Source organism: Ambystoma mexicanum, chromosome 2p (assembly GCF_040938575.1).
Source record: "Ambystoma mexicanum isolate Mex_15411 chromosome 2p, UKY_AmexF1_1, whole genome shotgun sequence".
Classification (NCBI taxonomy): Eukaryota; Metazoa; Chordata; class Amphibia; order Caudata; family Ambystomatidae; genus Ambystoma; species Ambystoma mexicanum.
Window position 1 is genome coordinate 583,301,667 of NC_090923.1, and position 72,089 is coordinate 583,373,755.

Below are 72,089 nucleotides of genomic sequence, written 5' to 3' on the forward strand. Positions count from 1 at the left end.
TCAGATCACGATCAAGGAAAATGACTTGGAAGCCATGGCAGCAGAGTAAAGTTATTGGATCGTAGATGGCTGTAGGTAGCATCGGAGAACTGAGTCAGAGTTAGTGGACCAGTCAAGAAGCAAGTCTGATATAGTCATGGTAAGGAGTAGTTGTAGGGTACCAGGAGTGGCGAATAGGAAGGACGGTAAAGAGCATAGACAGAACGAAGCGTGAACACGTCACCGTTCTAGATAAGGACAGAGAAGATGAATGAGTCAATGGGAGAGGGTACGTGGAGCACATAGGAGGAGAGTCAGGTTTGTAGCAGGATGAATGATGTGCAGGCTGGACTCAGGACGAAGATCCGAGTGCGGTTGTGAATCAGGACAGGGCCGGGCAACGAACAAGGCCATAGGTGTGGGGGCAAAGGAGAGGCTAGACAATCTTTGTAGAATACAGGGCACATGGCCAGTGCAAGTGCAAGGCAGAGCTTATCTTGATGATACAGAAATTGGTGCGGCGAGCAACCAATGTGAGAGGTGTTGAAGGAACATCATGCAGGTGGATGGAGAAACACAGGGGGTATGGCACGGCACACCAGCCATGGCCGGACAGGCCAGACAGGATCAGGGCCTTGTGAGCAGACCTTGGTCAGGAGGCCGGCTTCACCTGCCTGCAACCTGGATTGGCTACTTGATGCTTGCTACAGCCAATGGAGATAGCGCAGGCCGGGCTCCGTGTGGGGACACACGATGCCTGCAGTGCAGAGAATGGCGGCAGCCATTTTTAGATGGTAACAGCCTCCATAGAAAAGCATTGTAGCCCTGCTGGGCAGCATACCTGGAGAGAGAGCTTTGATGTAGATACCGGGCTTGTCAAAAATGATGAAGCAGCCAAGAGGACCCTCATCCTCCTCTGAAGTGCAAAGCGAAAGAGGCAAATAAATAGAACATCTTCTCATGCCTTATTTTATGCAAGCCGATTTGAAAGGATGTGGCTCACGGCAGGTCTCAATCTAGAATACACCTGCAAAATGGCTAAACAATCTACCTGATCATGCAGATGTACTGACCCTTCTACAAAGGAGCTCTATTTTGAAGAAATAGAAACATGAGTTTGTAGACTTGCATACACTTGTAAATTAACCCAGAGCTTATTTCGGTGGCCAACACTTCTGGAGGCATAAGATTTCTAAATACTTATTTGCCAAAATTCAATGCTGGTAATAATGTTTACTTTGGCGGGTATGTAGGTAACAGATCCACCCACGTCTTTGAAAAATAGAGTATTATAATTGCGTGTATACTACATATGTCTTCTAAATTATCCAATAAACAATTGAAACTGAATCAACACTGGGCAGATATATTTATCTTCAGTTTAAAGAAACACAACCATATCATCAACAATTAAGCCCCTGAAATAGCTACTAATAGAGGAAATCATACAGATGAGAAGTATTTCAAACAAAAAATCCGAAGACCCATAGATTGCAGAACGCAGGCCTAGACAAACCCACTTCTTGTTACCAACCACTAAGATTTCAGGGATCACCCACCAAGACAAGACAAGACTACAAACAGTTCCAAAGAAAAATTAAAAAAATAAAGTTTGAATCTGAATTCTTCACTCTGGGACGCTCCCTTTGGACCGCCATGTGTAAACTTTAACAGGGTGTTGTGAAAAAAAAGGTTTCCATGAGAAGAATCAGTATTACTTAAAATATATCATGCTTGTTATTTATGTGCTTTTATCAACAATCAAAACCACACAATTCGTCTGCAGACACTGTGAGATTGGGGGGAAAGGGGCAAAGGTTGGGTTAAGCATGGGGAGAAGAGAGGTGAGTTGCTTAGTCCTTCTTTTATGTTGTCGGCCGCCCCAGTTTTTGTCTTGAAAATCTGGTCACCCTATAGTTATAAGATGCTGTGGAAGGGTGCGAAAATAAGCTGGGTCATCGATTCGAATCCCAGCAGGGCAGAGTCAGTCTTGAAAGGTTACGTCCCTTAGCTCGAGTAGAATGGTGAAAGCACCAGAGAATAAATTGGCCTGTGCATCAGGGAGACATGGCTTTGAGTGTGGTAGTAATAACAAATATTCATGGGCTTAGTTTCAGATTGCAGTGCACTTTACATGTAGCCAATATCAGTGTCCTTGCAGCCATAAGAAAATAATTCAAAATGTACAGCTTGCATTCACAGCCGGCCTTAGGGCAGGGTGGACAGGGCGACTGCCCATGGTGAGATGCCCCCCAGGGTACCATTAGCCCCCCCCCCCCGACAGGGCGAGGTGCACTTAATAGCATCAGCACCCTATTCAGTCGATTACCTCCCCACTCCAACGTGGGAGCAAGGCGGTTTTTCATTAGAACAGGGCTTTCATGCAATAGCATGGGCGCCCTATTCCAGTGATTAACTACCTGCTCAGGCGCCAGAGCGGGGAGTTAGAAAAAAAATTGGCTATTTTGCATCTGTGGCAATTAAAGGTGTGGATTTTAAGTTGTATTCGGGCACTAGGGGTTAAAGCCCACTATAGAAATGGCAGCTTCTCACACTGCTTGTTAGTGTGCAATACTCCTTCCCGTGCGGGGTCAGTGGATTTCATACTAGCCTGCGTCCATTCACAAATTGACCTCTTTGCTGCAAGTGTACATTTTGTGCCCATTGCCATGGGGCTTGAGCGTGAAATGGTATCGAATGGGGGGTGCTGCTCTGAACAATGGAAAGATCGCGCATTCGGAATCAGAGAGAGTCGGCGTGGCGGGGAAGGTGAGAGGCATGCTCTCGGGGTACGTAGTGGGGTCCGGGATATTGATCTTCCGTCCACCCTAGTGTTTGACCCGTTCCTTTGAGATGCGTTCATGGCGCAGAGCCACGCGCACTCTCCATGGGCACTCCAGCAGCACCCATTATTTCCCTGCAGTGAGCCCGTCCCTCGGGCTGGCAAAATAGCACAGGAGGGTATAAATGGCCATTAGGTAAGCAGCAGTACATACAGATCAGTAGAGTGAACAAATACATGCTTACTATAACTACCAATATCACCAAAAAAAAGTGGTCTCCATCCTCTCTCCACCCCCCAGGCATATAGTGGGGACATGACCATATCCACATGGACCATCAGGAGGTATCTAACCCAAAAAGTGTTATGACATAATGGATGGGTTTAGTAACGCTGATCGCGAATGTTTTAATGTCGGCTCTGTGTAACATTGCCTGGTGGGGCGATCAAGGAGGTCCTCCATCTTAAATGAGCCCTCTTACAAACGAGGCGTTTTTTGGGACGGCGTTTATTCTGCCTGCCTGGTCCTTGCCCTCTATCGCCAACCCGTAGAGACATGCGCCGGCAGATAAAATAGAGCCGGAGGCCTGCGCAAAACGTCAGCAGCTTGATAACACAGGAACCAGGCAGCCTGGCCCTGCCCTCTACACATGTCCACCTCGTGGCCTTTCAGCTTCGCAGGGAAGCTATGCCTGCAGGGCACGCGGACCTTTGTCCCACCCGTGCGCACGTGCCAATGTCTCTGAAATGCGGCCTTGCCCGCAGCTAAGCATTCCGAATAGCTAACTTTGGAGATAGCATGGAGCCTAATCTGCAAAAAGTCCCACCCAAGGGCTAGAAACGGAGTGGTAATCGTTCCCGCCCATCAATTGAAAGTCCCTTAATGAGCTGGCCAAGAAAGCGGCATAGCCCCAGACCTCAGGCTGACCTTTGATCTTCGGCAGATGCAACGCCCAATGATGAGCACCTCTTGTTACGAGAAAGAGCCCGGAGGGGATGTGGTGTGGCTGCAAAAGAATGCCATGACTGTCTATGGTGGGTGTGTGTGGGGGCCAGTGGGCGATGGGACATCGCCCTAAAAGCAGCCTAAATGCTTTTTTTTTTTTAACCACATCTCTGTGTAAACTATGTTGTGTTAAGTGTATTTTACGTGACACTGTGGTCCTGAAGGGCTCGCGATTGTCGGATGTATTTGCTCTGAAGCGCTTTTTCCCTCGATGGTGGTATTTGTTAGGACGCCATGAACCCTCTTGTAGAAGTTCAGAACGTTATAAACTCAGAAATACAAAAATAAATGGAACAGCAGATACATAGCGCCAATGAGTAGCAAGGCGTTTTGCAGTATTCATTTTAAAGTAACCAGATTGATTCGTTTATAGTTTATTTGAACAAGTCTGTTAAAACGCTCCATCTCAACCCCCCTCATCCACCCTCCGCTTAGCCCAAACACCCAGCAAGACAAACACTCGATGTCTTTCATCTGGCAACAATACATCTCTGGTTTACACACAGTGCTTGATTTGTAAAAAAAAAAAAAAAAAAAAAGTGCCAGGGCCCAAATACTTGCTAGCCCTCCTGTGACACTACGAGTGGGCAGTCCCCCACCACCGCTTTCACCACGCAAAGTTGCTCCACACAGTGTCGACATGTTTGGGGTTACACTGCAGCTCGCCCCTCCTCATTGTGGTTGATGTATGCACTGACTAGCACCACTTTATAATTAAAAAAAGGGAATCTGAGACAATAAGTGCCGGGGCTCAAAAATAAGTGCTAGGGATGAACCCTGCCAAACACCCCCACAAATTAAGCTCTGTGTACACAGCAAAACACACCTAGAAAACACTCCCGCACAGAGGCCTGTTCCCCTCTTACACACTTCAACAGCTGAGCACACCTGTTTTTCCCTCTTTCTCCAGTAACCAACCCAACCCGTGGTCCCTTTGAGAGCCACAAGAGCAACTGGAGGCCATAAAAACGGCAGCAGAACACGGTATAAATCAACATAAAGTTTTATTTATTTATTTATTTATTTATTTATTTATTTATTTATTGGGTATTTATGATGCGCCTATACACAATGTTTTTGGAGGCGCAACAAAGTAAGAGGGTTCGGGAACAGGGAAGACAATCAAGAAAATGATCCTACTAGGCCTTGTGACATTCGAATCATGGGGGAAGTGCCGGTCAGGGTGGAAGGGCCCGTGGGAAAAACGAGTGCTAGCGAAGGCCAAGTGGACAGAGCCAGGGGAAAGCAGAGAGTGTCTGGGAAGGAAAGTCCATGAGCTAAGTGCGAGATAAGGAGCTGGAAGGCTATACGGGTGCAGGCCCAGCCGGCTAGTTCAGTGGGAGGGGCCTGGAAGGACAAGTGCATGTTGAGGAGAGTCAGGGGAGACCACTTACAGGGGTAGACTGGACTACAGGGGCCTGGTGCCCTGTAAGATTCTGAAGGAACCAGGCAGCCAGCCAAGAGGCAGACAGGGACATTAGCAGGCGAGGGGCAGAGGGAAGGAAAAAGAGAAAGGGAAGGTCTTGAGAAGCTTCTGGAACGTAAGGAGAACTGCCTGAAGTCTGAGAGGGGCCGGGAGGCCATTTCAGATGGAGGCACCTGAGGAGCAGAGTGATCTACCCCCAACTTTCTGCTTGTAAATGCCCCTGATCGGGAGAGAGTTAGAGCTAGACGACTGGAAGATTCCAGCGGGGGGGTATTTATGGAGAGAGAGTTGGATGTAGAGGGGTCCTAGGCCCCAGGAAGCCTTGTGGATGATGCAGAGGGTCTTGAACGTGATCCTCGCAGCAACCGGGAGCCAGTCGAGAGATTTTAGGGCTGGAGAGATGCGGTCCCTGGGCTTGAGGCAGTTTTGCAGTCCTGTTCTGGATTAGTTGATGGGGGCGAAAGGAGGAGTTAGTCAGATTGAGGATGAGGCTGTTGCAGTAGTCCAGCCTGGAGAGGACCAGAGCTCTGGAGACATTGAGTTTCTGGGGGAAGGTGAGGAAAGGGACAATGCCTCTGAGGAGGTGCACCTGTAGTGGGCCTTCTTGGCAAGGTCCGTGGTGTGAGGAGAGAAGGAGAGAGAGGAGTCAAAGATGACACCACTGTTTTTTGTCTCACAGGAGGGTGAGGAGAGAGGGCCCATGGGGGGTGGCCAGAGTGTGGGAGGGAAAGAGGGAGCAGCGGTCCCAATAAGAAGAATCTCTGTTTTACTGGCATTAAGGCAGAGATGGTTAGCAGTGCACCAGGCCTGAATAGTTGACAGCAGTCAGGGATGAGAGAGGAAGAGGAGGGGGCCTGGAAGAAAGCGTGAAGGAGAGCTGCGTGTCATCCGCATAACACTGGAAGTTAGGAGAGAAGGTGGAGAGCAAATGGGCTAGAGGGGTCAGGTTGATGTTAAAAGGCCAAGGCGATAAGATACCGCAGGTGAAGAGTGAGATGGCGGAGAGAAAAGAACCCAGTTGGTCATGTAACAGTCTGTCAGAGAGGAAGGAGGTCAACCAGTCCTGAACCAGGTCCATGATGCCAAGGGTATCACAGAGCTAATTTAGCAGGGTGGCATGATTGACCATATCAAAGGCAGAGGAAAAGTCAAGAAGAATGAGAACGGAAGGAGAGCTGGAATCTAGATGAGAGAGCAAGTCTTCACAGGTGTTCAGGAGAGCAGTTTCCATGCCTCTGGCAGTTCTGAAGCCAGACTGTTGGTTGTGGAGACAACCAACAGATTCAGTGTGCAGAGTAAGCTGGGAGATGGCCATCTTCTCCAAGAGTTTTTCCAGGAAGGGGGTAATGGAGCTTGGACAGTAGTTTGCCAGACAGGAAGGGTCGGCAGAAGGCATTTGGTGGAGAGGGTGCACACGGGAGTACTTGAGGAGTGAGTGAAATTTATTTATTTTATTGTTTGCTTGTTAGGTCTTATACAATATGAAAATACTGTTTCAAAGGATCCAGTGGCAAAGGAGTAATTGCAGAAATTGGCTAAGGCTGGAGCAAAGGTGAAATGTTGTCCTTGTTAGCTCTGGAGGAGCAGGGGAGCGCCTGTGTGGATGAGACTTTCATAGAGCGGATTTGTCTATAAACCTCATCAGTTGTTATGAGAGAAAAGGAGGAGAGTAGGAGGTGAGAGGGGGCCCAAGGGAAGCCTGAGAGCGGGTGAGGGAGAAGGGTGTGGAGTAGAGGAGAGTGAGGACAAGATGTCCTGAGTTTTAGAAATGAAGTGAGATGCTGGAAATGTGCAGAGGGCCAGGGAAGGCAGAAGAGAAGTGGAGACTGTAATAGGGTTGGCGAGTTCCTTGCATATTTTGAAAAGTTGAGTTTTAAGTTGTAAGTGTCCGTGGAGATGCAGGCTTGGATGTAGGCCCTCTTCTTTCAGCAAATGGAGATTCTGTATTGCCTTTGGAGCAGGCAGCAGGCCAGTTTGTCAGAGGATGTGCTCGAAGCCTGCCACCTCCGCTCAGCTGCTTGCACTTGCATTTCAGAGTGGCCAGGTCGGAGTCATACCAGGAGTTGCACTTGGAGGCAGGTTTCATGCGGATCCTCGTTAAAGGGGCAAGAATGTCCAGAATGTTGCAGATGAAGAGTTGATGAAGAGTTGAAGGTTAGTAAGGGCTGTGTCAGAGTGAGAGTCAATGCCAGGGGTAGAAGGCTGAGTGAATGTAGCGGCCAAAGCGGCAACTGACACTAACTTCATAGGTTGATTGATGATGAAGGCTGGCAGCATGGGCTGGAGCTTAACCGGCGGACTCAGGAGTTTCAGGCGAGAGGACATCAGAGCATGATCAGACCAGGAGAGAGTAGTAGTTAGAGGGTTGGAGATGGGGATGTCTGAAGAGATGAGAGGATCCAAGGTGTAGCTGTAAAAACAAGGACATATCGAGGCTGAGTACCACAAAAGGAAATACACCAAACACGGGCTATAAAGATTCACAGATCTGTATTCTACTGTACAGTTTCCAAAGAAACAAAGAGACAGATAGCTATCTGGCTCTCAACACCCCGCAATGAGTACCAGCCAATCAGAGAGAGGAGAGAGAGTGCTGGACATCTCAACATTCATACTTTTATACATTTCTAACAATATTGTCCAGCCCCTCTACACGTTAATAATCTGCGGTCTAGAGTTTGTGCCGAGTTCGCATACAGCTTATACAATAATATGCATATGGATTACATGTGTTTATATTTCCGCAGTGATAGAATGACAAAGTATGCTCTCAAATCCTACAACAAGCATCTTTTACAACTATGTTACAATAGAGTTCGGCCTGTGTCTATGCTTGGCGTTTACTCTGCATTGTCCCAGACGTGCATTTGTGGATTAGTCTTGAGAGCACAGACAATGCTGGGACAACAGTTCATAGTCAGCACAAGGCCTCATTACCTAGTCCAAACAGTCGGTTCTTGGTCAGCATAAACATTAACAGAACTCAAAGTTCGACAAGCTTGGTTGCAAGTTGAAAACACAGTCCACCATTTTAGAACAGACAATATACGAACAGAAATCAAAATGGCGGATGATTCTAAAATGGCGGCGAAGTCGATCCAAAATCGGAACCTTGCAACGCGGTTTTCTTCACAGAGCGACTAGGCTTAGGCCAATATAAATCAAAAGGAGGCACTAATATGATTTCCGTTTAACATAGTGTATCGGACCAGAGGGAAGAATGTAGAGGGAAATAGAGTCACGGAAGAGCAGAGAGGCTGCATCAAGGGAGTCGAGGTGAATATTGAAGTCTCTGAAGAGGAGAAGCTTGGAGGAGGAGGCCAGGAGAGAAGAGGAACGGTCTGCTCATTTTGAGAGGAAGTGCGAGACCTGGCCAGTGGGCCAGTAGATGGTGGCCAGAGTCAGAGAGAGGCCAGGAGAGACACCAAGCCTGCAGACAAGGCATTTGAAAGAGGAGTATGGCTGCGTGGGTATGATAGTGGCAGGTATCTAGTCAGGGAAAAGCAGGGTCACTCCGCCCGTGCTGGTTAGGCCTGGGCTTAGAGAGGATTTTGTAACCCTCAGGGAGGAGTGTGTCAAAACTTGGGACAGATCTGGCAGGGAACCACATCTCGGTTAGAGCGAGGACGTCTTTATGGAGGTCTTCCAGGAAGTGGCAGATGTCAGGGGAGTGTTATACGGCAGAGCAAGAGTTGAGGGTAGCTAAGTGTAGCAGGTTTCCACTTTTGAAGGTCTTCAGAGGAGGGATACAGGAGTGTGGTACACCATTGGAGGTGGCAGAGGGCCAGGAGGGGTGGCAGAAAGAGAAGTGGCAGGAGAGCAGAGGAAGTTGATGAGAGAGGGAGACGCCTATCAAAAAGGAGGAGGTTGGGCTGAGAGCCTGGACCATGACAGTGTCATTTAGGTAGACGTAAATGATGACCCTAGCGGCCAGGAAGGATGCCAGGAGCACCTCTGAACGGGTGCCACCATTAATGGGAGAGGAAGAGAAAGGGGAGAGCACAGAGACCATAAGGGGAACCCAAAGGTCGAGGGGAAGGAATGAGAAAGAGGGTGTTGGTGAAAGTCTGCCTAAAAGAAGCTTTGACATAGGTGCCAGTGATGGGCAGGCCTGGATTGGAGACCAGGAGATCCTTCTTTAACTTTCTCCTTCCAGACTCTGACAGAAGGATAGGATAGGTGATAGAATAGCAATTAGAGAAGATAGGGGAGATTAAGAGCATCAATGAGGGAGAGTGCGGAGAGGAGGAAGGGGGAGAAGATGGAGAGAGGGAGGGAGAAAGGGAGGAACTGCAGAGTACGCAACCAACTACAACCAGACAGCAATGCAACAATCTAGAGTCAGGTGTTCAGGAAAGGAAAAAGGCCTAGGTTACATCAGAGAGCAGGAAGCACGACACCTAGAAGCGAGTAATCTGGAGAGAGGGAAAACCTAGATAGAGAGATAGAGGGAAAAAATCCAAATTAATAAACACAGCAGCAAATGAAAATCAGCACAGATTCGAATTTCCCAGATAAGAGGTAAAATACCTAATTTCTAAACACAGCAGTAAATGAAAAACAACACACATTTGACTTTCCTAGAAGGGAGGGAAAAGGCCTAATTTTTAAACACAGCAACAATGCAAGAATTAGCAGATTCCAATTTCCTAGAAGGGGGACAAAAGCCCCAAAGGCTCATTATGACAATTCACCAATGCCAGGTATGGATAACATACAACTGCCAAGTGCAGCAGACTGCAGAATTAGATAACAGAAGTAATAAGAGAGGAGGGACAGTTAAACAGGGAGCAGTAATGGCTGTTCCCCCTGCCCACAGCTTTCTTACCTTGATAGTTGCTGCTGGTTGACCACAACATAACAGAGAGGCCATCCATGGGTAAATGGGAGGAGCCAAGGACCAGAGTTCCACACAAATGTGAACACTATATAGGTTAGGGGGAACCTAGAAAAGTGTCCAGGAGGTTTATGAGGTTTGCCTTTTCAAAGACCTAGGAATCATTCTCAGGTTGTAGGAGGGGGTGAGAGGAGGTAAGGCAGCTAAAAATGACTATCAACAAAACACTCAGAACATCTCAAAATGTGAGCATAAAGCATATTGTCAGGTTCACGCCGGGTTACAGAAACCGCCACATGACTGGAAACATTGAATTGGGACATCACTAGATATCACACTGTACAATTGCACTTTTTGTACATATCTCCATCACACATATTTAAAATGTAAGACACAACCAGTACAGCATTGCCAGTAAGGTGGCCCAGTGGGTTAACCTCCGAATGCTAGTATCTCCTTTCCTACTGGGGTCTGCTGAAGAGAAAAATGTGGCCGAGTGCACAGACTGGTGATTTTGGTACAAGGGTCATGTTTTACAAACACAGTTTCTCTGACTTGACCTCAGTGCCTGATCCTGTACAAAACACTTGTTGGATCATTTTGAGTCTGATAAAAGTGCCAGAAGGCGTAGGACTGCAACAGCATACCTGGTTGCATTCACTGCATAATACAATGTAAGGCATAGAGACTCAAGCATTCACTGGAATCCTTTGCCAGCATTGCAACAATTGATGAATGACAGTGATTGCAGCCATTTGCGCATGCACACACTGAGCCCAGCAGAAGCTGGATATATCTGAGCATTCTGAGCATAACAGGATCTGGATATATCAAGGCATTCGGAGCCTAGCGGGCGGTGGATAGATCCAGGTATTCTTAGTCTAGCAGGAGCTGTATATATCTGGGCATTTTGGGCCTAGTGGGAGGTGGATATATCCAGGCATTCCAATCCTAGTGGGAGGTCGATATATCTGGGTATTCTGAGCCTAGCACAAGCTGGCTATATCATGGAATTCTGAGCCTAGTGGCAGGAGGATATATCCAGGCATTCTTAATCCAGTGGGAGCTGGATATATTGGACCTTCTGAGCCAAGTGGCAGGTGGATATATCCCGGCATTCCGAGACTAGTGGGAGGTGAATATATTTGGGTATACTGAGACTACCAGAGACTGGATATAAATGGCCATTCTTAGCCTACCAGGAGATAGATATGTCCAGGCATTTTTAGCCTAGCTGGAGACGAGTGGGAGGTGGATATATCCTGGCATTCCGAGACTAGCGCGAGGTGGGTATGTTTGGGTATACTGAGACTAGCAGAGACTGGATACATATGGGCATCCTGAGCCTTAGCAGGCGCTAGATATGTCCTGGCATTTTTAGCCTAGACAGAGCTGGATATATCTGGGCCTTTTGAGCCTAGCAGGAGCTAGACACATTCAGGAATTCCAAGCCTAGTGGGAGCTGGATATATCTGGGTTTTCTGAGCCATGCGAGAGGTCGATATATATACAGGCATTCTTAGCCCAGCCGGAGCTGGATATATCCGGGCAGTCCGAGTCTAGCAGGTGATAGACAAATCCAGGCGTTCTGAGCCTAGTGGGAGCTGGATATATCTGGGCATTCCGAGTTTAGCAGGAGGTAAATATATCTGGCTATTTTGAGCCTAGCAGAAGCTGGATATATCCAGGTATTCTGAGGCTAGCAGAAGCTGGATATATCCAGGCATTCCGAGCCTAGCAGGAGCTGGATATATCCGGGCATTCTGATTCTAGTGGGAGCTGGATATATCTGGGCTTTCTGATTCTTGCGGGAGGTCGATATATCCAGGCATTTTTAGCCCAGCCGGAGCTGGATCTATCAGGGCATTCCGAGTCTAGCAGGAGATGGATAAATCGGGGTTTTCTGAGCCTGGTATGAACTGGATATATCTGGGCATTCTGAGCCTAGCATGAGGTAAATATATCTGGGCATTTTTAGCCTAGTGGAAGCTGGATATATCTGGGCATTCCGAGCTTAGCAGAAGGTGAATATATCTAGATATTTCGAGCCTAGTGAAAGCTGGATATATCCAGGTATCCTGAGTCTAGCAGAAGCTGCATATATCCAGGCATTCTGAACCTAGCTGGAGCTGGATATATCCGGGATTCTGAGCCTATTGGGAGGAGAATATATCCAGGCATTCTTAACCTAGTGGGAGCTGGATATATTGGGCCTTCTAAGCCGATTGGGAGGTGGATATATCCTGGCATTCCGAGACTAGTGGGAGATGGATATATTTGGTATACTGAGACTACGAGAGAGTGGGTATATAAGGCCATTCTGAGCCTAGCAGGAGCTGGATATGTCCTGGTGTTCTGAGCCTAATATGGATATGTCAGCCCATTGTAAATCGAGCATGAACTGGATATCTTTGGGCATTCTGAGCCTAATGGGAGCTGGATAGATCCGTGCATTGGGAATCCAGTGGGAGCTGTATTTTCTGGGGAAAGGGGCTTTGCTCCAGTATTTCTTTCTAGGGAACATTTCATGTATCATGGCATGGAGTCCAACTGACCCACCCATGTGCAATAGCACTCCATGTAGTTATACATAGAGCGTCTGATGTTGGTGCATGAGTGTGATTTTAGGGATTGTGTCAGTTTTTTCACATCACTTAATCTGGGTGCAGCCAGTCAAATAAAATGGTGGAGGGACAGGTGGAGAGGCTGCTGTGATGGCCAGTCACAAGCAACAAAAGAAAGGAGCCCCAAGCACAATTTATCGATTTGAAATGGATACTCTCAATGGTTCCATATATTAATATTCACAGACATTAACCAATTATACTCAATTTATTAATTTGTTTTTGGTATGTGAAAAACGACTCAAATGCAACATTAGACATCACAAAGTACGTATTACATGTGCTAGGAAAATACGAAAATACAAAATTGCAATAATAGACACCATTCAACTACCTATACATCCATCCACCAGCCTTTCAAACCCACATGTTCATCCTTATATACACCTCAAACATATAACATTGCAAAGAACAAAGTGCTTGTGCATTATAAAATATAAACAAACAGCGTGCCGATTAATGAAACCCATCTGCCGCCACCTTTTTAGCCACTGTGTGACACTACTCTGTACTGACACAGTACTGATCGAATTATGATGCTTTTGTGATCTTTTGAAGTAGTGGTTAAATTGCATGTTATGTTGTATGCAGGTGGTAAGTTACTGAAACACCACGTGGTACAGAGTAGTGGTGCACATTGGCTAAAAAGGTGTTGCCAGCTGGGATTCATTTACCTTTACTATGGCCAGTTGCCCATGGACCCCCATCTTCCACCTCCCCCTCCGTCCAAAATCCTGGATGCACTATGGACGCAGACCTATCTCTCTCCAAGAACATCAACTCTGTATCCAGAACCTGCCACTTCCACTTACGCACCCTAAACTAAAACTTTCCCTACCTCTCTTACCCTCAAAGAGTCTCTGCAATACTGGCCATTATCATCTCCCGTGTGGACTATGCCAATTCTATCTCGGCGTCGCTGCACACCAACTCAGAAAACCTCCTTGCCCTCTCGCCCAGTGAACACATCCCCCCCCCCCCCCGCACTTAGAATTTAGCACGGGTTCCCAGTTAACATAATAGCGTTCTTCAAAGCCATGCGCATCACACACTGAGCCTCCATACTACTGGACCCGAGTTCCTTCAGAACAAAATCATCCACTACCAACCCCCCAGAAACCTCTGTTCAGGCTCAGCTCTCCTCCTGGCTATTCCACTGCAACACTCCACCAGAGTGGCGGCTAGGCTTTCTCTATCCTGTGTTGGTGGCGGTCCAGATCACACACACTATCATACACCTATCAGGACCCTGCTTCCCCTCAAGCGCCACTAGCTGAATCACAGCCCTCATATATGTAATGTCACGGGATTGATGAATGACTGCATCAGGCATGTACAGAAAACAGGAACATCGCAACAATAGTGGTAGAAGCACAGTGGTGTGATAGAACCACCACCATCGCAACTGTGCACTGTGGGAAATTGTCATGGGAGCCAGGCTGCCACGACCATACCCTGAACCAGCAGACCAGATAGAGGTCACCAGTGCAACACCACAGGGGGCAATCAAGAACGAGCACAGCATCGCTCTGGAAGGAATAAGGGGATGGGCATGTATTGTGCAAGTATGTACCATAAGATGGGCAGACCATGGTAAACGTAGATCCTTAAAATGATCATCTATTCGATAGCTGGGTAAATTCGCCACACTACCCAGCTATGAAGAACCTGGAAGTACAACCCATGCGCCTCCTGTGGCAAACAGTTGGAGCATAGACTATAGCTGTTGCTGTTTTTATCACATTCGCAAGAACTGACAGAAGAATCCAAGTACCTGAGCGGCTGCCATGACAACAAAGCGGCCCTCAATGGGGCAAGTTACGTATAATAGACCACTGGCCGCAGGCATGGCTATCCGCACACATCAGTATACAGCAAGGACTTTAACAACATTCGGTCATGTTGTTCACATAATTCTCCACCTACTTACACCAGGCTATGCCTCAACACCTCTGACAGCATAATTCAGTGCAGGCCTATTACAAATTCAGGCACACTGACACATAGCGAGTCTCTAGCACCTCCCCAACTCCTCTCAGTACCCATCCACATGCCTGTGGCCAAATAGACATACGCATCTTAATTGTACTCCATGACCTCCAACACTCTGGACTTCGGTCCTCCGAGGGCGTTCCCACTAACAGCGCATTGAGACTATAATAATGGTAAAAGGCGTTATACAAATGAAAAGTACATACCATAAAATACCTAATGCTTTTTATATGTGGGGAGGAGCACCTAGGTAGCACACATTTCCTAGCTCCAGGGGCTCAGTTATTGACTCTGGACCCGAATAGGTACTATTCTCCCTTCACAAAACTGTGATATTGGGTAAATCAGATATCTTCCTCATTTCCCCCATATTTCAAAATTGGAAAGGCACACACACAACATAAATATGTTTAATAAGTGCTATGTAAATAACTGGATATGTGCATTTATAGGACTCGTAAAGAACGGGCTTGGGAGGCGGAGGGTCGGTTCTCCTCCAGTAGTACAAGGCTCTTCCAGAAACAGGGACGCACCGGCGTTTAATTGGACAAATCCATCAGGGCCCGGGTCAAGGCAAAATATCACTTGCTTGTTCATTGAGCAGGTTCTCAGGGGGTTTCGCGCTTTCAGCCAGCCGGAAACGGTCATTATCAGGAGAGACCGCTGGAATTGGAAACCTACCCAGGTCAGCGGAAAAAGGAGGCGTGAATTGGGAGAAACAAAGACAAGTGAATTGTCTTTGTCAAACGGGCTTCATGGGAAAATAATGCATGCTGATTAGGTGGGCTGAGGGGAGAAGCAAGAGCTTTTAAGTTGATATAAACCTCTTGGAAAACCCCCGTCCATGCATTTCTTTCCAGCCCTGTGAAGCAGGTGTTCTATGCTGCGCCCAGTGCTGGAAATGAGAAAACGTTACTGGGAGAACCCTCTCATTCTTGGAGGGGCGGGGCCGTGGAGAGAGGTTGGGGGCCGAGGGGTGTGGTCCCATGCCAGGTCACACAATACAGTGGGCCTCATTACGAGTCCGGCGCCAGGCTTGCTGGTAACAGCGGGGGATTCTAACCCCGCCGGTCCGGGAAGTCAGGCGCTGGAAACATGGTATTCCCCATTCCCATTGAAATGGGGAACACAGAGGCACCGACACCATAAATAACGGTGCTGGTGCCTCTGTGAAAGTCTGCGAGCGGCTGCCGTTCCGCCCGCCAGGAGTGTTCCGGTACAGTAACAACGGTGCCGGTAGGCTTACCGGCACGGTAGTTACCGGCCCATCAAGCTCGTAATGAGGCCCAGTATCTCTTCATAGAACCCAATCCTGATGATTTGCATAAAGGCAAAGAGCATTATGGGAACATATGTAGTCCAGAATTTTTTTATTTGAAACATGACTTATTGTGATTCAGTAAGAAACCCTTTTGAGCATATAATGGAAGTTGGGCTCTACAGTCTTAATTGGTTACACTACTCACCCAATAAATGTCTCTACATTGCAGGACATATATACCAATCTGGACAGCTTTAAGCGCAGTGTGGTGTTGGCTGTTTCTGTATTCAGTTTCCTTTGCTGAGTTTGTTGAAGGTGGGTATGGGATAGAAGGGCTTCAGGACAAAGCTCAATCTCCCTGGAATTGTAGTATCTTGAGGCCGAGTTACGATATGCATACATTCTGCAAGATATGTTTTGTTCCTGTGCTGGCTGCGCCCCTAAATGCATTTATTACATGGTGGACCTACAGTGAGATGATGTATACTCAGACTTCTCCCTTTATAAAGAAGTCCTAAATGAAACACATACTCTAAATATAAAATTGCCAATTTTTACCATTTAACAAAACTGTGCCTGCACTCACGGAGGCAGTGCGCATAGTGGTTGCCTAAAGGGTATATCCTATATGCGTTTGGTGAAATTTTGCTCATTTAATTAGAATCCGCGACAGCAATATTGGGTAGTAATACATACATTTTCCATTATATATTTCCTTTGCGTCACATTATGTTTGTTTAGGCATGCCTTTGTTTAAAAGGAGTAATTCACTGGAATGATGCTAACAGCGTGAATTATATGCAACATTGCACAGTTGTAACAGTTTTCTTGTCAATTTCGATCTGTGACAACCTCCCTGTCCTCTACTGAGTGCGAGATGCACAATAAAACCACTACCCGGGCGATCCATTTGGTCCAGCTCTACCGCGTGGTGAGTTGGCATGCTTCATAATAGAAACATAAACCAGGCAGGAGAGGGAAGGGGCGGCCTATGCTTTAATTGGACAACCCCCCACCATGAACACCAAGATGTTCCCCATTCTGTATGTAATGTTGCTGAAGCAGAGAGCACTGAACTGCAGTCTGCCCCCCTCCACCTCAAAGGGAATGAGTGTTGATGGTAGTAGGAAACATACTTTTTAATTTGGACCATTAGATGGTGCTTTGCTACACCTATAAGCCTAAACTATTGCATTCGAGCACAGATACAGAGAAATGGCATATGAGGAGGGACACAAAGCTTGTAGGCGTTATTTGGGTATTTGCCCACCGATTGACATCCCATGGCCATGCTAATCCCTATGGCCATTCCCAACCAGTTCCTACCCCTCCCAGGCCCAAACCACTCCTCTTTGAGCTCGCTTTAATCAAGGCTTGCCAACAAACCTTGCACTCAAGTGCCCTCCAGTGTTTTTTTCAAAGCAGTCTCCTGTGAATTAATGACTTAATATGAGTTGTAAACCTGCTACTGGTGTAGTAAAAACTTCTTAACCAGGTTGCCTTCAATCATTTCATTTATAAGCACACTGGGTGTCCTTCACTGAAGTCCTCTTAAAAACATGCATTGGCAAAGCCAACCGTTTTGGCTTGTGTATAAGTATTAGGCATTTGCCAGGCACTGCTATTAGATGCCCAGGTACTCGCACCATTTTGCACCTGGTACCATCAATGGCCAGTTAATACCACTACAGCAGTGTCTAGCATGTGCCTTTCCCATGCCTACATAAAATCCCAAACTGCTGTCATTGCTTGTTTATAATATGGCCCATAGTGCTTGCTCAGTGCACACGATCACACAGCTGCACTACAAGGTAATCCCTCCAATTCACATTTTTGAATGCTTTACTCGCCATGGGCAGGAGACAAGGGAGTTACAGAGACAGTCTCTCTGAAACACGAGACAGCAGCAAAGACGAGGGGACTCGCAGTCAAGTCTGCTTTGAGGACTTGACATGGCTCTGACAGCACACATCTTAGTGCTTGCTCACTTCAGCTCATCGGGCCCCACATATGATGATTTCGATGGGAATCGTAGGGAGTTGCCTCCGCGGAAGCAGGAGCTTCTGGCATGGCTCCAGCCAGGTCCATGAGGCACGTCAGCACTGTCTGGAAGTCATGCTTTACCCTAGCTTACTTTCTCACTCCCAACCAAAACAGCACATAAGGCAGCACATAGTCTGCATAAGCATCGCACAGCAGCCTCTGTTTCTTGCTTGACTCTCTCTGTCACATGATTGCTTGCCTCATAAGTCACGTGTTACAGTGGGTTCACGTCTCCCTTCATATCTGCAGCCCTGCTCTTTCCCTCTGCCCCCAGCATCGTCTTCAGAGCTCCCCTCATCACATTTCATACCAAAATATGAGTACGCCCTTTTTTTGGAAGTCAAAATAATTCCATGCATATATAATTGTATAATGACTATCAGGGCAAAATAAAAAATGGAAGGAAATAGTCAGCTGAGGCGGCAGAAGAGTCCTTAAGACCAATAAGAGTTCTGACGCTCCACAGTTTGAAGTGGTATTTAAAACATATTGCTTCTTTTTTGGGAAGGTATTAGGTTTATGTGGCCTACACCATGCCAACTTAGAATTTAGTGTAAACTTTGATCTGCAAGACTTTACCTGGATAGACCCAGGGGGCATGCTATTGCTGCGCCCACTGCTTGACACATGTTCATGGAAAGACTCTGAACACGCGGTAAGAATTCCTTTAGGTAACCTACACTCCCTGCGTGCGAGCACACTCTCTGTCAATCACACCAACGAGCCCACCCGCGTGTCCATCTGTTGCCAGATCAGTCAGGCTCTTCTCAGCCCCAGCCCACGTGAGAAATCACTTAGTGCCCGGATGGCGCAAGCATTGCATTTCATGCGTGACCAATCGCCGTGCCCAGGCGATCCTAGTGCACGCGCTCTACCAATTCATTTGCACGCTCTCTTCACCCCCATCAGTTTGTTAAAGTCTGTGTTTACCATTGAACAACACATTGAAAATAAGATTGCTATTACGCCTGGCAGGTCTCACCCCATTACTGTGCGGCCGAAAATGCCGAGACCCAAAATACTGAATTTAAGTGGCCGCATCTCGCTGCATATATATGTGGGGTTCTGTGTTATTTCATCCCCATTTATTTTTTGGATTCGTTTTTTGCTAAACTTTTTTATTGAAAAACGTTTATATTTGGGGCGATCCTCCCATCTCCTATCATTTACTCTCTATTCCCCATGCCCCTACCCCTTATATCACTTTACCCCTCCCCACCCCCTATATTTTCTGATGAGTTTTTTCATTGAATATTTTTTGGCAAAAAAATTATTGAAAAATATACTGGCGTTGAAACAACTGTATGCCATATGTGGGGGTGGGTTAGGGTGATAATACATTTGGGGGTTATGTGAGGGCTGCCGGGGTCTCCCACCACATATATTTGCGGTAAAATGGTTTTAAAGACTGAAAGAATCTGCATTTTGGGCTTCGATACTTTTTTTCCCAAAGTGATCACATAGATCCCCCTGGCAGCCCCTTCGCCACATTGCTCACTAGTTGACCATTCCCCCAGAATCCTTACCCGATCCATTCTTATTCTGTTGACATATATCCAGCCCTCCCTAATTACTTTGATGTATAAGGGTCAATGACACCATGTCTCCTGTCTTTTGTTCTGCTAATTTCTTACACGCAGGGGTGGACTGGGAACCAAAAGATGCCCTGAAAATACATTTCAAAGTGACCCATTATTACACATTTTCAGCAAGCCCAACCCTTTTCCTATGAGAATATGTGGAAATTAAATAGGTTACCACACAAAAGAGACCCAGAGTGAAGCATCCTACTGGGAAATCTCAAAAGTTCCCTATAGACCAGCCCTCCCCCGCTTACAAGAGTTGGCCTGTAGCTAGACACACGGACCCTCGGAAGATTCAAGCACTAAAAGGTTTTTGTTATCACAGGCGCAGGGATCAAGTCGAGGGACCATTCGGGTGGAAGGCGTCCGCCCACTTTTTTGAGAATGTGAAAACCGGCCCCTCCACCCCCTTGTGATTTTAAGGAATTTTTTGAAGTGTGCAGCTGCACTACTCTTTGCAGCTCCGCTGCGAGTGCCTCCATCCATTCAGCTGGATCAGCTGATCATTGCACACAACATCGCCTTCGGAGCCCCAGCCGCAGCGTGCTCCGTGCACACAGCTGTTCCCCTCCTCATGGAAGGCCCGGTCGCCGTGTCGGGAACATGCAAGAAAGCAACTTGGGAGGAAGCATCTTTTAAAATTGCCGCCAAAACTGCTTCCCTTCCTGCCAGCAGCCCCATCTCAGCCCCCAGCCCTGCCGGCTCCTCCCCCCCGCTTTAAAGGGAGAGGGAGTGACCCGCCAGGCGAAGCCGCAACGAGAAGGCCAGAGGACAAGGCCTGCACTACTCTTTGCAGCTCTTCGCTGCTCGAAGTCTGCCGTTTGCCGTGGAACCCTGCCCGATGTACAAGGTAAGGAGTCCCTAACTCCTGAGCTACTGAAAACACTCGCCTCCAGACTTCAGCGTCTGCGTGCCCGCACCCTCACATGTGCACTGCTCTCAAAACCTATGCCCGCAGACATTCGCAACACACGCCTGCAATCCAGATCCCTGAAGCCACCCACTTAACGTTCCCCCCTCAGCAACTCATAAATCCCATAGGCTGCGCCACACCATGACCCCGTGCCCACACAGTATGCAAGGCCCTGACCATAATGCAACTGGAACAATGGCTAAGACTATCGAAAATGTGCCCCCCACTACTTTGAATGTGAATACCGCAATGTGCAATTCTTCTACCACAACCATGCTACCCACTGATGCAAATGCTACCTTACCTGTGTCTAGGACCCCTGAAAATGTGCCCCCCACTACTCTGAATGTGAATACCGCAATGTGCAATTCCTCTACCACAACCATGCGATCCACTACCACCAATGCCACCCCTGAACCCCACCTCAAATGTGCCCTCATCAACGCCCGATCCATCAATGCTCACGCCCTAGACATCTACGACCTCATCACCACCCTAGATCTAGATCTTCTAATGGTCACTGAGACCTGGCTACATGAAGCCTCAGGCCCCGCTCTATGCCTCGCTCTCCCACAAGGCTATGCCATCACGAGACAAGATCGCCTGACCACAGGAGGCGGTGTCGCTCTCATAGCCAAAGACTCGATCACCTTCAGAAAAGCAGACAAAACTATCAACAATAACAGCGAATACCTTCAATTGAAACTCACTATCTCACACCACTGCACCATCACCTTACACCTCATCTATCGGCCACCAGGCCCCTTGGGAGACTTTCAGGCCTCCCTCACCCACCTCCTGGCTGACAACCTAAAAAAGTCATCCAAAGCCATTCTCCTCAGTGACATCAACCTAGGCTTAAATGACACCAAAGACCCTGCTGCCAAATCACTTGACGCAGCACTAGCCACTCTAGGATTCGCCAACACCATCACAGACCCCACTCATGCCCTAGGCAGATCATTAGACTGGATAGCCCATCACAACTGCCCCCTCATAGTCACAGGCAATACCCCCACCCCATGGTCCGACCACCACACCATCACCTTCAACATTCCCACCGCCACTCCCTCCCCCCTCCCCCAACCCTTACCACCAGCCCTCACAAGAAGTGGCCGCCAACTAACCAAAGAAAGACTCTTACCCTTCCTACAGGGACCTGCCTTTAGACCCCCCTTCTCCAACGACCCAGAAACTCTTGCAAAGAACTACGACTCTGCTATCTCGGCAGCAATCAATGCTATCGCCCCACTTAAACCGTGCAAAACCAAACCTACCAGCCACACCAATGCTTGGTTCACCCAAGACCTTCTCAAATTGTGCACTGACAAACGAGCAGCATTAGCCCAATGGCAATCATCCCGTGATGATAAAGACAAACTCAACTTCAAATCCCTTGCAAATGATTATAAGAAAGCCATCATCAAAGCCAAAGCCAAATCCTTTGAAGATAGAATCTCTGAGGCCAAATCAAACTCCAAGGAAATGTTCGCCATATTCAGGGAACTTGAGACTCCTACACCCACCCCCCAAAACTTCACCAAAGATAAAGCATGGTGCGATGACATCCAAACAGCCATGCGAAACAAGATCAGCTCTCTCCAAACCAAAATTCTGAATACCAAACTAGCGCTCCCGACCTCCCCCTACCTCCCCCACCAACCCCCCCCTCTCCTCAGCCACAGAGGCCCCCCCTACCTTCTCATTCAAAACCATTCAGGAGAAAGACATGATCAACATCATGAAAAATATCAAACCATCCAATTGCAAAGGAGACCCCTGCCCCGCCTCCATCATCAAAGACTGCGCAGACACCCTTGCCCCTTTCCTAACAGCCTTCGTCAATGCTTCCTTCACCACGGGGAAAGTCCCCTCATGCCTCAAGGAAGCATGGGTCCGACCTCTCATAAAAAAACCGACACTTGACCCCACCTCCCCTAACAACTACCGCCCCATAACCACAGTCCCATTCCTCCTCAAGATTCTAGACAAGGCAGCCTACCTGCAGGTCCAGCACTTCCTCGAAGAGCATAACCTCCTAGGACTAAGACAATCTGGCTTTAGGCCTAGACACGGGACAGAAACCGCCCTACTCGACCTCAAAAACCAAATGGATGACGCAAGGGACCAAGGCAAACCTGTCCTGCACCTCCTCCTCGACCTCTCTGCAGCTTTCGATCTTGTAGATCACGACATCCTTTGCCATCACCTCACCTCCACAGCCAACTTCTCCCAAGAAGCTACCACATGGATCAACTCCTTCCTCCAAGGCAGGACCATGCAGGTCTTCTCAGACCTACCCACTGCGTCACCCACCATCATGCTATGTGGTGTGCCCCAAGGCTCCTGCCTTTCCCCTACCCTATACAACATCTTTACCCGCCCCCTCTTCCTTATCCTCGACGCCATGGGCATCTCATACACCAACTACGCCGACGACACTCAGATCCTTCTCACATTAACAGGTGACTATGACACTGACTGCGCAACTCTCAACAACATATATAACACAATCCAAATGTGGATGGCCATCAACGGCCTTTGCCTTAACTCCGACAAAACTGAGCTCCTACTCGTAGGTTCCCCAGACACCCTCAAGAAACTTGACGCCCAGTTTAGTCACTTTACCATTGACTCAATCAGAATTCCAGTACTGGACACAGTAAAAACACTAGGGGTCTATCTTGACTCCAACTTGTCCATGACCAGACAAGTAAATGCAATCGCCTCCTCTGCGGCTTACCATGGAAAACTCCTCAACGCAATCAGGCCGTTTCTGTCCAAAGACACTTGCACCAACATAGCCAGAGCCATAACTGGTTCCCGGCTAGACTACTGTAATGTTCTCTTTCTAGGGACCTCTAACAAAAACCTTGAGAAGCTGCAAATAATCCAGAACAGCGCCCTGCGTGCTGCACAAGGCATTGCCAAGAGAGAGCACATCCCTGCTGCCAGAAAAGCATCCCACTGGCTCCCCATAAAGGAAAAGATCTTATTCAAAGCGTTAAGCATCACCCACAAATGCATCCACCTCTCAGCCCCAGCGTACCTATCCCAGAGAATCCACCCGGCCGCCTCCACTAGACCTACCAGGACACCCTATGCCAATATGCTCTCCGTACCCAGGGTAAAAAGAGCTAGAGCAGGTGGCGCCAGCTTCCCCTACCTTGCTGCTTTACATTGGAACACCCTGCCCACCTCTCTGCGAGCTGAACCCTCATTAATTGCCTTCCGCAAAGCCATGAAAACTACCTTGTTCACCTAACCAACCCCACATGTTTAAACCTTTATGACTAACATGTATGATGTACTATGGTGTATGATGTATTATGGTGTATGATACTCCTTATCGCTTAACACAGGATCTTGCCTTACTGTAACCCATGGCACAACCTGTACCTGTACCTGTAACTAAGTTCCCCTACAAGTATCAGCGCCACAATGCCCCTGGGCTGCCTGCGCGCTATATAAATGTAATAAATAAATAAATAAATGTTTCCAGGGCTCGAACCCGGGTCGCGTGGTTGAAAGGCGACACTCTAAGACACAAGACCAAAAGAAGTCTGTATGAAGACACCATTAAATACTTTCCAATGCGTGCGTCACAACTCCCCCACTTTTTTATTTAGGACTCGAGCCCTGCAAAGAGTTAAGTGACTGATGCACACTTCCGGCTGCCGGCATTGCCAGCGTTGCCTGGGGCATAGAGATTAGTCTTAAGGAGCTTGGACACCCCGATACGAATTAGGTTACAGAGCAGGGAGGTCACTAGCTCTCACGTAGTAGGGCTTAGGACGTTGACTACAGCATGGCTTAAGAGCAAGCGCTAAACGGAACTGCGCAAAAAGCAAGGCAATCCCTAACATAAGACCTCTGGGTAAGTGCTTTGCATTTCATTACATAATTCATATCTTCTATGCTTGGGTAATCTTCGATCTGGGGTAGTAAGTACAGGAAGTAACTGGAGATTGCAGGCTCCAACTGCGCAAAAAGCAAGGCAATCCCTAACATAATACCTCTGGGTAAGTGCTTTGCATTTCATTACATAATTCATATCTTCTATGCTTGGGTAATCTTCGATCTGGGGTAGTAAGTACAGGAAGTAACTGGAGATTGCAGTCTCCAACTGCGCAAAAAGCAAGGCAATTCCTAACATAAGACCTCTGGGTAAGTGCTTTGCATTTCATTACATAATTCATATCTTCTATGCTTGGGTAATCTTCGATCTGGGGTAGTAAGTACAGGAAGTAACTGGAGATTGCAGGCTCCAAGCAGGTCCTCTCGTAATGACAGGAGAAGCTCTAGAAGTAGCAGCTATTCCAGGACCCGAGAATCCAGAACCAGACACAGATCATATCATCGACAGGGAAGTAAATGGGTCGGAACAAGATGGAGCTGAGCTCCGCAAAGTTTGTCTAGCATGTTCAGTCCTGAGGATCAAACCCATGATCCAAGCTTGCTCAGCAGCCCCCAAAACTGTTCCTGGGCTAGGCTAGCAAAGCAGTACCAAAAACCTGCCCCCAAGCAGAAGATCTCATGAGGGCTAGCGGCGTTTATAAATAACAAAAGCCTTACGTTGTGCTGATAAGGTGTTGCAATCGGTATATATGTCTTGGCATTGTTTGTTAGGGTGAGCATTGAGACAAAGGTAAAATAGCAGAGAGACCAATTTCCTTTACTTGATCAGAACGGTTTCATGCTGAATCAATATCAGAGACATATTACAGTGCAAGTCACCATGATTGGTTTCCTGAATGGATAGGGTGCTGCTCATTTGGGCTCAGTCAATCAACCCACCCACTCCCTTCCCAAAAAGGGGGAGGGAGGTTCCCACAGTAAATGTTTTCCATTTCCGGCACTGATCATAGGCGGTCGCCTCTCAAGAGCTCACAATCCCCCCTGACGCATCCAACCGAGACCCCTCACCCCTTAACTTTCATTGACCAAAGCAAAGACACATTTATTCTGTCTGTCTCAGAGGCAGTAGCTAAAGCACTGTAGGACGAGAGGGAGAAGAACAGAGCCATGATTCTGAAAATGATGAAAGCACAGACTCTAAAGGGAGACATTTTGAAGGAAACAAAATACCTATGTCAGATATATCACCAGGTGTGGAAGAAGTAAAGGACTTCCTCAGCAGATACCTTACTATTCCAGGCAAAAATGGTGATAGTATTGCGTACCTGGAGTGTCTGTGTTCATATGATGGAAACAGGAAGGACTCAAGGACCACCAGGTGAGTAGAAAAGGAATAGGTTCTTTAATATGTTTCAGGTATTAGGGTGGGAGGCATCCTTCCATCTAGGCTCCCATAACCTGGAATGGTCACTCATGGAACCACAGGACACTCCAGATTCCATGGGATTCCACATTCCATCTCAGGGAGCTTGTGCAAGCACCATGCTACAGTACTGTACACAAGACCATGGGCAGCGACTGGTAGGAACCTGAGAAGGTTATTTTGCCAAAATGTATGTAAAACGGATACCCTGTACAAGCAGTCAATACCACCTTATCAGAGCATGCCAAGGATGACTCTGTGATACCTAATCTCATGGGCAAGGCATCCATGACTGCCAAAGATAGGGCGCATAGGGATGATATGGACTGAAAAGTGGATGCCACTGTAAAGAAATCAATGTATCATTTAAATCTGGGATGTATATGGTATACTTGGCCCAGTCAATATTTAAGGACTTCCATACTATGTATAATAAATCAGAAAAGGAATAATTCTCCTCCAAGATATTGGCCATCATGGAAAGGCAGGTACATCTCATGTCTGACGGGGCTATGTTTTCAATTTCAGTAGCAGCAGCAACGACAGGCAGCTCTTCCCTAACAGCTAGAAGAAATATTTTCAAACTTGAATGGAAAACCAACAGCACTAAAACCAATATGTTACTACCTATGCTATTTAAAGAGGATAAGCTACTAATGCCTGAACTCGGTAGTATGGCCAAGAAAACGTTGAAAGACCACAAACAGTCTAACCCCTGGCAAGAAAAGCCTACCTCCACCAAGGAATTTGTATCCAGACCAATTGTTTATCTGAACATCAGAAGACCATCAGAGGTACCAAGCCAGCTAGGTCAGCGGAGACCTTCAAACAGGGGAGTATAGGTTCCTTCTGTACCCTGTACCAGTTCAGTAAGCAGCATAATTCCTGACTCAAGGTGAAGTGATGGAGGAGAGCACAGTTGGTCGTCACCCGAAATTATTCTCTCAAGCATCTAAGGAGATGACCTTGGACAATTGGAAATGCAACATTGTGAAGCAGGGATACAGGATGTAACTCAGGTCGATACCTCCAGATTCAGAGGTTATGGTAACATGCGTACTGAAACAGCAGGAGAAGATGGCTATACCACACCTTAGCATTCAGGCCATCCTAGCGAAGAAATCCATTGTACCAACTGCCACCCAAGAAAGAGGCAAAGGCTTTTACTGTTAGTTCGTCCTGTCGTCAAAGGTCTCGTGGGAATTCAGTGTGATCTTAAACCAAAGGGACTAAACAAGCCCCTCACCAATGGTTACATGACTGAGAGAAAGACAAGCACATCTGCTGGGGCTGTTAGGCAAGATCATACCCAGTAGGAGAAGTGGTAGCCACAGTCCTCCTTGCACCAATGGCAAGACATCGCATAAAACCACTTGTGAATCATATCCTGAAGCACTGGAATCTTCAGATAGGACACTATGAAGAACCTTTCCATATTTCAACACAACTAAGATAGGCTCTTAGTTGGTGGGTTCAGCTGGGTCACTTAGAGACTGGAGCCCTATTGAGCTATCCACCGCAGGCCCCAGGATGTTCTAACCACACACGCAAGAAGGAAAGGATAGGGGGTAAACCTGGGAGCCCAGGAGATCCAAAGACGTTGTGCAGCCTGTAATAATGAATTGCCATCTGGCAAGGGTTTGAAAGTCCTGGCTTTTAATAAATTAAGTAACATATGCTGCTAATAGCATCTCTGAAAGAGAAATCTGCCACTCAGACTCCCCTTTCACAAGCTTCATGCCAAAGCTTAGCGTGTATTTGTGCCCTGCTGCATCAGTATACTGATTTGCAGCATCTGCTCTACCAGTGGCACAGAGCAGGCTCAGAGGTCACAGGTGCCCTCTTGACAGCTGCAGTGACAGCCAAGTCTCTACAGCACCGGGGCTGTATTTAAGATATGCACCCCTGTTCCAAAAACTGCATAACTCTGGGTCTCCTGTCCCGGTGGCACACTAAACTGTAATTATAACCCATACCTTACCTGAGTTAGGGTATGGTGGCCTGCATCTCTCAGAGTTTTCCAAGGTACATTAAACATTAAATTGATTTTACCCATGTGTCAGCCCTGTGGGCCCAGTTCAGCTTTGGGTGGATTATGTATATTCCTCCATGATAGGATTGTAGCTTTGGGGGATTGTTGCTCTTTCCTTTGTAAGGGCAGGTAACACACTTTCCCCAGGTGAGCCATGCCACAAGACGCTGTCCTGGGAACAGAAACCAAGAGGCACACCCAGTCCATGAGGCATGAATCAGGCCTCACTCCAGGGGTAAACATTTCTACCCAGAAAAGGGAAGAAGGTGTGATTAGTGTAGCAAAAGAGGGATCTGTAGAGTTTTAAGAGGATTCTTCCATCTTGATTCTCTCTGCCTCTCTTTCTCTTTCCTATCTGTTCAACGTCGTTCGGAGCAAAGCACTTTGGGTGTGACATCATAAGGGCAAAGGGTAAAGGCAACACATTTCAAGGGCAAGGATTCAGCCTCTAAATCAGGCCAGATTTAGTCCAATCACATGGGGACTTTTGCCTATAAAAGATGGGGGTCTCCCAACACTTCCTTGAATCATCTTGAAAATCATCTTGAATCATCTTTGGATCAGCACTTGCAACGATTTAATTGGACCCTGCTGAGAGAGCCGCCCCTCTAAAGTCCTCCAGTGGTGAGGGGAATGTAGGTATTCTAAAGGAAAAGGCAATCTCTGAATCTCTCTCCCCTAACCATCACCAGGGACCATTGGGGGTGATCTGCTGTTGGAACAGGACCACCCTCTCCGCCAGCCACAGCGGTGCCCAGGATCTCACTTTGTTAGGGACCCCTGCACAAGTGCCATCCTCCCCTGTGTTTACGAGCCTGAGAACAGGGACCCATTTTGTCCCTAAAGTGGGACTCGCAGCAACCTAAGAAGTGACCTGCTGCTGGGGCAAGACCGCCTCTCTGCCTTCCACAGTGGTACCCATGACCTCACCATGTTTAAGGACCCCTGCAGTTGTGTGCCAGCCTCCCCCATATCTGGGAGCACGAGAAAAGGATTCAGCTTGTCCCTGAGCCCAGGGATTGGGACTCACAGCACCCTAAGAACCAAGACTGCAGGGATCCTAGTGTTGTTCGCCATTACACTGGTTGGGGTAAGTTTCAAGAACTGTTATGCACATTTGAACCGGCAAGACTTGCCTTTTGCTCTCACCCGATCTTCGCACAGTACCATGAAGACTGCTTTTGGCGCTGCAGATCCACCAAGAACTGCAAATAAGCTACTATTGACTGTTAACTGCCCCCTTGGTCAATTTCTGGGCCCTAGAGACTGGTTAGGTAGCTTAGAAAACGTTTTGATCACAAGGACATGTCCTTTCCCAAGAACATTGTTGCTTTTGCGTGCCTTTAACCCCTGATTCATTACCCAGAGTGCTGCATCTACTATATTTTCTTATTTTGTGTGGTATTTTTCTAGATAGTTATTATTATACATGGTGTGTTTTGATTAACCTGTATATATGTTTATAGACCTTTGATTGGACATTCCTTATTTTGGACTGTAAAACCTCACTGCTTGCGTTGATACTGGACCACATTCACACCCCTCATAAGAGTATAGTCTTCCCTTGTTACCACACAAGTCAAAGGAGGTATATCTCTTGACTGTGCCTGTTTTATCTTTATGATTGTGTTGGCTCTTGGCTTGTAGAAGTGTGAGGAATGTATGGACGTTTTAGCCTCTGCTCATCCATGTACTCTGCAGTGAAGAAGTCAATTCATCACACGACCACAGTCTCACATTCTTGTGAATTGGTAGGAACTACAGGCAACAAAGATGGCTCTGCTGACATAGTGAGATGTGCTCTGGGACAAATGGCATTACATATGGACAATACATTGTCCTTATTCGATGTCAACAGAAAGGGAGGGGCATAAATAGAATCTCTGTAAGTCCTAGAGGAAAGGCTGAAGGATTGGGCAGAAGACAATCTACTGTCACTCACATCAGTTCATATTCAGGATAATATGAATGTTTAAGCAGACAGACTGAGCCAGAAGGTTACCTGTTCCTTTGAACACATGATATCAGAGACATTTTTTCTTCAGCTCCACAAGAAGTTTGAGACTCCCAGCATGAACATGTTCCTGATGAGGGAAAATGGAAAAGTCAAAGTCCACTGCTGTCATTATATAAGATCGCTTGTAACACAGACACTCTGACTGTATGCATTTCCTCCCATTCCCCAGATATCTCAGCTTCTGGCGAAGTTCCAGAGGGAGTCTTCACATTTGATTATAGAAGTCTTCACGTGTGTTTGTGGTAGTGCCATGTTGGGCGGGGAGACTTTGGTTCCCTTTTCTGGGGAATTTGTCAAGGTCAGAAGTCTTGTTGTTGAGAGTGGCCTTGCCATCTCTAACGTTCAAGAAGGACTCTGCTCAGAAATCTACCGGCGTCACTATTGCAAAAGAAGGGCTCATGAAATTGGGTTTATAGGACAGGACTGCAGTGACCTGCAGAATATAAGGGGCTATGCACCAAGAGTTCCTACTCCCATCACCTGGCCTCATTTGAGAGATGGTGTTTTGTGAAGGCTTATTGTGCGATAGACTCTGACCTGCCATTGAGTTTCAATCTTTGTTGGATGGCTATCAAAAGGGTTGACTGTGCCACTCTGAAGGTCCAGTGGGCAGCCATTAAGGTGTTTAGGGTTCCTCTTGATTTTTTGGTGGTTTTGGACCACCTTGGTGCCTTGCTTGTATTTGCATCCCTCCATCGGACCTCGCTATGATTTTGAAAGCTCCAAAGGGTAATTGGTCTGAGGCCCTGGCTGGAATGACTAATCAATCAGGTTTCCTATAAGACTTTCTTTTTGGTGGCTATTGCTTCTCAGCAAAGGCTTTTTGATGTCATCCCCATCTCACCACTTCTATGCTCATAGGGATACAACTTAACCTCACTAGAAAATGCAATGTGGGTTCTGCTGGCGTTTATTCGGTCATGGAATGCTCAACAGTAACAATGGGTTATTTTCTTTCAATAAAATCCTTTCTGTTGCAATTATATAATCTGTGGTTTTGTTTGAGATGGGATACATTACGTTTGGTATGTAATCAACCAGTGAGCAATGCGAAGAGGGCGGAGATCCAGGAGCAATGTCTAGATTCCGTATTGTATTCCTCATTACACTGGAAATTTTCACAGTTCTGATGACCCTCCCACCCTGACCGATGGGTGTCACTTCTCGACTAAGTTCATTTTGGGTAAAATAGAAGGACACATGGTGTCACTGTCCCTTAGAACTCAAAGTAAGTAAGAAGGGACAATGGGTCTTATGGGGCCACGTGAAAGGAAAACAAATGGATTGTGTAAGGGTTCTTTGGGAACCAGTGAGGAATGCGATGAGGCAGGAGTTCCACTGAAATGAGGCTTACCACATGTTATCTAGGCATTACTGAGACACAAGTAAGGAAACCCAATAATTGAATGAACATGAAGCCAGGTAGCATGCGCTCAAGAGTGTTTATTGTGCTCTTGGCTGGTTTTAGGTTCCTATAGCCTTAAGTAAAACAGAATCGAATAGGTATTCATACTGCAACCATTATCACTGCAGTGGTCTGTATGTTGAAGAAATAATTGAATCTGGTTCATTGGTTTGATGGCTGAAGCAAATCCTGCAAGGAATATGTGTAACATCTGGATGAGATGTTGTCTAGTGGGTAGGTTGCCGCTCTTAAAGCCTGATCAACTGGGGTTTAACTACTACCCCAACACCTGACCAAACAGTTATGTGATTCTAGGCAATTCCCTTTACCATGTTGTAAAGTTGCAAAACCATGCAATGTAAAAACAAAGTGCTCAGGCTACTAGCATCCTCATAGCATATGCCCACCCACCCTCTCAATCACACCCTGGTTTCTGTGAAATGTCAGCAACCCCCACTACATACTATTATGTGCACAGATCGAAAGTACTCAGCGGCTAAAGCTTCTAAGGTCAAGAGGATTTAGAAACGATTCTGCATTCTTTTTGTAAGGGGAATGTTGCCAATAATCTGGATGCACAAGGAGTGTTTTGTTGAAACCATTGTGGAATATTGTCAGAGTGACCTGCTGAGTTCTATTGAGCTATCCAACGAAAGGCTGGATGCCTTCCAATACTTCCACTTGGACAATTCCCAATATAGATACCTCTCAGCACCTCAAGGTGAGTCTGGAAGGAAGGACATAAGAGTAATCCTTGGAGTAATCCTGTCAGGAGTCCCACATCGAATGCACAATAGACTGAACTCACACATGTAGTCCACAGGATTTATTTACACACAAGCCCGATAATGGAATGGTAACAACCGAAACATTATGATATCAATGGTAGGTCTCACACTGGTTGTTATGCTGTCTTACATCTGGGTTTCACATCAGTTCCTGTACCTTAGAAAGTCTCTTGGTTGGTCTTTGCAGATTTCTCAGAGGTTCCTGAACTCTGTTGCCAGTCCTGGGCCCACAGGGGTTCCTGGGTAAGACTTGTTGTCTCCTACACCAGAGGAAGATATGACTGTAGCTTCTCCATCAGGTTGAAGTGGAGCTATGAGTGACTACCTTCCCTTCCTACACCCTTCTTATTCTAAGCACCATTCCCGCTACGTCCACAAACCCTGAGGTTTCACACGCTTAGACTACTCCTCCTCAGGACACCTTCCCTAGATATTGATCCTTCTCGCACCTCTTCAACCTTGCTTGGCCTACACAGCCACGTTGTGCCTTCATGTTCTGTCTGGCTAGGGGTATGCCTTCCTACTTTTCTGGTCTTTTCTCATTGGCTGCTATTGGCTCCTATTCCTCTGCATCACAACCTCATAAAATAGCTTACTCACGGGGATGCAAGATGGCCGCCGGGGTGAGGAGTCGCAGCTAAACCGCGCTCCGCCCGGGCCGCCGAAAATAGCACGACCGAAGCCGTGACGGACCGTCCTTCGCTCCCCCCCGAATACCAAACTGTCCCCCCATAGAGCCCCCCCCGGCGAGGAAGCAGGCGCAGTGAGATAGCGAGCGCCGCCGAAAACACGAGGAGCGAAGCAGGCCGCCCCTCCCCCATCGGGGCCGAAGGAGTCTCTCCCGCGTCGCAGAGGGCCGTCCAGCGTGGCGTCGGGCGACTCAGAGGCACCGGTCAGCGAGAGAGCGGGATCGGGGACACAGCGGAACCCGAAGAACGCCACCCCACACCGCCCCGAGGTGAGGGGAGAGCGGTGTGCAGCGGAGCAGATACGGCGCCGGGAGAAAACAGCGCGAACAGGGCGGACCGCAGGAGAGGAGCCGCGGGGGCCGCCCTGCACAGAGGACGCAGCACTAAAGGTGAGCCGGCCCAGGGGGAGGCCCAGAAATAAGGCGCCCGCCCGTGCGCACATACCTCTCAGGAACCAACTAGATTTTCCCCCGGGACAAAAGGACTCACCTCGCAAACCCCTCCTCCCCCCGCCACCCACGCAGATTGGACCCAAGGCCCACAAGACAGGGGCAAGGAAAGGGGGGAAACCCAGGAAGGAGAAGCATCTCGGAGGACAAGAAGCGAGGAGGCCCCACTGGAGGGCTACAAGAGGGCGCAGGAGCCACGTGGTCTATCTGACGGAGCACCCTAACATGTCTAGAGCAAAAGGAAAGGGGAACCCCATCCAGCAGACTCCCCAAACAGCGAAACAAGGGGCCGATATCCTACAAATGTGGTCAACAGAGGGGACGCCACAACCGAGAGGGAGAAACCAGGGAGACCCCACAGGGGAGGCAGAACCATTATCCCAACAACAGCAACCACTGACCAGGGAGGACATGCAAACCTGGTTCATGGACCTCCAGGAAAAGTTAATGTCCACAGTCCAGGAACAATTTACATCCATGAAGAACGAAATGAAACAAGCGGTACAAGACATGAGAATTGACATAAACAACCTAGAAGAAAGAACAGATATAGTGGAACGAACGGTGCAAAGTCTTGAAGAAGACACGAGACAAGCAAGCGAAACGCAAGAACACCTGGTGACACTCACTCACAACTTGGAACTACAATGTGAGGATTTAGAGAACCGCTCTAGACGCTCTAACATCCGAGTAAAGAACATGGCGGAATCAGTGCTAGACAAAGACCTGAAGGAAGCGGTGCAGGAGGTGTTCAGAGACATTCTGGGAACACAAGACATCGAAGATATCGGAGTCGGCAGAATTCACAGGGTGGGACCGAAAAGAGCTGGGACCCCAGGGGAGAGACCACGTGATGTCCTGGTGGCGCTGTCCTCCTACCCGCAGAAAGAACAGATCCTCAGGAGAGCCAGGGAATTGGAACATATTAAAATGAATGGGCAAGACATCCAACTGTATCAGGACTTGGCACTAATAACCCTTCAAAAAAGAAGAGCAATGGCCCCACTGGTGAAAGCACTAATAGAAAAACAAATCCGCTACAAATGGACCTTCCCATTTGGGTTACTGTTTACATGGGAAGGAAAACAGAAAAGAGTGACCACACTGGAAGAAGGCCTCAGCACGATGGGACTACAAGATGAAGAGATGGAGCAGATGGAGCAGGGGGAGGCCACACACAGGAGAGAACGAACGAGAAAACCTTTGGGCTGGGAATCCAGCAGACAGAAGAAGGCAAATACAGGGAGAGACACCCGGAGAAAGGTACCATGAGAAACAAAAGAAAAAAATATGCCAGGGGGATAGACACGGTAACGTTGCCACAGAGACCCAGTCGGGGGGGAGTATGGGAACGGTGCGGAACGGACAATTCACGGAGGGCGGTCCGGTCGAGACCCAACGGTCTGGAACCAGGTAAAGACAAATTGTTCAGTGGGGTTTAGGAATCCCCACAACATACCCCCCGAGGGTATGGAGGGCAGGGAGCGAAGGGCGCAACGCCCAAGCGACAATAGGAACCCTAGCCCTACTCGGGGGACAGGTTAATTGGTTTAAAGTTCAAAGTTGGGGGGGAAGGGAAGTTCATGGGAGGGGAAGGGATCGGAAGAATCAAAGAGTTGAATTGAGAACAGAAGGGGACCGGATGCAATGGCACACAAACAAAATAGAATGGGGATGATACGCCTTATGACCTACAATATTAGGGGCATGAACCACCCAACAAAAAGAGCGAAACTGGAGAAACAATTCAAAAGGGGGAAGGCGGATGTACTACTCCTTCAGGAAACCCATATCAAAACTAAGGATAAGCACAAAATGCGGATAAAAGGATACAAAATATGGGCACAGGCAATGACAACAGAGAAAAAAGCAGGAGTCCTGATAGCGATAAAAGAAGGAAAGGACATAACACCACTAGACACTATAACCGATAAGGAAGGAAGATACGCCTTTGCCAATGTAGAAATAGAAGGATGTTGCATAACACTCGCCACAATATATGCACCCAATCAGGGAGAGGATGGCTTTCTCAGAAGCGCACTATCGAAACTGGAAGATTTCGCTAGAGGGGAAGTGATAATGGGGGGGATTTTAACTTGGCATGGAACCCAAAGCTGGATAGGAGCACAGGAAACATACATGGACAGGGGGCACCATCAAAACGTCTGAAACAGCAAATGGACCAATTGGCTCTGAATGATGTATGGAGGGAACTGAAAGGCGAACAGAGGGGGTACACATATTTCTCACATGTTCACAACTCTATGTCCAGAATCGACTATCTCTGGGTGTCAGTGGGACTGCTGGGAAAGATACAAGGGCTGGATAAGGGCTCTATAACCCTCTCAGACCATGTCCCTCTATGGTTGGACGTGACTTTCCCAGGGAGGAAGAGTGGGCTATGGAAATGGAGGCTACCGCAAGAGTTGATCCATGACCCAGTTGCAGGGGAGGCCATAAGGGAAATGATAGAGGAATACTTCATACAAAACGACACAGGGGAGGTAGCAATGAGCGCAGTCTGGGATGCGTTTAAAGCAGTCTTGAGGGGGAAGATGATAGCGATGAAAACCACGAGAGATAAACAAAGGGATCGGTGGGAAAAAGAGCTGGAAAAAACAATTGAGGAGATCCAAGAGAAGCTGACGATTCAACCCACAAAGATATAAAAAAAATCACTGAAACATACACAAGGCCAACTAGAGATGCTACGTACGAAGGGCGCAGAAAGGAATCTACTCTATCTGAAACAGAGATATTATATAAGAGCGAACAAAGCAGACAGACTCCTAGCGCGACAATTGAGGGCGAAACAAAAAGAAACAACGATTAAGGCCATATGTGATGCAAAAGGGGTCATTCAAACCTCTACGCACGACATGGGGGAAACACTGAGGCAATATTATCAAACGCTCTACTCAACAGAACACCCCGATATTAACGCCCAAACATCATATTTAGAGGCCCTAAAGATCCCGAAAATCTCAGAAGAAGACAAACAAGCACTAGAGACCCCTATCAGCGAAGAGGAAGTCAATAAAGCCATAAAAGGACTCCCAAGTAACAAAGCTCCAGGCCCGGATGGGTTCACGGCCCCATTTTATAAAAAATATGCAGACATATTGACTCCGATCCTAACAAAACTCCTAAACTCCTTCAAGGACACTGGCAACGTGACCCCCACAATGAATGAAGCGAAGGTGCTGGTGTTCCACAAACCAGGCAAAGACCCAATTAACCCCGCATCATACAGACCAATCTACCTAATCAACCTAGATGCAAAAATATATACGAAAATCCTGGCAACAAGGTTATCCCCGCTCCTTCCTAAACTGATAAGTGAGGATCAATCAGGCTTCATTCCCGGTAGGCAAACCCACGATAACACTAGGAGGCTAGCCCATCTGGTCGAGAAAATAGGGATAACCCACACCCCAGCGATACTACTGTCAGTAGACGCCGAGAAGGCGTTCGATAGAGTGGAGTGGTCAATACTGTTTAAGATACTGGAATCCATGGGGTTCGGGGAACAATATATAGCGAGTATCAGAGCAAACTACAATTCCCCATCAAGTAGAATAGCCATTAATGGCGAGCTCACTGGCAAAGTAACGATAACGAGAGGAACGAAACAGGGTTGCCCCCTATCACCACTACTGTACGCTCTCTTTTTAGAACCCCTCCTAATTAAAATTCGGGAGTCAATACACATTAAAGGGATAGAAATGGCGGGCCAGCAACACAAAGTAATTGCGTATGCGGACGATATGCTAATAACCATAGAAGACCCGGAATCCACTTTATCGGCTACAGTTAGAGAACTGGAAAACTATGGGGCCATCTCTGGCCTAAAAATAAATAGAAAAAAAATCAGAGATCCTCATCCTGGCAGGGGATAGAACGAACATAGAAAGGGAGGCGAAAAAACTGGACCTTAAGATAGAACAGAAAGGTATTAAATATCTGGGAATAAATATACCCCCAAAAATAGAACAATTCTACCGGGAAAACTACCCGTCGCTAATTAGAAACATCCGAAAGGAATTAAATAGATGGAACCCACTACAGATATCCTGGTGGGGTAGAATACAATCAATTAAGATGACCATCCTCCCAAAAGTACTATATTATTTTCAGGCGCTCCTGGTGGGGGTCCCAGACACGTTCTTCAAAACCCTAACAAAAATAGTATCGTCCTTCATATGGAAAGGGAAAACACCGAGAATAGCCAGGATGATACTCACGGCCCCAACCAGAGAAGGAGGAATGGCGCTCCCCCATTTTAGAAAATATTACCAGGCAGCACAGCTTAAAGTTCTGAGGGAGTGGGTGGGGGAGGATCCACAACAGATATGGGCCAAACAAGATAGAGCAGTAGCAAGGACCCCACTAGTAGAACTTCTCTGGAAACAGAGGCAGCACAGGCACGAAAATCTAAGGCTAAGCGAAATTATGAAAACCACGCTGGAAGCATGGGATAGCCAAACAAAAAAAGGCATAATGACCACGGCAGTTGGACCCTTCACACCCATCTGTAGAAACCCACTATTTCCACCGGGGATGGAACAAGGGGCATATGACACCTGGGAGAAGGCGGGCATTACTAAAATAGGCGAGATGTTTGAGGGCAAGGAAATCGTCTCCCTGGAGTCGTGCTTGTCAGGTACGAAAATCCCTAAGAGCGATAGATATAGGTATGAACAACTAAAGCACTGGCTAAACTCTCCAATAATCACAGAGGCAGCAACCAGGGACCTTACAGGGTTCGAAACATACATCATATTCAACACGGGGAAATAAAGTGGGTATCAACTCTATACAAATACATAAACTCACAAGGGGAAAGCATTAAGTGGTCATACAGAATAAAATGGGGCAGAACACTGGGGGTGGAACCAACTGATAAACAATGGGAGGACCTATGGAAACAGATCCCCAGAATGACCCGGTCGGCACAAACTAGGGAGATGTGGATCAAAGTTATGACACAGTGGCACTACACACCAGAGAGGCTCCACTCAATGTACCCCAACACGTCCAATCACTGCTGGAGAGGATGTGACGAAGTGGGAACATGGAGACACATATGGCAGGACTGTAAAGGCATTAGACCCTTCTGGGAGGAAGTGAAAAACGAGATGGGCAAAATATTCCCGGATGTGGGGTTGATGGGGGAGGAAGTGTGCCTCTGCGGAATCAGAGACGACACAGCAAGGCAATACAGCAAAACGCAATGGAGATCTTTCATGGGACTACTCATAGCAGCTTGGACCACCATTGTGCAGAACTGGAAAAACAAAAATACCCCATTGACCTATACCTGGCTACAGAAAGTATGGACCCATATAACAATGGAGAAAATTACTCACAAACTTCAAGGAACAGGAGACAAATTTGTAAAAGAATGGGAAGAGACCCTGCAATACCTCCAGTCAGACTTTATGGAACAATGGTGCCCCCACAACATAAAAATCTCAGACATATTCAACGCATAACAGGAACCCTGGACAAAATGATTCTATCCGACCCGAGGGGAGGGAGGGGGGAGGGGGAAGGGAATGTTATAAGATTCAAAGTTATATTGTTTTTCCTTTTGTTCTTGCTTCTTTTCATGTAAATATCTATGTAAAACTAATAAATACAAGTTTAAAAAAAAAATAGCATACTCACAAATACAAAACCATCTCAAATGTAACCAACTACTAGGAGCGAGACAATCTGGCTTCAGGCCAAATCACAGCACAGAAACAGCTTTATTAGACCTCAAAATCCAGATTGACTCCATAAGAGACTTTGGAAATCTGTGCATCCTACTCCTACTAGACCTCTCTGCCACATTTGATATGGTGCACCATGACAAACTATGCAATACACTATCAGAAAACTTGAAATTCTCCCCTGAAGCCACCTTCTGGATTAAATCCTTCCTGGCAGAACGTACCTCAAGAGTAACCATTGGTAAGAAAGCCGCTGACCAATACCAGTCCCCTTAGGGCAATACTCATGCCTCCCGACCACCCTTTCCAATGCATACACAAAACTCCTATTTGCAGCCCTCGATGCTATGGGTGTCACTTACAGGAATTTCACGGATGACATCCAGATCCTCATCCCTATCACGGGAGCAAGACTCAATCGCCATTAACAAAATATATGCCATAATCCAAAACTGGATGGCCAAGAATAGTTTTTGTCTCAACGATGAAAAGACGGAAATCCTCATCATTGGCTCCCTCTCTAAAATAAAATCGCTCCACCCTGACTATTCATCCATCACCATTGACGCAACACCCATCCCAGTCCTTAAGCAGGTCAAAACGCTGGGTGCTCACCTAGATGCCAATCTAACAATGACTAAACACATCAATGCACTTTCATCATCCACTGCTTCAAGTGACCAAAATCATTGCACTAAGCCGCCAATTTCGGACCCCTCAAAACTGCCTCACACTTGCTCGTGCTCTCATATTGTCAAAATTAGATTATTGCAACATTCTTCTGCTAGGTACCTCGAATACAAATCTGGCCAAACTTCAACTGTTGCAAAATAAAGCCCTGCGAGCAGCCCTTGGCCTGAAAAGATCAGACCACATTTCCATCACCAGGGCGGAAGTACACTGGCTGCCCATCAAAGCCCGAAAGATCTTCATAACGCTTTGCGTCACCCACAAATATCTCACCAAGAAGGCTCCCATTTACCTCAATAATTCTATCTCCCAAAACAAGACCACCAGAACGCTGGAATCCAATTGTAGCAGCCAGCTATTCATCCCACGATTTAAGAGCTCAAGGGCACAGGGGAGTATTTTCCCAGTTGGTGCTCCCAAAATATGGAACTCCTTCCCCTACCACATTAGAGACAATCCCTCTCATCAGCGCTTCAAGAACTTGATTAAAACATGTCTATTCAATACATTCTAATCTGGTGCTTGTCCATGTCGCTCTGCCCACATATATGCTTTTACTTAGGGTACGATATGTCTGTACCCACATGTCTGTACAATTATGCCCTGGAAAATATAAATACTATATTGTAACTTAACTATATTTTGTATGACATGCAATTGTTTTCTACTATGTAACCAGATAAGTAAGCTTTCTGTAACTTATGCCGTGATACCTCTGGGTTTGGGTTTATAACAAATTCAATACATTTAATAAATGAATAAATAAATAAACCCCTCCTTATGTTACAACCTACTCTTCTCTGTTACTACCACAATCCCCTCTTGATGTTATTACCCCCCTTCTGCTGTTACCACCAACTCCTCCTCCTCTTTTTCTACCGCCAACTCTCTCCTCATCTGGTTTATCCTCCACCTCGGTCCATCACCATGAATTGCACATTCCCCTCCCTGCCCCTTTCTAATGCTGACATGGCAGTGTGTATATTGTATACTGGAAAGATTCTTGGGAAGGTTTTAAAGGGATAGAAATGTATAGAAAATGATTGCTTGCAGTGAATTTGCAACATTGCATCCTCTATGATGGAACACTCTGCCAAGAGACAATACATTATGTGTCACATGCAGAGCAATCTGTGGTCAGAAACTCACATGCTTGCAACATTATATCAAGTGCAGGCTTCTGGAGCTCGCACACAGAGAAACCTGCCATCAGAAAACCACAACCTTGAAACACTGTATCCAATGCGGGTCACCACAATGACTGAGGTATATGCTGGGTCTTTGTAGTGACTCCTCTGATACCTTCAGTTGGATTGCAACACTGTTGGAATAAACTCTATTGGTGCAGTGTAGTGAAATTGACTTTGTGAGAGGTTAGTTTTTCCCTTGTAGTATGTTGCGTCTGCCTTAAAATTGGGAAGAGGTCTAAAACAAGGCATTTATTGACTTCCAAGGGGTTCCTGTACAATATTGCCAATCCAGGTCCTAAAAGACTCCACGGTTAATTCTAGTCTTCTTTTCCACCACCTGAAGGTATAGTTGTAGCTTCTCCAACGGATCAAGGTAGAGCCAGAGGTTACAAGCTCCCCTTCCTCACAACCTGCTTATACTCAGGAGCCTGCGCACCTCCTGCCACAAAGCTTGGGCTTCCCACCCTTGGTCACCATGACTATTTCTGCCTCCTTGTCTGGATCCTGTTCCTCCTTCCACCACTCCAGGCTTTCTTAGACCATCTAAGGCCTTCCTGTTTTGTTGGGCAACGGGGATTCCCTCTCCTTCTCCAGCCTGTTCTCACCACCTATTAGTATCTCCTTCTCTTCTATACATGTCCCCTCCTTGGTTTTACCACCTCTGTTTCCTGTGCTGTTATCACTTCCTCCTCCTGTGCTGTTAGCATCTCTACCGCACCCTTCACCCCTCTGTCTCTAAAACCTGCTTAACACTCCTCGTATTGCTCGCTAACACTCTCCAACTGCCTGCTGCTACCATTTCCAACAACCCACAATCACTGAGTGTCAGGGTTTTTGTAGTGTTGTCCCTCTTCCTCCTGTTATGGCTTTTGGTGAGGGTGTGCACCTCTGTTCCATAATATTGGCAAGGTTGGGATTAGCTGCTGCTTCTGGGTGTGCCTGGCCACACTTTGGGTTTAGGGTGCCGGAACAAGCCTTCATCTGGCCTTTTTGCCATTGTGGATTGCACTCCCCCCCTCCTACATTGGAACACACCTGTTAAGATTTTAAACACCCCCAGAATGTACATAGAATGCTGTCTTGCAGTGAATTTGCTACATTATATCCTTGGCAAGGGAGCAGTGTGAGTAAAATGTACTTTGGTTAAAGGGAAGTGTTTGTTATTCCCTTTTAGGACTTTGGGTCTGTCTAGAGAATCTTCAGTCTCTCTTAGTTGGGGAGGGAGTCTAGAATAGTTGGATCTGTAACTGTCCCCTGCCATTTGATGGAGAAAAAGGAAGGGTGACCAGAGGTACTTCCACGTGTTTGCTGGCATCTCCTCATTATAAAGGACACTTATGCATGCTATACCAATTACTTGAACTAAGAAGTGAACCAAAGAATATCTCACTTGGGAACTATAAGGCTTTATTACATCTAATTATTGTTTATTCGATCATTATTAAAGACTCCACCTGTCTATTACATTTTGATATTCCTCCTCTTTATACATTACACCATGCTTTTGATGTCTGTGAGGAACCATTGTGTTCCCAAAACGCTTAAACGGGAAAGGAAATGGAACCAGCCCACAGATGCTTTCTATCTCACCCACATCCAGGTTCCTATGACAGTACGTACTGGACTGTCCTGGGAACCACGCCTAAGGCATATTCAGCTCATCTCACCTTCATTGTACCTCTTCTCTGTTTTATGGACATAATCACTAAACTAGGGGCCCAGCAAGGCCATAGTACTATATTTTAAAAGTCTTTAGTCCAGTTATTTGCCACTTGCCACCCCGGGTGCCAATGTCCCTCCAGAGCTTCTCCCAGGGCAACCCCTGCCAGTCTTTTTCTCAGATGGCTGTCCAATGAGGGCAGTTTTATGCTTTCCACGCTTTTGTGTCAAAGGCTATGCAGGGGGGTCAGAGGAGTGTTTAAAGAGTAGGCCATTTATTTATTTATTTATTGTGCATTTGTAAGGCGCTTATACATCAAGGATTTGCGTTTCTTGTCAATTGCTGTACAGCATCCCTTACCTGGAAATGAGAAGTTCTGTCTGGGATCTCCTTTCACTCGAACCAGACTCTGACAACCTACTAGACCCATGTGTGGGAGATCAGAAGAAGGAGACAGACAATTTATTTTTTTTGTCAAAGTTTTATTAAAATAATATGTGAAAAAGGCCTCACTATCGCTATTATTTGGGTTTCCCTACCTAACACAACTAACTAGGGTGACTGTCATCTGTCGGGAAGTCCAAAGCAATATGTCTGTCTTCTGTCCAAAACTAAACTACACCGACCCTCAGGGCCGGTCTTACACCAGATTGCACTCCAGGCGGGAAGCATCGTTGGCGCACCCCCACCCCTGACCTGTGATCTCATGCATGTGTCATGGGCTGAGCAGCGGGAGTGGTGACTATGAGACATAATTGTCAATGCTGGCATCTGCTGAATTTTATGAACCTCAGAAAACAGCATAAGAGGGTCAAACCCGAACAGGCCTGGTTATGTTAGTTTGCTTTTGCTCTTCATTTTTAGTAACAATGACCAGTTTGCTGCTGTGACTCAGGTCAGAGAATTGACAGTTTCAGATCTGCAATAATGTCATTCGTATGACCTCAAACATTTAGCCACTCTTAAAAGGCGATGAACTGGTTTTGAACAGTGTTACTCGAACCTCCAAGAACAAGCACCAGCAACATACCCACACATAGCTGTACAAGCCCGTCCATCTCAGCATTAAAATACATGCATTTACGCAATATTTATTGCATCAAATATTTAATGGGAAGTTAAATATATTTAGGAGGGACATACGTAAACAATATCACTACTCCATGTGAGTGGTAAAGTCTACTTTAAACATATGCAGAGAGTTGACATGCATGTAGAATTCAACATAGCTCCCAATTTAAATGTTGGAGAGGTGGCGTTCTAATAATATGACATTACAATGTGGACTTTACATTGAAACGCACTGCAGTGATTAGTGCGGCAGAGAAATGGCAGTTCGAGTATTGGGGTTTGTTTCGCTCATGCTCGTGAACTCTCAAAATTCTTAAATGTTTTCTTCGTGATCACTCATTTTAGCTCCTGACAGCACCATGAAATTGTAAGATCGCAAAGAAAAATGATGTCTACCATCCCAACATAAAAACAAAAGCAATCAAATTCTTATAGGGTGCAAGGTAACCTTTTCTTTGGACTTGTTAAGATAACTTTTTGCAAATTACTAGTCGCGTGCTGCTTGAATAACAGCGCCCTGTCCACATTGTGCAGTGTATAGTCAAGGGACTTGGAGTACTGTGGGTATCAGGGGCAGCATCTCCAGTATACCCCAAGCGTAGTCTGCTTTGCCTTCCACCCCCAACCCCCAGCCTTGCAGCCCTGCGCTTTTTCACAATCTCCATTATGGTAAAGAACATTGTCCCGAGCTTGGGAGAGAAATAGACTATGCAGAAGGAGCCAGGTGTGTTTAGCTGCTGGTGTGTCAAATGCAGAAACGGGTGGCATCAAGAGCCCCACGCTCTGAAACATCTTTTGCGCACTGGTTGGTCAGACAACAGAAAGTGTGAGCAGGTGATTCTCCAACATTTGAACCATTTTTTAGAGACCTGGCTTTGATTAATGTGGCGTTAGCTAGTCATGGCCATTTAAAATAAATAAAACGCCTATGCAGCAGTAGGCCTCACCTGCGAGGACGGGAGCAAGAGGAAAGAAGTGTGCTTGCCTCGGTAGGCTGTAGTTACTGCTGGCCGGGGCCAACAACACCAGCCAGCTCCAAGCAATCCTCACTTCACTGTCATTGTCAGTGCGCACCCAGAACCTGGAGGAGGGCACGCCGCACGTGCGCCCATGGGCCTGGCTGGTACCAGCAGCACTGGCGCCACCCGGGGCCGGGGGAAGTGAATAAAGCAACAAATGTTGCTCATTTATTTGCCAATTGCACTGCCCTGCCTGAGGGCCGAGGCTCCAACTTGCAGCAGGGCCAGTGGTAGAATATATGTGGGCCAAGGCTGCAGCTTGCAGCAGTGCCAGTGGTAGAATACATGTGTAACATCGTTTCCTAACATTATAAAAATGAACAGGCACACTCACTTTTATAATGTTAGGAAATGAACATGTTACACGTGTATTCTAGCACTGCCCTGCCTGAGGGCCGAGGCTGCAGCCTGCAGCAGTGCCCGTGGTACAATACATGTGTAACACATTTGTTTCCTAACATTATTAAAATGAACAGGCACATTCACTTTTATAATGTTGGGAAATTAACGTGTTACACGTGCATTCTAGCACTGCCCTGCCTGAGGGCCGAGGCTGCAGCCTGCAGCAGTGCCAGTGGTAGAATACATGTGCATACATGCCAACATTCTGTGACCAAAAATCTGTAGGAATCTTAAAGTTTCAAAAATATTGAAAAAATCGGTATTTGTTGCCACTAAATCGGTAGGCGGTAGGATTGCTTAAAAAGCAGTATACTACCGCCTAAATCGGTAGGGTTGGCAAGTATGTACAGGTGCCGAAGAGAGGGGCGCTGTGTCGTGCAGCTACGCTGAAGAAATAGCATATTGCACTTGCAGGCTGGTGGAAGTGGCGAGATTCGCACAGGGCGGGGCTGAAACGGGTGGTTTCCCCCCCGGCTCCTGGCGCAAGCTCACACCTGCCAGAACTCATTCGGAGGAGTGGCTTGCCATTGCTTCAGCAGCTCGCCACAGCATGTAGCTGAGGTACGGTGAACCATGTGGGTGTTGATATCCAGAAGTTCTGGAGCTGATCTCACGGGCGCCTCTGACAGTCTGGGGAGGTTGCACTGACACACTGGTCTGATAACTGCTTCCAGTAAGAACACACCATTATAAAAGCAGCAGCTTGGACACATCCCCACTGAAGAACATTCCTCGGATTCTTTGTACTTGCGCCTGCAACCATGGCTGAACAGGCTGCTAAATCCAGGCCAAAAAATAAGAAAATTAAAAATATTTTTAAATAAATAAATAAATAAATAAATAAATCGGTATTTCTTGCCACTAAATTCGTAGGCGGTAGGACTGCTTAAAAAGCGGTTTCCTACCGCCTAAATCTGTAGGGTTGGCAAGTATGCATGTGTAACACGTTAGTTTCCTAAGATTATAAAAATGAACAGGCAGAGTCACTTTTATAATGTTAGGAAATGAACGTGCTACAAAGCACTGCTCTGCCCGAGGGCCGAGGCTGCAGTCTGCAGCAGTGCCAGTGGTAGAATACATATGTAACATGTTCCTTTCCTAACATTATTAAAATGAACAGGCACATTCACTTTTATAATGGTAGGAAATTAACGTGTTACACGTGTATTCTAGCACTGCCATGTCTGAGGGTCGAGGCTGCAGCCTGCAGCAGTGCCAGTGGTAGAATACATGTGCATACATGCCAACATTCTGTGACCAAAAATCTGTAGGAATCTTAAAGTTTCAAAAATATTGAAAAAATCGGTATTTGTTGCCACTAAATCGGTAGGCGGTAGGATTGCTTAAAAAGCAGTATCCTACCGCCTAAACTGGTAGGGTTGGCAAGTATGTAGCAGGTGCCGAATAGAGGGGCGCTGCGTCGTGCAGCTACGCTGAAGAAATAGCATATTGCACTTGCAGGCTGGTGGAAGTGGCGAGATTCGCGCAGGGCGGGGCTGAAACGGGTGGTTTCCACCCGGCTCCTGGCGCAAGCTCACACCTGCCAGAACTCATTCGGAGGAGTGGCTCAACATTGCTTCAGCAGCTCGCCACAGCATGTAGCTGAGGTACGGTGAACCATGTGGGTGTTGATATCCAGAAGTTCTGGAGCAGATCTCACGGGCGCCTCTGACAGTCTGGGGAGGTTGCACTGACGCAATGGTCTGATAACTGCTGCCAGTAAGAACACACCATTATAAAAGCAGCAGCTTGGACACATCCCCACTGAAGAACGTTCCTCAGATTCTGTGTACTTGCGCCTGCAACCATGGCTGAACAGGTTGCTAAATCCAGGCCAAAAAATAAAAAAAATTAAATTATTTTTAAATAAATAAATAAAGAAATAAATCGGTATTTTTTGCCACTAAATTCGTAGGCAGTAGGACTGCTTAAAAAGCGGTTTCCTACCGCCTAAATAAGTAGGGTTGGCAAGTATGCATGTGTAACACATTAGTTTCCTAACATTATAAAAATGAACAGACACAGTCACTTTTATAATGTTAGGAAATGAACGTGTTACAAAGCACTGCTCTGCCTGAGGGCCGAGGCTGCAGCCTGCAGCAGTGCCAGTGGTAGAATACATATGTAACACGTTCCTTTCCTAACATTATAAAAATGAACAGGCACATTCACTTTTATAATGTTAGGAAATGAATGTGTTATACGTATATTCTAGCACTGCCCCGTCTGAGGGCCGAGGCTGCAGCCTGCAGCAGTGCCAGTGGTAGAATACATGTGTAACACGTTTGTTTCCTAACATTATAAAAATGAACGTGTTACACGTGTATTCTAGCACTGGCACTGCAGACTGCTGGTGCAGCGCCCCTTGGAGGCTGACTGATGTCAGGCAGCCGCCTGAGCTGCCTGATGCAAAGACCGGCCCTGCCGACCCTACCACTAAGGCAAAATAACAAAAAGACCAAGTGAATGACTCCCTTCTCCTGGATATGCTTTCTCCAGACTCAATATATGATTCTTAAATAGTCATTGGCTTTTTCTTGTATTAGCTTCTTCAGTTCATTTAGGGGATTAGCCCTTGTCTTTGGTTCCCCGCTTTCTGGGCTATTGTAGCCTTCTCTTTCTTGGCACTCTTGGCCATACATTTTCTCTTTGTATGTTTTTCTCAAGTGTCTCTGAAAGTGTTATGCTCACCTGGCTCCCACAGGGGCGTCGGTCGGACCCGGACAGCTGCGTTCTCCACCCACGTGATGCGTAGTGCAGTGATGACTGACTGGATCTGCCCTCCTAATCTTGTCTGCTTAACCCGTAGAAATATTCTCCTGCAAGTGGAGAGAAGGATTTATCCACTTGTGGATTCAAGTGATGGCACCCCCACAGTCCTCCCCAACTAATCACCTCCGAAATGCCCTCACAGCAATCTCACCTTATATTCTTGAAAGATGAGCTCTCCATCCTGCGTGGATTTTCAGGGGCGCGTCGATTCCAGTTACTTCACTGGTTTGAAGGCTCGGAGCGTTCCGGAGAGTATTGACTCTGAGGTTCCTGGTGAGGACCAGTAAGTATTAAGTTCATAGAGTTCAATATGTCCGATGTTCACTCTTGTTCCCCCCTTTCTTTCTTGTCTTGCAGCTGGCTCTTGAAAAGAGGCTCTTGTGGCAGCTGGTGGCGCTCAGGTAAGAGTCTGTATTACCCGGCGCTGTCCGGTAAATGTTGCACGAGGAAAACGTGTTGTTTTGTCTCTCTTTACAGATGCGGCACATGAAAATATGGAGAGTCACAAAAGGATGCCTCCGGTGGTAAGAATTATATTTGTTGGTTCCCTCGGCTCACCTTGTGGTTTTCTTTTGTCTCCAAGGTGCCGAAGTTCGGCGAAGAAATGATGGAGGCAGCGCCGATCGGAAGGATGCTGTGAAGACTGGTGAGTATGGCGCGGCGCAGCAGCTGGAGGTGCGGCGCGTGCAGAAATGGTGTTCTTTACAGGTCCGGAGACAAGATAGATCCAGAATCAGGTGTGGAATAGAAATAAGTTTCTTTTCTAACCGTGGCAGAAGACTGGATGCAGGCTGCAGGCACGGTGAGTGTTACGCTGCTGGATGCAGAATAACGCGAAGCGTGTGTTGCTGGTCGGGCGTGGTTTAAATAGCCTCAAAAGTAGTCCCAGGTAAGAAGCCCCTAAACCACACCCGAGTAAAAAATAGTCCCTGTAGAAAAATAGTCCCTTTCAGGCTTCATGTTGGATTGGAGTCATTTGCAGCATGGTCTGCCTGAGGTAAGTAATGACTATGAGCCTGGCGCCTTAGGCGCCAGGACTGATTCCTACTATGAGCCTGGCGCCTAAGGTGCCAGGACTGAACCCAGATAGCCCCTAGCCGGGGCTGCTGAGGTTTTACTAAATGTCTAGATGCCTGCTCCAAGGGCTGATGGGCTTGGTCCGGATGCCTGGGGGTAGGCATCATGACAGAAAGTCTCTCCTTAACTGATATCTCTGGGGCAATAGAGTTCCTCTTTATGTGAGCCCTGTTCTCCGTAATCATATGTTTCGTTATCTTTTCACTGTACTGATTCTCTCTCGTATCACTGAGACAAGCAGGATAGGCTTTATAATAAGTTTCACTCTTTGCCTTTTCTTGTGATACAGAAACTAGTAGGATTCGTCCCTAGATGAGTTTCTGTCTCTTGATTTATTTCCGTATGACCAGGATTAGTCATATTAGCCCCACAATATATTTCACCCTCTTTGCTCTTTTACTCATAATACTGGGTTGAGTAGACTGAGCCCTGTGGTGTATTACACTCTTTCGGTCCTTTCTTGCATCACTGGGACGAGTAAGATGAGTCGTGTGGTGTGTTTCACTCTCTTGGTTCTTTCTAGTATCACTGAGACAAGTAGGATAAGTCTTGTGATCTCTTTCACTCTTTCAGTTCTTTCTCGTGTCACAGGGTCGAGAAAGATGAGTACGGGGTGTATTTCACTCTCTCAGTTCTTTCTCGTACCACTAGGACGGGTATAATAAGTCCCCTCATATGTCTCAAACTCTTCGTGCTTTCTCGTACCACTAGGCTGAATGAGATGAGTCCCATGATACATTTCACTCTCTCGGTTCCTTCTAGTAGCACTGGGATGGTTGGAATGGGTCCCTTGATGTATTTCGCTCTCTTTACTGTGTTCCTTCCCGGTCTCCTGCCTTCCCAGTTAACTTGATTCTCACAGGTCAGCGTCACTGGGCCTGCCTTCAGGATAGGGATCTAATTTTGGTTGTTCAGGACGGCTTCTGCTTGCACTCCCTGTCTCTCTGCTTCCTCTCCACATTTCCGCAGGGCAAGCATTACAGCAGTCTCTGCGTTGTTGCTGGATTGCATGCTGCACCTGTACTGGGTCACGCCACCACTCACGACTGGCTTTCTCTATTGTGGTTCTCTTCGCCTGCTTTCTTCTTCCTTCAGCTCCTTTGATGCCTCTCGGACACGCCAGCTGGTTGTTTTCTCCCCACGGAGGATCTCTGGGTCTCTCTCAGCTTTCACCATGCTGCTGATTCAAAACTCCCAGGTTTCACTTCCAGCTGATAGCAGTCCTTCATTCCTTTTTATGTTACTTTGCTGGGTCCTCTCTGGTGGACAACGTCAGTCCTCTTTCATTTATAGTTTAGCACTCTTCATTACTCTCTCACACCTCCACATCACAATATTGTTGGTTTTCAACCACTGAACAATCGTTCTTACTTGCTCATTTATCTTCTTCTTCTTCGCATTAGTTCCACTAGACCTTTCTTTGACTGAATCTTGGAACTTGTGTTACAGTAGCAAACATTGGCTTGATTGGCTGAATCTTTCTTATGCGTTGATGTTACTGATGGTGCAAAAGAAAGGACCATAGGGAGTTCATCTATGCAAAGGGAGTTGTTGTCCCCAAGAGGGGGAATGTCTCCCTGTGAGGTCCCACTTGCCGCCACACCTATGGGTAACATTGCGTAGCGGGCTCACCTCCCTTGCCTCACACGGAAAGGCTCTCCTCTGGGGAGAGGTGATTGAATACCATGATTCATCACACATGTCATATTGTCTGCTCTCTAGTAAATAATACCACTAATTTCCAGCAACCTCCCCTGGGACTGGCTACCTCATCCATCCTGTGAAATGCTCAGGACAGCACTGCCACCTACCTCTCTAAAGGGGTCATCACACTTTCCAGGCTGTCACCAGTCCAATGGGATGCTGACATAAGTGCTATCCAGTGAAACAAATACATGAGGCACACAGTTCGATAGGGGCCTGCAAGCAATCCTGACCCTCCTACAACAGATTGCATGCTTCAGAATAATATGAATGGTACGTAATCACACTTAGAGACTGCCAAAGCATGGTTACAAAGATTCATATTATGTTCCTGCTTCTATAAATCTCAGCAGCTGAAATGGTATAGCCCTCATCTTTGAATGTCTGCAGGCAGTGTCCCCGGGAGCTTGGCCCACCACAGGCCAAGGGACTAATGCTGGTGGGTGCATGCCAGCAGGGTGGAAAAGGTGTTGTTGAGTGCAATATTGGGGAATGAAGCTTGTAAGGTGCTTTGTGCAGTTGGGCTGCAAGAAGGAACAGTGAAGAGGCCCCACATGTGCTGGGCAGAGGAGGTCCCATTTGGGCAGAGGAGGACACATTTGAGATAGACTGCTCCTCTGCAAGGCTTAAAGGTGCTATGATCAGACATGTGCGTAGATAAGGAAGTGTGTTCTCCACCTCTGCCCCCTGGTAAGCAGAATTTAATTCCAGGGAACTGGACTCTAATTTCCCCCTCTACCATCCATTACTGGGGTCTTATACAGCTGGATGCATAAGATTTCCAATAGGAGTGGCTGGTAGAACAAAGAAGAAATGAGCTGTGGACACACTCTGGACTACCGACCCCCAAGGGAAGTAAGATGCGTTAACCATGCAAGTATCAGACTGAGAAAGGGCAAAGTAAGAGAGTGCTTGCCCATGATAACCCAGTGCTTAGTGTCTCCACCTATTATCTGATGGTGCTGAAAGAGATATGTCCTTTCTTGCCACGGAACATCTTATCATCATTGCTCAGGCCATTATCACACCTAACATTGATTATTGCAATGCCCTATTTTGGGGGCAAATAAGAAGATCTTACAAAGACTACAATTATCAGTTCAACTGCCTATATTGTGACCAACACTCCCCAGAGGGCGCACATCTCCCCGGTGCTTAGGAAACTGCACAGGCTTCCACTAGGGGCCACGGTGTAATTTAAGGCTATGACCCTAGAACACAAAATTCTGTATGATAAACCGCCTACGTAAACATTCATGGTAGATTTGATCCTATATTATACCCCAGAGAGGAACTTGAGGACCAAAGGTAAGTTCCTGGACTCTGTTCCATTTTTAAAATATCAAGACCTCTGTGCCACTGCTTTCAAGTTTTGACAGACTCTTTCTGGAGTTCTTTGCTGCCAGAATGATGAGGCATGAGCTGACTGTCGACATTTAGACAAAGACCAAAGACATATCTTTTGTAGTGTCCTGTTTCCACGCCTCAACTATTGCCCTGTTGCTGCTCAGTGAAATCTTTTTAGTGCTGTGTTACCCTTTGGTGAGCCGTGGAGTGGTTGTGCCCGCCTGGGGTATGAAGGGGTGCTTATTATTCTTATTGTATTTATTCAGCGCGGACCTGGCTCCGAAAAGCAAGGGAACACTTTACAGAGGTCTACAACAGTACAGATGCATAACAGAGCGCTTTTCAGAGGTAACAATAGAACAAATACACATGGGGGGTAGGATACAGAGGGGCGCAGAGGTAGGGTACAGCTGTACAGGGTGGCGGGCGGATGGTGTCTAGTGAGTCAGGTGGCGCTGGCGGCATCGTGATGGCCTAGGTGTTGAGGAGGAGGGACACCTTGAAGAGGGGGGTCTTGAATTCCTTTCCGATTTCATTGACTTACTGTGCCCATCCAGAGGACTGAGTTATGACATGATCTTGCAGGATGGCTTTTAGAATATAGCATGTGACAGGAGCACACCAACGGCTCTAACACTGATCTGTGTCACGCTGTTGTGAGAGCTGTCCCGTTTGCCGTCTCAAGAAGCCCAACAACTTCTCAGAGCGTTACAGGCAAAGCTTCAAGGTTATCGCCATATCAAGTGGAGGGCCCTGAAAGGGAGACAAGGGACAAGCAGGATGAGTCCATGAGTAGGAGGAAGAAGTCTCTTCTTTTTGTTTTGTATTGTGTCACTCGGTCTATAAAATAAACTTTAACACAAATCAAACAAAATCACAATTCATTCAATTACTCAAGAATGCACATCTGTAAAATATAACTAAATTACATCTCATTCTCAATAAGCATCTATAGAATATTACAAAATGATATCTCATTCTTAACACCATCATTATTCAATCACATATTATACCATTGCTAAAATCATTCCTTCATACAATGCTCATTTTAGTCAAAAAGCGATGCAAAGCTAACAATAAATGTCTGGAAGCAATGATCCAAATAAAAGCGCTCCAATAAAAACTCCCATGGGCTCAGTGAAATTCCTTGGATACAACGCCCACAGAGAATATTTCTAGTATCGACCAGATTATCACACTCTCTCAATAAATGTTTTTCGAGATTCTAGACTTTTTTGACAATACCGACACATTGGCCCACTAAGATCTGTCTCTTTCCATGAGAGGGTATTTTCCATTGTTGGAAGTAAATTAAAATGAAGTGGAGTACTGTTTTGGCCAGTTTCCATGATGGGTGCATTAATAAATATGGTGCGCTTCGATTCACTTTTTCGGTGACTCATACATAGATCTTTATATCTTTTGAAAGAATGTACTTTTCACACGTTTCTACCCAATCATGGCGCCACCCTTTTATTTTCACTAACGAGGCATTATCCACCATTTCTTCCATATTCAGATATCCAGCAAAAGTTGAGGGCAATCCCTGAAAAGATTCTTGATAGAAGTTGAAGCAGTTTTACAATCCTGCATTTTCTGCCCAGGGAACCTGAAAAAGATGGCCAAGCAAACATTGTTTAGTTTTGGTACAATGAGTAGGATGTTGAAACTGGTAGAGACAATTTCTACTTCAAGTTAGCTAATGCACCAAGTCCACTGGGTGTGAATGGAAACTCTTTATAACCTAGAAGTAGACTTTACACGATGCACTGCGATACTGCTACTGCTCTACTAAATCATGTCAGAACTCTCGCTGCTTTTAGTTTGAGGGGCAATCTGATGCAGTGTGTCTTAAAGGTGAATGTTTGGCCCCTTTGCAACCTCAGAACCGTTGCTACATACCCATGAATACTTTGATTCTGATATGAGTAGTGTGATGACAGAACCAAAAAGAAGTCTCTTAAAAACACTCAGCATTGCCTACCATGGTTACAATGTAAAGAGCCAAGCTTTTTTTGCACAAGGTTTTTGCAGCACTACACCCGCTCCAGGGGCCAGATGATCTAATATGTGTACTGTTGATAAAATTGAGCAAATGCTTTGATAATATGGACTGGAGCAAACAGGTTTTTTCACTATCTGTGTCATCAAAACACATTTGCAGGAGGGCAAAAATTAATCAGACTTTTTCTTTGCACATGTTTGCTGTATAACATAAAAATAAATCTGTTTACTACATTTCTTTTCATGATCTATCACACTATATAGCAATTTCTATCCAATCCTTCCCCTATCAACACCCAACTCCACTACTCCACAATGCATCCATGGCTGCCATCTTAACCCTGGGGCCATCTTGCATATAACACGACCAAGGTATGCCCCCCCCACTGCACAGCAGAACCCATATTTTGCACAAAAGTAACACTAACAGGTGATTCCAATCTGTACTCATTAACACCCCAGATGTTCCACTCCTTGCCTTCCCTACTATCCTACTAACCCCACGTGTTGCGTCAGTCAAGCTGAGGACAAGGTGGCTTGGACAGGTGTCCAGCACTGCTTATTCCTCTAGAGGCACGGGACATTCTTTCTTTCAGGAAATCACTAACCCTTGCACAGTGTATATGTCTGTCCAGAACCTGAGCGTGGATAGAGTGTGAACCTGGTGGCGCGCATGATTCCGAAATGAATGTTGAGAGATATCCTATGTGGACAGATGGAGCACTTGGTGACCATATGCAAAGGACTTAAAAAGGCAGAGTTTCTGGCCTTCCGCTCACAAAAATTACACTTGCTTTGATAAGCAAAGAATGGGAAGGGATAGACCAGAGATGGGCAACCTTTGGCCCTTCAGATGTTTGGGCTACACCTCCAGCAAATGGTATGAGATCATGGCCATTTTCGGCTAAAACATCTCGAGGGCTGCAGGTTGCCTGACTCTGGGGTAGGCAATGTCAGATTCAATGGTACCATATTTACCTCGCAGTCCACACTGCAGTGTTCTTAGACACTTTTTGACCCCAGAGTCCATTGGCTGAATGGTCAAATGTAGATTGAATTTAAGGATGCCACAATTGCTTGACTTCAAGAACATTTGGCTACAGCTGCACATGGATGTTAGAATACATTAATATCTGTTGGTCCGCAATGAAACCATGGCCCTGTGCCTTGATGACATCCCAATTGATTGTAGGACCACTTTATTGAAATAATGGCCTTAGAACTGGACTATCTTTTCCAGGAGTCTTTGGTCTTTCAGTATTTACCCCATCAATGGATGAAGCCACTATTGTCCTTTTCATAATGTTAATTCAGGGATACTTCTCATATAACTAGGTTGCAACGATTTTTGCAAAATGACTGGGTCCGATTTTTGTTAACCTGCCAGATAACGGAGCAGACAGGTTTCATAGCAAGGGAAGGTAGGAGTTTGTAGGAAGAATCAGATCCCTGCGCTGATCAGCTCAGCGAATCATGTGTATGTAGTACCTCCTGCAGCCGTTCCAGGGTTCCTGCGAGACCAAGCTCCTGAAATCCTGAGCTTTTGAGAAGAATCGGTAGCTATGGTAGGATCCCTGCTGGTAATGGCACTGGATCTGACTGTTGTCACTTGTTATAGTGATGCCTGAGGGTATGTTCTAGGAATCACTGCTGGAGGCAGTAAGGTTTTCATGTTGTTGGTTTTATTGTCGAGCAATTGGTTGCCTGGGTCTTGCAAGAAGGTATTTGTACATTTGCATGATGAAAAAAGCCAATACGTGTTTTGACCAGTGGTCTTTATCAAGGCTGTGATGAGGTGTAAGCGAGATTGTGCAAAGTGGTAGTGAGGTGAGTTGCTGTGAGTTGCCAGTTGCCAGTTGTTGTTTTGTTTTTTTTTAAAGAATTTTATTAATTTTTCAACACAACCAACAATACAAACCAAACACAAAGTGCAATTCACAACCATTACATTAACATCAATTAGTCTTTGCCCGCTGCCCTCTCATCCCACCCCCCTTTACGAGCCTGTTTGTCCTTCACACTCAGCATCTGCTACACGCGGCAGGGCGTCATTTTCATCAGATTCCTCTGGATCTGCCAGTTGTTGGTTTAGACATATGTTAAGCATTATGTTATATACATTTCACAATTCAAAGAACACAAATAGTTGATAGGAAGGTGGTGTGTAGTGGTTGTGAGGCAACATAATTACACACCCAATTGTACACATTTGGTATAGAAAGGAAGTATGATTAACCAGGAAGGAAGTTGCACCAAGGATGAAAGGAAAAGAAATGGAAAATGTAGTTAGATGAGGGTAGGCGGGCGCCTGGAAGACTGGTGAAAGGCAAAGTTGGTTTGTGGTTCTTACCGGAAGAGTATAGGGTTGGGTGATCCTTGAATGAATGGCTGGACAGCTTCTGGAATCAGAGAAGGTGGGGAAATGAGTGGGGGAGGGTCTTGCGTGTGTGCCCAATAACCTTGTATGTCACAAGGAGCTTAGGGCCAGTTGTGCCAGGTGACCTAATGGGTGTCTGGTCTGTGCAAAGGCCTAATCGGTAGTGGTGTCCTGATGAACCAGGGATCCGATTCTTCCTACAAGCTCCTATCTTCCCTAGGCTTAACCCTGTAAGAGGATTGCTGTTGCTAGAGATCTACAATGCCAGAATGACAGACTACCTACTATCCAGGAAAGTTGATGTCAACAACCTCTTTACCCGTAGAGGATCAACACACCAGAAACACTTCAACAAAAATTTGTCAAATTAGAGCGATGTTGCACCAAGTAGATAAATACATTTTGGGCGATATATACCCTCCAAACCTACTCGGAACAAGATAAAATACCTCAAATCCTCAGAATAGTCATCTTTCCTGACTTGATTAACCCTGAGGACGCAGACCTAGCCACTAAATGGGAGGAAAACCTAACCAATGGCTCCAAAATCATGTTACAACTCCTCATTGAACATGTTGACAGGGAGCATAACAGATTAGTAGCTTAAATTGATATTCTGAATTTAGAGACTGAAGCGTGCAAAGTGCCAACAAGTACTAAGGAAAAATACTTGAAGACAATGGACGAAATCCTAAAGAATCACCAAGACGAGGTCAAGCTTAGGAAATGCAGAAAATTCTCGAGAGATGAATGAGACTACCGGGATGATCACGTATACACATTCCAACCTAAATTCTATGATCATTACAAGAACACCTCACGGGAAAGCACACCCAACAGCTCACTGGCAAGCTCAGAGATCGACAGCGACACAGAACCAGCACCAAGATAAAAAGCTTCCCCTGAGAAAGCAATTGGTGTCACAGCAAGAAGCAACATCAACAGAGAAAAAGGTTATAATTTTTTAGACCAGATAAAATGTTACAAAAAGAGACAATATCTACAAACACTTCCAAAAGGGTACGCTTCCAGGACCCACTAGAGGATGTATCACCAAAAGAGAAACAACAAGAGAGGCACACGAGGCAGATGTCAGAAACATGACCACGGAATACGAAAGCGCAATAAGGCTTACAAGGCTTACACAACTACAATAGAGGGACCCTCAACGCTAAACCTGGTTCTCAACTTATCCAGCAATTCTCCCAATCCCACCGAAACTAGCATGCTCAATAAGGGACTATCCTATGCTCCAACATCAGCGGCTGACCTTGTCCAAGCACATATAGACCTGTTCAAATATAACAGGAAATTAAAACTAAAAAATATGTTTGCTAAGGAGGTGGAACGGCATCCGACAAGCAAAATGAAACCCACAATCAATGAAATTGACCTGCAAAATCTGGATCTCACCCACCTACTAGTAAATTTGGAAGAAGATGCAGCAGGCATCACCTACACTAAAAGAGACATCCTCAAGGATCTAAACATAGAAGAAGTCAATATTGACATACCTGAACTCCAGAAAAAATCCAATTTCACTCCAAATATACATGGAGACAACACGATAGATGTTTTCCATCAAGGAGTCACGCATGATCTACACCAACTCGACGACAAGGTGAAACATAGTGAAATCAGGCGACACAGCAACCTGAATGCAGGAGAACAACAGGCACTCAAAACCCTTCAAGGTAATGATAGCATCATTATTAAGGAAGCATAAAAGGGTGGAAATATAGTTATACTCGATAGGACAGACTATATTGAAATGGCTACAACACACCTGTCAATTCCAGGCTGCTATGAACAATTAGCAAACAACACGACTGACAGCATTGTAAGACAAGCAAAGGAGCTGCTTACAAAATGGCACAAACGTGGGCTTGTCAGTGATGAAGAACATAAGTACCTACAAACTAAACATCCAAGAATTCTGACAATTTGTTTCCTCCAAAGGTGCATAAGACCTTCAAAACAATGCCAGAAGGGAGACATATCCTCAGTGCTATATGTTGAGTTACAGAGCCCTTTGCAAAGTATATTAATAACATACTGGCCCTTGAGGTTCCCAAAATACCAACATACCTACGTGACACAATGCATACCCTACTCATTCCTAAAGAAGTGACCTGGGAACCGCACTATTTGCTGGTGACATTAGATGTCAAGGCGCTACATACAGCAATAGATCGCACACTAGCACTGATAGTGGGTGGCTAAACATATGCTAGGGCCTCAGCGGCATTCTATTCACACCCAGAACTAATAAAGGAATTCTTAGAATTCTCTCTGACCAACACCATTTTTCTTTTCAATCGGATTTTGTACAAACAAGTCAAAGGAATTGCAATGAGGGCCAAATATGCTCCAACCATTGCCAACCTTTTCATGAACCAATACAAACAGGTTCATGCCTTTGCCAACTGTGACTTTAACAACTTCATCCACAAATGGTATCCTTATATCGATGACGTGCTTATGATTTTGTCAGGAATGCCACAGCAACTGTCTTCCTTCAAGGAATACCTGAATACCAATCTTTTTGGCATTGAACTCACTGGGACGCACAGCAACCACACAATTGACTTTCTAGACATCAAAATCACTGTGGAAAACCAAACCCTGAAAACAACTACCTACAGGAAACCCACGGAAGTGAACTCCGTATTATTTCCAACCAGTTCCCATCACAGGTCTGTAATTGACACCATACCTAAAGGCAAATTTATCAGAACGTGAAGAAATTAAACAGCAGCACTGGAGCATTCGAAGCGGAATGCAACCTCCTATGCAACAGATTCTCGGAGCGAGGGTACACCAAGGAAGCAATTGGACCAGCGGTCAGCTTAGCAAAACGTACAGCAAGTGAAACATTATTAACCCCAAAGATCAAAGTGGGACCTAAGGGTGATGTCATCAGATATGTAACAAGATTTCACCAAGACAGCCATCAGGTACAGAAAATCCTGGGAAAACACTGGCACCTGCTGGACATAGACCAGGACATACAACAATGGATACCAGACAAACCTCAATTGTCATGTAGCAAAGCACTCACCCTGTGGACAATGCTTAGCCCTTCCTACATGTCACCAGAAATGATACAAAGAGACAACTGGCTGTCATCAACCAAACTAGCGGGCTTCTACAAATGTGGCACCTGCTCCATGTGCCCCCATGCAAAGAATGCCAATTCGATTGATTTTATGGACACTCACAACCACAAAGTAACTGATTTCATTAACTGTAAATCTAAATTTGTCATTTATGTCATTATCTGCACTTGCAATCTCAAATACATTGGAAGCACTATTAGAGAACTCAGAACTAGGATAAGAGAACAGCTGGGTCCGTTAAGATGACAGGACGCAAGATACCCCTTGGCACTGCACTGGCAGGAGAAACATCAGATGGAGAGAAAAGAGGACATTCAATTAATCGGCCTGGAACTCGTCAAAAATGATGCGAGAGGAGGAGACAGAGAATTGAGACTAAGGCAACGCAAGGCCAAGCTGATCTGTAAATATAGGAGTGTTAGCTTGCACCTCAACACTGACCATGAGTTCAAAGTCTTCCTCTGATTTTTCAATCCTTCTATATCTGTCTTTTAACAACTGAATATGACCCACTCGGAGGTTAATCTGGACCTATCTCCATGAGCCAACCTTTGCATGCTCGCAGCATTCTCCTTAATACAGCACGCAGCTCATGCAACTTGTGGAACTGTTCCCTACTGAACTGCTGTGCAGATTCTATTCATGAACACACCAGTACATGATTACCGACCACATGCCCCACCAGGCAACTATCACACCCCACCTGCAACCCTGTGTGACTATCTTCACATGTGACCATCCAACACATGCCCAAATGGGCACTCATCATGATCAGGGGATTGTAATACTCATTACATTTTCTGCTACGCAGCAAGCTCTGCATGCACATTTGAAGACAATTTGCCAACCCATCCGCCTACCAATTTGACCTGGGAATTTTTGCACACCAGCAGCCCCACCAACCACAACTTTCAGCATGATGGGATCTTACCCGACCAAGAAACCTGTGCAACTACCTTCTCATGTGAGCACTAAACACATGCCTTAGTGGACACTTATCATTATCAGGGTATTGCTACACCCATGAGCAATCCAACCTTGCAACGAGCTCCATTTGCACAATTGAACAAATTGCATACTTAACCGCCATGCACACCCGCGGCCTCCCCAACCATCATTCACCACGTTATGGGATCTCATCCCACCTGCCCCCCGGGCATTTATTATTATCGGGTTTCATTATCCAGGTCTGACATTCCTATTGGCATTTTTTTTCATACAACAAGCCCAGCGTGCACACTTTTTAAGAATTGGCCTACATACTCTCTGTACACACACATGCAGCTCCACCAAAAATCAGTTTCAGCATATTGGGACTTTGTCCCACCTGTAACCTTGGACTGTCTAGCTTCGCGTGGGATCACCTTACAAATGCCCTATCAGGCACGCATCATTATCTTGTTATACTCATTAGCATTCAGATCTAACAACAGGCTTCACGTGCAATATCCTACATTTGTCCACCCACTCGCTGTGCACATCAGCAGCCTCCCTAATTCTCTGTCACCATAATATGTGAATTCATCCCACGGGCCCCTCCCGGATTATTAGTTTCATCAGGTTCCTCTACCAACTGTTTACTTAGGCAATTCCCATGCCCATTGGCTACTACAATCCCTTTATTCACTGCGCATATTAGCAGCCCACACCGCATGTAACTATAGAAAGATGTCACCTGCCACTGGCCTCATTACACTATAAGACACTTAGTATGATGATTGTCTTTGAACCAAGCACTGTGTTCAAACCATGGCCGGACCGGCCAATCAATTCACGCGTTTCACTACACCCCGTTAACCAATCGGAGAGCCAATATTATATAAACAAATTCCTCCGGGCAAACGGGATCGAAAAATCGGCATGAGCCGAGAGCACTCAACGAGGCCCCTTTGGGCACCACAGGTAAGCAAGCGTGCCAACTCGCAACCCTAAGAGAGCACTATACGCTATAACACAGCCGCTGCCACGGGGCACACAGTCGGGACCCCGAAAGCTCTATTTTTTTTAATTAATTTTGCGCACACCCACTTGTCCGACAACCAGCCCTCACACCCCGTACATCGGTCTTTCAATCCTGCCTCACCCTCCATTGGCACTGGTGCCACCATACAACCCTGGTGCAAACCAGCACCCAACCCTCACGTTCTTCCAACGTGATACTGCACACTCGCTACCCACCCCTGAACACACTCACATGTTACTCGTGACTTGACAGCAATAATGTACATAGGAATAGCCACCCCACATCGGGTTGGTCACCCTGACATCAACCCCCTTCCCCCAGGACACTGTACACTCGTCATCCACCCTTGGCCAGACTGCCACTACCATTTCTGACTTGAACACTAGAATCTTAGCAGGACTCACTATCCCCACACGGGGCTGCTCGCTCGCACAGACCCCTAGACCCCCCCACAGAGAACCCATCCTCGTGCCACAAGCAGGGTGCCCCCTCTGTTTTAACCTTGCTTCGGCAATCACACCGGAGCTCACGCTCCACGCAATGTGCACACATCACACGGCTAGATGCATACAATACCCCAATCGGCATGCCCTCGCTAGGTAACTGGTTTGCTGGCTCTGGACCTGACACTGCATCACGCAATCCACTGGGGTTAAATGACCACCACCAGGACAATATGTTTGGGATTGCACCCCCCCTGTGCTACTACGCCGTTCCAAGCACCACTGTTATAGCCACGTTCATCAGGACAGCACTACCAATTAGGCCTTCGCACAGACCAGACAGCCATTAGGTCACCTGGCACACACTGGCCCTAAACTCCCCGTGACATATAAGGCTATTGGGCACACACACAAGACCCTCCTGCACTAATTTCCCCACCTTCTCTAATTCCAGAAGCTATCCATGCATTCATTCAAGGATCGCCCAGCCCTATACTCTTCCGGTAAGAACCACAATCAATCTTGGCCTTTCACCAGTCCTCCAGGCACCCACCTACCCTCATCTAACTACATTTTCTGTTTCTTTTCCTTTCATCCTAAGTGCAACTTCCTTCCTGGTTAATCATACTTCCTTGCTATACTAAATGGGTACAATTGGATGTGTAATTATGTCCCCTCACAACCACTACACACCACCTTACTGTCAACCCACTCCTGAAAACCATACCCAGGTGAGTGGAAAGGCCCTGGGACTGCTTTGAGCCTGTTTCAGATATTTAAACAAATGTCCCTGCCCTGACTGCACCTGTGTCCCTCTCTCCCACCCGGACCCGTTTTCACATCTCTTCACACCCACCTCCCGCCTCCCAACCTGCCCACCCCTCCTGATTGGCTACTGCCTTTGTGCTTGGTCTAGTCCTAGTCACCAGCCTCCTCACTGCCTCGCCACTCTTGGAAACCCTACCCAGGTGAGTGGAAAGGCCCCCGGGACTGCTTTGGGCCTGTTTCATATATTTAAACAAATCTACCTGCCCCGACTGCACCCGTGTCCCTGTCTCCCTCCCTCGACCCGTTTCCATGTCCCTTTCCAACCCCCAACCCGCCCACCCCTCCTGATTGGCTACTGTCTTTGGTCTTGGTCTTGGCCTATTCACTGGCCTGCTCGCCGTCTCACCACTCTTGGAAACCATACCCAGGTGACTGGCAAGGCTCCTGGGACTGCTTTGGGCCCGTTTCATATATTTAAACAAATCTCCCTTCCCCAACTGCACCTGTGTCCCTCTCTCCCTCCCCTGACCTGTTTCTGTGTCCTTTCCCACCCACCTGCCGCCTCCCAACCTACCCATCCCTCCTGATTGACTTCTGCCTTTGGGCTTGGTCCAGGCCTAGTCACCGGCCTCCTCGCCGCCTCGCCACTCTTGGAAACCATACCCAGGTGAGTGGCAAGGCCCCTGGGACTGCTTTGGGCCTGTTTCATATATTTAAACAAATCTCCCTGCCCCGACTGCACCAGTGTCCCTCTCTCCATCCCCTGACCCGTTTCCAAGTTCCTTCCCACCCACCTCCCGCTTCCCAAACACCACGCACCCCTGCGCCTTTGGGCTTAGTCTAGGTGTAGTCACCGGTCTCCTCACCACCTCGCAACTCTTTGAAACCATACCCAGGTGAGTGGAAAGGCCCTCAAGACTGCTTTGGGCCCGTTTCATATATTTAAACAAATCTCCCTGCCACGACTGCACCCGTGTCCCTCTCTCCCTCCCCGGACCCGTTTCCGTGTCTCTTCCCACCCACCTCCCGCCTCCAAACCCGCCCACACCTCCTGATTGGCTACTGCCTTTAGGCTTGGTCTAGGCCTAGTCATTGGATTCATCGCTGCCTCACCACTCTTGAAAACCATACCCAGGTGAGTGGAAAGGCCCCCGAGACTGCTTTGGGCCGTTTCATATATTTAAACAAATCTCCCTGCCACAACTGCACCCGTGTCCCTCTCTCCCTCCCCGGACCTGTTTCTGTGTCTCTTCCCAAATACCTCCCATCTCCCAACCCGCCCACCCTCTACCCTAATTGGTGTATCTCATAGTCATAACTGACCTTCCCAGGACAGCCCTCTGCCCATGCAGGTCCAGCGGCTAAGGGCCCAAGGCAAAGGGTGGCTCCTACATTGGCGGCTCCAAACTGTGTCTGCAGGTGTCAGCATGGGAAGCCAATGGCCAGCCATCAACCAGCATCAACCATTATGGTAGGAGTGGTCCTGGTGACGAATAGAGCAATCACTCTACCCCGCTAACCCTGCCACATAGCCAACTTACCTACACTAGAATAGCACTGTGAATATTAGCCTTTTCTGTAGGGAATAGTACTGTTATTGTTGGCGTGCATCGCACCCTCAGACACTTGGTAACAGGGCCCTGGGTCGCATCTGGAGAGTGGCACACTTGGATAGTGCAGCTGATTTGTGGCCTGTGCCACACTGAGATAACACTGTGGTTGTTGGCCATATGTAAACTGCACTGTGAAACCTAGGCCTCTCTCCCACTATACAGGACTCTCAAACCTAGGTGTGTTTTCCCCCATATGTAAACTGCACTGTGAAATCTAGGCCTCTCTCCCACTATACAGGACTCTCAACCCTAGTTGTGTTTTGTCCCATATGTAAACTGCACCGTGAAACCTAGGTCTCTCTCCCACTATACAGAACTCTCGAACCTAGGCGTTTTTTCTCCCGTATGTAAAATGCACTGTAAAACCTAGGCCTCTTTCCCACTATACAGGACTCTCAAACCTAGGCGTGTTTTCTCCCATATGTAAACTGCACTGTGAAACCTAGGCCTCTCTCCCATTATACAGGACTCTCAAACCTAGGCGTGCCTTTCCCTGATACTCAAACTGCATTGTGAAACTTAGGCCTCTCTCCCACTATACAGGTCTCCCAAATCTAGGGGTGCTTTCCCCCATAACTTTCTCCAGTTTTCCGCCTGTACCTAAATTGCACTGTGATTTCTAAGCTTCTCTCCCACTATACAGGGCCCTCATATACGAGAAGCGTTCCATCATAGGAGTCTGTTACCAACACCCAGATTGTAACACTCAGTGAAACTTAGCCTCATCCGCGCAACTCAGCCAAGTGCCATAAACCAGATAGCTACTATGCCACACAATGGCTAAAGCAGAGCAGCACTCTGGTGCACCAGTAGGCCCAATGAGACCCACCGCAGTCATTGCCCACCCCCGCCATCACACAGCCCACCCCCTTTCCACTGCACACCTTCAGCGTGCAACCCTCACCTCCCTCCTTTCCTGCGCCTTCACCACACCTACCCTCCTCAACCTGTCCCACTCTCCCGAATCCGTAGATCCTGCTCTACGCAACTAAGAGTGGCAAGATGGATAGAGGGATTAGAGAACCTCGTCCCCCGGAACACTCTGGTTGATGCTGCGATGCCCCTAATCTACCCACCACGCTCGGACCTCGCTAGGAACCACCCACCGACACCCCCCACCCACACTGTTGCCAATTAACTACACAACACCCCCAACTCCCACTTCCCCAGCCTTAGTGGAGCAAGAGCAGCTCTAGCCAATACCCCTAACAGAGAACCTCACACTTTCACCCACAGACCCATGACTGTTCATAATGCAAGGAAAGGACGAGACCACAGACACCTAATGCCTCCCCTAGCATCGCCCATCCTCTGACACAGTTTGTAACCACTGCCACCGCAGTATAGCAGCGAAACCTCTCTGTCCACACCTAACCCACTCCTAGCTCTATTCCCCCACCTCCTCTCCCCCACTCCAGTTGCTCCTTTACCTCCACACTCCACCTCTTACCGTGTCACTCCCTCCGCACTTCCAGCCCCCACTTCAGACCCTGCTGTCCCCCCAACCTAACCCTACCCACCCATTTCCCAGAAAGGCATCCCACCAAATATCCTGCACCCTCATCAACCTCAGGTCAGTTTCCAAAAATAAACTTCACATCTATGACCTCATCACGGATGAAAACCCAGACATCCTATTCATCACTGATACCTGGTTCTCTGATGACTACGAACCCCTCGCGCACAAGTCCTTCCCAACTGGCTACATTCTCACCGTCCAGAACAGATTACGAAGGGGAGGGGGGCTTGCAATACTTCACAAAGACCAATTCAAGCTAATAACCAAGGACACCTCCACCAGCACCACAGACTATGAATCCCTCCTGGTAAAACTCCAACTCGCACCCTCCACCTCACACAGCATCCTACTCATCTACAAACCCCACGGCCATAACAAAAACTTCACAGACACAATTGGTGAAGCACTGGCTGCCACGCTCATCCTACACCCAACTCTCACCATCCTAGGGACTTCAACATTTGGTTTGACTCCCTGTCGAACTCTATGACCAGGTCGCTCACAGACAATCTAGAACCACTCAACTTGAAACACCACACCTACACTCCCACCCATACAAGAGGTCATGCAACATTCAGCATCACAAACATATCCACCCAGCCCCCGCGCCCCCTGTCATGGACTGACCACTCAGCAATGTATTTCTTCATACCACTGAGCACTGCGGTCAGCGGTCAAGGCCCCACACTACCACCACCAACCACTCCCTCTAAATTCCCACTATGGAACAAAGTGATAATCACCCCAGATCTAGAGCTCTCACTCCGCAACTCCCTCAAGTCACTTTCCCTCTGGGAAGGACCGCCAGCAATAGAATCCTTCGACCTCTGGCTTACAAATGCCCTCACGGCCCACAGCCCGTCAAAACGTACCTCGCGGAGATCTGGACCAATGCCTAGGTGGTTCACCCCCAATCTCAAACCACTCAAAACTCTCAAGCACTGTCTGGAACGGGCTTGGAGACCTGACCCGTCAGCCCAGAACAAAACCGCCCTAACAAGAACAACCAGAATATACAGATCAGAAATAAAGAAAAGCAAGAAATCATTCTATGGGAACGGAATCCAAAATGCTTGCAACCCGAGAATGGAACTACATAGAATCATGGCAGACTTCAAATCCCCTGCATGCTTGTGCTTGCCCACTCTAATCTGCCAAGCCTTATGCAACACCCTCTGTCTCCGCTTCGACAATGCAGCCAACAAAAGACACTCCGCCATTCTTGCTAAACTAAAACCTTTATCACCGCCTCCCCCTTGCCCACAGAAATCCGCCCAAAATCCACCATAGACACATTTCATTGATACGTTCTCTTCTATCACACACCAGGAATTCCTCTCGCTTGTAGCAGTCAGCCGTCCGTGAGGCTCCCCTGAACACCCCTGCCAACCCTCAATGCTCAAAATAAATACTTACCTCCACCTGTGCAGGTAACGTTGCACGCATAATCCTTAATCACTCACTCACATCATGATTTTTCCCGAAAGCCCTAAAATCATCCTACATGAAACCCATTTTAAAAAAAACGACTCTCAACCCACTCCTCCCCCAAAACGACCGACCTATCTCTAATACGTGTTTCATCGCCAAACTGTTGGACTGCGTTGCATACAAACAGCTTGGCCAATTTGCCGAAGCCAACAATCTCCTAGACCCAGCACAATTAGGTTTCAGACCACTAAGGGGAACAGAATCCTCCCTAATTTCTATCTGGGATGACCTAAAAAGAACAGCCGATGCAGACGGCTCTGCGGTTCTCATCCTCTAGACCTCTCTGCAGCCTTTGATACCATTAATCACTCCATCCTACTCCATCCTACTAGACAGACTACAAAAATTAGGAATCAAAAACACAGCCTTTTCCTGGATCTCATCTTTTATATCTAATCGGTCGCAAATCATGCACTCGACCACTTCATATCCACATCATGACCAGTAAGTAAAGGTGTCCCCCATGGAGCATCCACATCATCCCTAATCTTCAACTTCTGCATACAACCCATTTCCGCAATCATCCGCTCGCACAATCTTACCTGCTACAACTACGCAGACGATACCCAGATCATCCTCAAAATCCCAAATTCCGAAGGCTCTGGCAGTCCGGACCTGTCATCATGCCTCTCTGATATCGACCACTGGATGATGACCAACCACCTCATTCTCAACCCTGGGAAACCCGAAATCCTAGTCTGCGGAAAATTGCCCTCCTCCCCCAACCAATCCCGTGGCCCAAACGCTAAAACAAACTCTGGCACCCTCCAACGTGGTAAAACACCTTGGATGCACGTTGAACTCAGACTTATCCCTCACCCAACACACCACCAACACACCACCAGAGTATCCAAAATCTGCTTGTACCACCTTCGGATTCTCAGATGGATTTTACCCTGCCTCACCTATCCCCACCGTTTCTGAGCGATCAATTCCATCATCTTGTCCCGCCTAGACTATGCAAACTGCCTCTACCTAGTAGCCCTGGCATCCCAAATAAGGAAACTCCAAAGAATCCAAAACGTGGCAGCACGCCTGCTCATTAACCTCCCCACCAGAAAACACATCAGCCTTACCCTGAGAGTCCTCCATTGGATCACCATTGCTCGACGCACCACTTTTAAAGCCATGTGTATCACCCACTGCACAGTCCACAACATCGCCCAGAGTTCCTGTGAGACACATTGTCCAGGATCCTCAGATCTCACAAAGCATTCCATCTAGTGATCCCACCCCACAACTCTACCAGGCTTGGCGGTTCCTCCTTCTCGATCCAAGCACCAATCATCTGGAATTCCCTACTGCTACAAATTTGCAATACTGAAAACCACCTGAAATTCAGGAAGGCCCTTAAAACCTGGCTTTTCCCAATACTCACCTGATCCATGGCACCCAAGACTTCACCACTGCAAAACACATGTGCATCAATCACAACGCAGGGGCGGCAGGACTTGCAAATGTTTCACCTGACACACCAGCACCACATGCACAACAACACTCCCACCCAACAAGTACTCCAGGTAAGCCAGCAGCCTTCGTTGTGGCACACCTGAAACACAGTCACCCCATCCACAGCAGCACTCCCACCCGACAAGTACTCTAGGTATGCCAGGAGCCTTCGCTGTGGCACACCCGCAACATTCTCACTGCGCCCCCGCCCACCAGATCCGTCACTAAAGAGACCATGAACAATGAGATAAGTAGCCCAGGGCAGCCTACACCCATCACTAAGGCACAATGCATTATACCCACCCATGCCAGGCACATCATAGGACCCCTTTCACCAGAGAGGCCACGAATGATGAGACTACACCGTCCGCTCGGAATGGAGATCGCACCAGCCATACAACTCCGAAGACCATTGTACATATAACCTCTGAAGACCTCTGGTACGTATACCTACACCACATCGGAGGCCACAGGCCACAGGCACGACCAAGCTCTCAGGCACCATAGAATACAGCTACGGCTATGCTTTCTGGTCTACCGGCGCACATACCTCTGCACACTGAAACACCAGACGTACCTCAACACCTCTGCCATTAGCATACAGTGATTATCAACGAAAAGAAATTCGGTACAGCCGACCACACATCAAATCTCTCAACAAAAGCTCTCTATCGCAACCTCCAACAGCGCCTTCCCATGTGCCTGGACCATTGGGCTGCTTAGTCAAGCCTAGCCAGCCACCCAAGCTCTAGACCGGCAAAAATGCACACACACACCTCCTAAAATTAAACCTCTAGAACTTTCTCTGACATATTGACTATGGTCACCGAAGGCAATCCAACCAAGAAAAAGGCCATTGAGGCCATACAAATGGGGAAAGAGTGCTATATAAATAACCAAATACAATACAATACAATAGAAAACAATACAATACAACTATTTGTGTTCTTTGAATTGTGAAATGTATATAACATAATCCCTAATATATGTCTAACCACTGGCAACTCGCGGCAACTCACCTCATCACCACTACTCACTATCGCGCTTACACCTCATCACAACCTTGATCAAGACCCCTGGTCAAAACACGTGTTGGCTATTCTCGTCATGCAAATGTACAAATACCTGCTTGCAAGACCCAGGCAACCAATTGCCTGTCAATAAAACCAATAACATGAAAACCTTACTGTCTCCAGCAGTGATTCCGAGAACATCCAATTGGCATTGCGCTTCTTCCATGTATGGATGTCTATCCCATACTACTACTCCTCCTCCTTTATCAGCCTGTCTTATTATTATCATGTTATCTTGTTGGAGGTTGCGTAGCGCTTGCATCTGTTCTTTGGATAGATTATGGATTTGCTGCTGTTTTTAGGACGCCAGTTTCCTGAGGTCCTTAATCACCAAATCCTCAAAGACCACAATTTTGGTAGCATTGATATTGGGACAGAAAATGGACTTTAACTTCAACCCACTCTCCAATGGATAGTCAGTTTCTAACTCGTATCTGGTGAATATTTCCTTATTTTCTATGACTGGGCCATCTCTAAGGTCATCATCTGGTAAGGAATCCAGAGAGATCAAGGCTTCTAAGTCTCTGAGAGTAAGAGGATTAGGTCTAAGTCTCTCTGTCATCTCTTTACGTTGTTCCTGTTTGTTCAGAACATGTATTTGTAGTTTGAGCTTGCATAGAAATTTTAATATTTCAATTCTTGTTTGTACCAGGTCAAATTCTTGATCCGGACATAATGAGAGACCTACTTCCAGCACTGATAGTTCACAGGACATCAGTTGCTTTTCAGACACATTGAAGACTTTAACCTTCAGCTCCTCATTCCCTGTACACTTGCTATGGTTCGTTGTCCTCTTGTCGAGCGTGTTGTCATGCTCTGTCCGAGGGTTGTGCCTAGGTTTTCTTCCATCCTCGTGACTTTTCTATTACATTCATCTCCATCAGCTGAATTAAAGAGTTGGTCTTCCAGTTTTTCAATTTCAGTCATTAGTTTAATTCTGTCTGTTTTAGCGAACTTGGCTAGGGTTCCAATCATTGAGAATGAGCATAGGTTGGTGTGCTCCATCCATTCTTTGATGAGTTCTGGGTCTATCTCTTTATAGGTGGGGATAGTTGAGATCCTTGGACCCCTCCATTTCTATGTATGCCGTCAGCGTCATGGCTTCCTGCCATTTGATGATCTCTCATTTTTTTTGTCTCTCCAATGTGCCAATTTTTTGTTGTGCGGTTAGTCCTGCAGAGCACACTGGTCTTGCTCCACTTCCTCCAGATATGACTGTTTCCCCTTTGAAAAGCACTTGTGCAGCAGCCACCGCTTTGCCTCTTGTTCCTCTGCCATGTCGACTTCTTCTCTCGAGTGAGTGAGGACTTTTATTTCACAAATCGAACAAAAATGTGTCAAATAGCGCTCAGGTGGCTGTTGTTCTTTGCACCTTATTGACAACTCACACAAGCAATGTGTTATTGTAGTCCCAAAGATCCCCCTACCCTTCTCAAAAAACGTGTATCAGATCATCAGAGAGTGGGTATAGGGCACTACCGCTTGTATATCAAGTGGTCCGACATGACACGCACACCAGTAGAAGACTGACGTGGTCTCTGTCTGATGGTCACTTTTAAACGTTTCGTTGCAACAAATTGCAAATGCAGCATGAGGTGGATGCGAAAATGACACTGTAAACACAACCTCGCTTCTGTAAGCGGCGCTCAGCCTCTCAGTGGGTGCCTGCTGGGTGGCTTCAGAAGCATGCCACTAAACATCAAAACAGACAGTTGCTGATCAGCCTTTTCCTGCCTGTATGTGAATAAAGGCAGTACAGGATTGGCAACAAACAAAAACCAGGGCACTCGATCTGCGCTCCAAATCACTTGTGATTTAATTCAGACACCAATGTGTAAAAAATACAAAGACATTGGGCCTCATTCCGATTTTGGAGGTAACCACGACGCTATTTGCGGCATGGCTGCCTCCAAAATCGTTCCGACTCCGCCCTGGTGAATGGAGTAATTACCGGTCCATTCCAAGGAAGGAGGGGCCGGTAATTCCCCATTCACCAGGACCATTCCCCATTCCCATTTGAGCCCCCATAGGGCTCAATGGGAATGGGGAAGGCGCTAATAACGGTACCGTAAATTACGGTACCGTTATTAGCACTAAAGTCCCTTTGTGGGTCCCGTCCTTAACGCCTGCTAAAAGCAGGCGTTAAGGAAGGACCCGCAAAGGGAACTAGTAGTAGGGCCGTAAGGGTTTAACGGCACCGGTCTCGTTACCGGTGACCGTTAACCCTTACCGCCCTACTCGGTATGAGGCCCATTGACTTACTAAGGATTGTTTAGTCCTGGAGTAGAACACTCCTTGTTCACTACACGTAGCGTCCCCAAAAGCTGGGACTTCGTCAGGTGCAATTCAATTTTCAATGTTCAGGCGCCATATTTAAAAGGTGTTTCTTTCTGTATTTGTTTCTATAGTCGTTTGGTGGTGATTGTGTACCTCAGTATTTACCGGGCGCAGTATCCCACCATTCCCAGGAATGATCTGAATTCTCCCACGTGTTTGGGCTCCGTCAGAGCATTT